Source organism: Chroicocephalus ridibundus, chromosome 22 (assembly GCF_963924245.1).
Source record: "Chroicocephalus ridibundus chromosome 22, bChrRid1.1, whole genome shotgun sequence".
Taxonomy (NCBI): domain Eukaryota; kingdom Metazoa; phylum Chordata; class Aves; order Charadriiformes; family Laridae; genus Chroicocephalus; species Chroicocephalus ridibundus.
This window is the reverse complement of record NC_086305.1, coordinates 4,378,176-4,431,376: the sequence shown is the minus strand read 5'-3', so window position 1 is coordinate 4,431,376 and position 53,201 is coordinate 4,378,176. Positions and strand designations below refer to the sequence as shown.

The 53,201-nt window shown below is 54.8% G+C and overlaps 2 protein-coding genes across 3 annotated transcripts; one reads left to right on the top strand and one right to left on the bottom strand.

The window, feature by feature from the left end:
* Positions 1 to 8,906: 8,906 nt before the first annotated feature.
* Positions 8,907 to 21,122, bottom strand: GNA11 (G protein subunit alpha 11). The gene is made up of 7 exons (XM_063357767.1): positions 20,961 to 21,122; positions 16,311 to 16,495; positions 14,541 to 14,695; positions 13,377 to 13,505; positions 12,030 to 12,159; positions 11,110 to 11,263; positions 8,907 to 9,621 (listed from the first exon to the last, which is right to left on the bottom strand). The coding sequence occupies exons 1-7, from the start codon at positions 21,094 to 21,096 to the stop codon at positions 9,431 to 9,433; spliced, it is 1,080 nt and encodes a 359-aa protein (XP_063213837.1). The 5' UTR covers positions 21,097 to 21,122; the 3' UTR covers positions 8,907 to 9,430.
* A 15,339-nt stretch (positions 21,123 to 36,461) lies between these two features.
* On the top strand, positions 36,462 to 46,428 carry TLE5 (TLE family member 5, transcriptional modulator). Of its 2 annotated transcripts, none has more exons than XM_063357781.1 (7): positions 36,462 to 36,628; positions 37,100 to 37,197; positions 38,628 to 38,691; positions 41,055 to 41,099; positions 42,451 to 42,513; positions 44,396 to 44,470; positions 45,126 to 46,428. In XM_063357781.1, the coding sequence occupies exons 1-7, from the start codon at positions 36,602 to 36,604 to the stop codon at positions 45,342 to 45,344; spliced, it is 591 nt and encodes a 196-aa protein (XP_063213851.1). In that variant the 5' UTR covers positions 36,462 to 36,601; the 3' UTR covers positions 45,345 to 46,428. The 2 variants fall into 2 exon arrangements, with proteins under 2 accessions (XP_063213851.1, XP_063213850.1); XM_063357780.1 differs by having other exon boundaries at positions 36,465 to 36,628; positions 45,123 to 46,428.
* Positions 46,429 to 53,201: the final 6,773 nt, after the last annotated feature.

The window sequence follows — 53,201 nt, the reverse complement described above, 5'->3', positions numbered from 1 at the left end:
CCCCCTGTGCTGCAGCGTGAGCAGGCGGGAGAGAAGAGCTACGCAGGGGAGGGGGCACTGACAGGGGGTCCCCGGGGCTATGGGATCGTTTGCCACACGTGCCCACAGTGTTGCTCAGGGGTAGAATTCATAGAAGGTGTTGGGTCGGAAGGGACCTCTGAAGGCCATCCCGTCCAACCCCCTGCAGCGAGCAGGGACAGCTTGAACTAGATCAGGTCGCTCAGAGCCTCATCCAGCCTGGCCTTGAATGTCTCCAGGGATGGGGCCTCCACCCCCTCTGGGCCACCTGGGCCAGTGTCTCACCACCCTCCGTGTAAAGAACTTCTTCCTAATGTCTAATGTCTATTATGTCTTCCTAATGTCTAATTAGCCCATCTCATCACAGGGCGGCCCAGGACCACAGCCCCGGCTCCAGCCCCTGCAGCGCCTGGGTGCCCCGTGGGACACGCTGTGCCACGGGCTGTGACAAGTTGGCCAGCAGGTCCAGGGAGGGGATTCTGCCCCCCTGCTCCGCTCTGGGGAGACCCCACCTGGAGCACTGCGTCCAGCTCTGGAGCCCTCAGCACAAGGAGGACACGGAGCTGTTGGAGCGGGGCTGGAGGAGGCCCCGGGGATGCTGGGAGGGCTGGAGCCCCTCTGCTGGGAGGACAGGCTGAGAGAGCTGGGGGGGTTCAGCCTGGAGAAGAGAAGGCTCCGGGGAGACCTTCCAGCCCCTTCCAGTCCCTAAAGGGGGCCTACAGGAGGATGGGGAGGGACTCTGGAGCAGGGAGTGTAATGACAGGACGAGGGGGAACGGTTTCAAACTGAAGGAGGGGAGATTTAGATTGAATCTCAGGAAGAAATTGTTTGCTGTGAGGGGGGTGAGCCCCTGGCCCAGGTTGCCCAGAGAAGCTGTGGCTGCCCCATCCCTGGAGGGATTCAAGGCCAGGTTGGCCGGGGCTTGGAGCAGCCTGGGCTGGTGGGAGGTGTCCCTGCCCAGGGCAGGGGGTGCCACTGGGTGGGCTTTAAGGTCCCTTCAACCCGAACCATTCTAGGATTCTATGATTCTATGAAGTTCTGCTGCCTCCAGCTCGCTCTGGTCAGAGCCAGGCTCTCCAGAGAGTCAACCCCAATTTCGGTGCGTCAGGGAAGAAATCCCACCCAAATATCCAAGAGATCTTTGCGCCTGGTTATACTGGAAAACAAGAGTGAAAGATGAGGCATTAGCTCATTGGCGACCCATAAAATCAGAGACGTTTCAGCCAGAGGAGTGGCCAGATGCCCTGGTGACGATGATCCTCCTGTGCAAGGCTTTTTTTGGATTTGGAAGTTTTGATCAAGCCCGATTTCACGCCAACCAGCTCCTGTTCTTAAACCATTTGAAGCCTGTAGGTACACTTCAGTTTGCAGGTTACAACCAAAGTTTCCTGACTCTAGAAACACAAGCTCCAAAGTTGTTTGAAAAGCAGCAGCCGGATTCAAGTTTTTGTGTTAAAAGAAAACCACTAGTGGGTTTTTATTTTTCAGAAGAAGCGCTTCTGGGGGGTGATTGCCTTTCCTTATGTTCACCCTTGCTTGAGGGTGACTTGTTAGAGCCCATATGACACCTGCAGCGGCGCAGACATTACAAAACACTAGACCAAAGATTTTAAGATTCCAAGTACTTTCCAAACCTAGCGATTCAAAATGGCTTAAAGTCCCCTAGGGTCACCCAGGCGACTAAGAAAGATCTGTCACTGAACGAAGTCGTCAGTGATTTCAGCCGCGCAGGTGCCGTGGCACAAGGAGAGCCAGTCTGTGCTGTGGCTTCCCCATGCTCACAGTGCCCTCTTTGGGTTAGCAGCAGCAGGCCTTCTTCCAGGTTCTGGCTCTAAACAACTTCTGAATCGATCCGAAAATAACTTACCTCTAAAAAAAAAAAAAAACCCCTTTTCCAACAAAGCCTAAGATTGCAGTTTCGGAAGTAAACTCGTTGCTAAAATGAGAATGGCGCCTCTTTCCCCTTAGGGTTCTCTACAGCGTTTAGTCTGCGCCGAATTAAGCGTTGCAGGGCTGACGTTGAGCTGAGACTTCTTTTCTAATCAGGCCGCCAAATCCTTTCCAGAAGAATTTCAAGGATGTTCTCATCCCAAATCACCTCTACAATGAGGCAAAGAGCCTCACTGGAGCCATTAGAGGCCGAAGGTCTGAGCCCCTGGGAGGGAGAGCAGGAACCAGCGCAGCGGGAGAGACCTGCCTTGGGGACGTTCCGTACAAACGCCATTTATTTCCATGGCCAGGAGCTACAGGCACATGCCTGGGATGAAGGGAGGAGCAGTGAGCAGGGGCGGCCAGTGACAACAGGGACCCAGGAGAGTCCCTGAGCCGCGTCCTCGCCCGGCTCGGCCGCCGTTCTGGGATAGCCAGAAGCTTTCACAGCCCAAACGCGGAGCCGTGTCATGCAGCCCAGCACGGGAGACACAAAAACTCTTCAGAAGCCAGGAGTTCTCAACCCAAGGTGATACGGGGTTGATGCTGAGGGCACTGGAACACCTCTCTGAGGAGGAAAGGCTGAGGGATTTGGGGCTCTTCAGGCTGGAAAAAAGACGCCTGAGGGGGATCTTATCAACGCTGATAAATACTGAAAGGGGGGGTGTCAGGAGGATGGGGCCAGGCTCTTCTCAGTGGTGCCCGGGGACAGGACAAGGGGTAACGGGCACAAACTTGCCCCTGGGAAGTTCCATCTCAAGACGAGGAGGAACTTCTTTGCTGTGAGGGTGGCAGAGCCCTGGCACAGGCTGCCCAGAGAGGTGGGGGAGTCTCCGTCTCTGGAGACATTCCAGCCCCGCCTGGACGCGTTCCTGTGCCCCCTGCTGTGGGTGACCCTGCTGTGGCCGGGGCTTGGAGGAGATGATCTCCAGAGGTCCCTTCCAACCCCGACGTTCTGTGACTCTGTGATATACATGTTAGAAAAATCGCTTGTAGAGGCTTAAATTCCTGATTGGGGCATCACAGAAGATAAAACAGCTCAAAGAGAAATATACCGGGCTCATGTGCCCAAGGAGGGTACACGGACAAGAGTTCGCTTTAGAAATCGCTAACGGTGCTAGCTTTTGCTGGGGAGCGACTGAGATATCACGGACAGGAGACCACACATACAATCTATTTTCAACTCACAGACAATCTATTTTCAACTAGCTTTAAAACCCAGAGAGAAGGAAGGAAGAAGATTTTGGCCAAGGTGGTTTCTGGAAACCTTTATTTCCATCCTGACTATTTCCCATCGGTCCTTATCGCTTTTGTTTGTGGGGACACGTACACAATAAAAGCTTTTTCTTCTCTACCTGAATTCCAAAGCACTATCTTCGGGAACAGGTAATTGTGGTATTTATTCAAACACCCTCACGCCAGAAGGGATTGCCTTTCTGCAGTGGAGGGATTCGTGATTTCCACGTTCTGTACTTGAGCTCTCTGGCCCTTACCACGACGACTAGGGATGATGAAAGTAGGCAACGAAACGGGAGGCAGGACCCAGAAGCCTTCGGAGGACAGATGTGCTGCGTGGAAGAACAAAACCTTAAACTAGAGGCCGAGAGCGCTGGGTGGACGCCCCTCGCTGAGCCTGGGGTCCCGACAGCGGCGGCTCTTGAGAGGAAAGTTGGGCCAACAGCTGCCGTTCAACAAGTGACGCCGGGCCCTGGCTCCGACCTGCTCGCCATGGCCTGCGGAGCCCTGCGCAGGGCAACGCAGGGTCCGGCTGGGCACGGGAGAGAAAGCTGAAGTAGAACGAGGGAGGCATTATATTTCTGCTTTAAAATTTCATATGGCGTTTTATTCATGCTGGACAGACGCTTCCCAAGCTTCCCCCAGAGAGGAAATGTAGTGCTCAAAGAAAAGAGCTGCCAAGAGGGTGATGTCTAAGGACAAGGAGAATCCCAAATTCTCTCTTCTTTGCCCTCTTCTTTTGAACGGGATATTTTAATACGAAAAAGATTGAAATTGATTTCCTTAATGTCTGGGTACAGCTATGTACACAATCCCAAGGACCTGTTGGCAGCAACACCTAACAGCCAGGTTTGAAGTACCTTCCCATCCCGGAAAAGTCCCTAAAGAAAGCTGGGGAGGGGCTGTTTGCAAGGGCATGGAGCCATAGGACGAGGGGCAATGGTTTAAACTAGAGCAGGGCAGGGTTAGATCAGCCATGAGGAAGAAGTTCTTTACCCCGAGGGTGGTGAGACACTGGCCCAGGTTGCCCAGAGAGGGGGTGGAGGCCCCATCCCTGGAGACATTCAAGGCCAGGCTGGATGAGGCTCTGAGCGACCTGATCTAGTTCAAGCTGTCCCTGCTCGCTGCAGGGGGTTGGACGGGATGGCCTTTAGAGGTCCCTTCCGACCCAACACATTCTGTGATTCTATGGTGTGACTTGCAGCACTAACAAAACCCCAGTCCCTGCACCAGCACCAGAAAACCTCACCTGCCCGCAGCCCAGTCCCAACTGTCCTCCTGTCCCAGGAGTCCCTCCGGAGCGGGCTGCAGGCAAAAGGAACGTCCAGGCAGCAGCAGCAGGCAGCTCCTCGTTGTTGCCGTCGTTCCCAGACTTCTCCTTGCGGCGTGGGGTATGTCCTGCAGAGGAGCCGAGGGCCGAGCCGCGGTGGATGCCGGGAGCTCCCCATCTTGCTGGGAACGGTTTACTCAGCCAGTGCCGGAGGGGCCCTTGGGAAAGGCAGCAACTGTGAGCAAACTGCCGGGATCCTTCTATCGGCCGCTGGCTCCCAGCTGCCGCTTTCCCTGGGCCGCCCCAAGGCAGGAGGGACCCAGCCCCGCACATCGTCTGATCGAGCTGCAGCGCTCGGAGACAGCCCCCTTTCCCGTGAGGGTGGCAGAGCCCTGGCGCAGGCTGCCCAGAGAGGTGGGGGAGTCTCCGTCTCTGGAGACATCCCAGCCCCCCCTGGACGCGTTCCTGTGCCCCCTGCTGTGGGTGACCCTGCTGTGGCCGGGGGTTGGAGGAGATGGTCTCCAGAGGTCCCTTCCAACCCCGACATTCTGTGATACCTTGTATTTACCAAAACACACTGTTTCCATGCCTTAGAGTCCTGATTTCCTGAGCAGGGACAACACTGCGAGCTCGCAGGGCAGAGCGGGCTTCCATGGGATGCAGGTCCCACAGGGTACAGGAGTTGTTCAGCCGAGCAGGAGGAGGGGGAGAGGAGAGACAGGAGCGAAGAAACGCATGCGTGACCACCACGGCTTTTAGGAACAAAATTTATTCCAATTTCAAACAGAGAATTTATTTCAGGAGAAAGATATGAAAATCAATTTCCATCCGATATTTCTGTAATAAGGGTTTTTGCCCAGCAGTCAGAGTGGGATCATTCCAAGAAACAATCACACTCCCGGACTGGAATGAGACAGTTTGGAGCCTGAATAGATCCTGACACTGGGCATCTTATTCAGAAACTCCTTTACCCTACCCTCTTCCCTCCCCCCACCCCAACACACACAACAATACATGCATTGCAAATGACAAGGTTTAAAAACAGCATTTTTATATAGTATCTTTTTAAATAGGATAATGTTTAAATTGTCTTAAATCAGGATCCTATAATATACAAGTATAACCAAATAATTTCCACCACATTGGCACTTGTAAAGAGTCTCTGGCACTACTAAAGAAGGGGCATTGGCACAAACCATACTCTTATAAAACTGGGTGCTGCATAACACACTTTATCTCTGCTGGACTCTAACAACCCGGGCTCTGTACAGTACAATACAATGGTCAGCACACTCCGGAAGTACTTTTTTTTTTTTTTTACTTTTTTTTTTTTCCTTTTTTAAAAAAAAAAAAAAAAAACAAAACCCCGACGACGAAACAAACCAATAAAAACACATGAAGAAAAACCATAGTTGAACGCAAGGCCAACATTGCTAGGAAGCAACAACAAGAGACCAAAGAATCCAAGTCCGGGAGAAGGGGAGACAGGCAGAAAGGGCAGGAGCTATCTGACACGCCGAAGCAGGAAGGGGCTGCTGCTCACCAGGGAGCCAATCCACACAGAACGGCGCAAAGGAATGGGATGGTCCTCTCCTCACTGACTTCAAGTTTCAAATTGGTTCAAAGGAGGTTGGTTTCTTCAGCAGAACAAAGATTAAAAAGTGCACAAGGAGCAGAGGTCAGCCAAGAGACCACTTCTCCAGACTCAGGAGTCTAGATTCTCTCCAAGAACCCGATGCCACCGTTTTTTCTGAAGGTCAATCTGTCGTCTCAACCTGCAGAAAATTCTGACTGGCCTCATTTTCTTAAAAGATGATATAGGCAAATTTGGTTTAAGGTTTGGCACTTCTGCTAGGGCAGGCGTTTGCCAAAGGGCCGGCCAACAGAGGCATGAACCAATTCTGCTGGAACACTTCACTGGCCAAGCTGGAGGCACACAAGCTACCGCTTGCTAAGAAAAGCACGTGCGAACACTGGTATCTTCTCACATGTAATACAGTCCACAGACAACTCCAGATTACGCGTACAAGTCTGACCCATTCCTCCCCTAATTCAGCAGGAGGTTTCAGGAGCTCACGAGACAGCCATCCCACAACCTTCTCCCCTTCCCTCCGCAAGAATCATCGCACCAAGGCGGTTATCAGGCCAACGGCTGCACCAAGCCGCTGCTCAGTAAGGTACAGCACGTGCCCAAATCCTCGCGCCCGTGGCCTCCCACAGTTCCCCGCGCCAACGCAGATTCACTCTGCGAGAGACAGAAGCCAAGATCCCTCCTCCTGTGCCAGGGCAGCAGCTCTTAAAGAAGGGGAGGATACAAAACCCAAAAAAAAAAAAAAAAAAAAGTTTCTGATTCAAGTGGAAGTACCACCATCATTCACCTTGGAAAAAAACCAAACTTCTGGGAATTTATTTCCAAGAACCTGTATAGCTCAGCGCCAGGTGCGCTGCTGGCAATAGTTGTAGTGTGAACCATTTACAAGAGGATCACAGAAGCGGAAGAGGCTGGTGCTGCCATCTGCTTCAGACGAGCGGCACTCAGAATACACGAAGATGATTATAAATTCCTCTTTATAGGACAGTTTCTACAAAATGGATCATTTTGGCATAAAAAGACCAAAAAAAAAAAAAAAAGCAGTAAAATTGATGCAAAGCTGTCTGACACATGGGAATCCCTCTCATTCCTCCCAAGTGTTAAATGCAGTCCAGAGCGTGGCTAGTCTAAAGAGACGCTGTGTTTCCCTCCGCACCGCCGCTCAGCCAGACTGGCTCTTCAGCTGTTGGTCCCATGGCTACTGTTCCAACTTGAGCTCTCTAACCACTCTTAGCAGAGCTTGCTTTCTTCCGTGGTGCTCTGAGACATCCAGAGCCTTCCCTCAGCTATTCTGGAAAACAGGAGGGACCTATAAACAGAATTACTCCAAATTACGTCCCTCCGTGTTTTAGTGTTCTAGATCAAAGCATCTTAAGCATCTCAGACAGTTAAGATTTACTCTTACATGTTGTGCAAAACACTGATGTAGTGCTCTGTCTACAAAAGAGACAAAATATCAACAGCCCCCTTCAACAGTGCAGCTCATTTAGTCTTTATCTACTGGCAGCCTGCTGGCCTTCCAGGGGGCAGTCTGGTTGATCCAGAGAATTTGGACCCGATGCTACTTGCCGGAATTCAAACAGAAGCATTAGTGATGGCTAAATGACACACGTCCAGAGGCGGGTCAGATTCCCCTGTTTCCTACTCGCTCCCTGCCTTGCCACTGCCATTATCTTCCAGGCCGGCACCAGGTCTTCGGCACATTTGTTCACTTGCCTCCGCTCCTGGAAAAAGCTCTCTAACGGGCAAAGACTTCACATCCTTCTGCTCAGTGGAGTTTCATTTGGAATCTGCAATCCAGAACTACCTCCACTCTACCTTCCACCTGCACCAGCAAACCCTGCTGCCTCTGCCTCTACTTTCCTGCTAAACAAAAGTGCAACCACAGCAGGGCTTTCGGGATTCCATAGCAGCCGCGCGCTCCAGCCATGACTACGGTAACCGGATTATCACATGCACCCTGGAGCGAGTATGTGTGCAAGACTTCCGAAGAGGATCCATGCTCCTCTAGAGAGAAACACAGCAGCGTGTGCCTCAGGGGAATGCATAAACAGGAGAGAGAGGGAGAATCGCCGCTCCCTCCACGAGCTATCCTCAATCTTTTCAAGTAAGAATCCTACCTATGTCCCAAAGTTTGTCACCCACCGATTCTGGTCCTTTCTAAAAATCCGCGAGCTGGACAGGACCGAAGAATTCTTACAAAGTCACTCGACACACTGGCACTAAATGCAATAAACAAGGCTTGTTTGCTACTAGCAGCAAGAAAAGAACTAGAGGGTGGCACGAGACTAAGATTTTTCAATCCAGCCAAAGTCTGATGTTTAAACGCCACAATTACTCAGTGTGCTTTTGATATTTGCTGCATAGAGAAGTTGCTCACTTGATGTCACGTACTCTACTCAACAAAACACAGTTCCTCTCTGCAAATTGAGCCTTGTGCGCGCGCGCATGCGCTTGTGGTGTGGGGGGGATGTGTGTATGTGTGAGAAAAAAAAATAATAACAAAATAAAATAAAAAAAAAGAATAATTACAGTCAGGCACTTCCCCAGGCTCAGCAGCTATTGCTCCAAGAGCTTCCATCATTTGTAGTCCATGAACAAAATACAGCAACACGTAGCAAACTATGTATAGAACATCAATAATTTAAAAAAAAAAAAATAATCACAGTCTCCATACCTTTCATAATTGATAAGAAAAAAACAACTCAGAACTAGAACATATAAAGAATGGAAAAGTGATGGCTTTTTTTGTGTGTTTCGTTTTGCCTTTTCCTTTTTTTGCACAATAGTTGGAGAGCAATCGCTCCTCCCCAACATTTCATCACAGTGAACCATGGAGCGTGTCCTGGGGAAGGGAAAGAAGGACGGGGCGGGGCGGGGGGGAAAAAGCAGCAAGCAGGATTAGCAAATTACACCAGAGGCACCCTTATAGCACAAGGCAAAGGGACCAGTAGCATTCTGCACTCCCACAGTCCAGTGAATTCACAATCTCGGCTGGAAAGTTATTTTTGTCTATATATATACCATGGGAATGAAAAGGGGGGGAAAAAAAAAAAAAGTGGCTAAGCAACAAAGGAAAGCTCAAGATGAGACTGCCTTAGCTGTTTGGCAAAAAATTAAGAAGTAAGCAAGGTGCTGAAGAAATGAGGCATATCCCCGTTAACTGTGAAATAAAAGCAATTTGTTAAAAATATGAAATCAACTACTCTGTGGACAGAGACATGAGACTCCAGGATAACACTGAGCACTTGCCACTCCACAGATCAGACAATTTGCAATCATTACATCATCAAAAATTAAAACTTTTTTTTCCTGTCATATTTAAAATTTCTTTTTTTGTCTTTTCTTCACAATGAAGCCTCTCAAGGGGCCAAGAGCAGAGCGGGTCAAACCAGGTTGTACTCCTTCAGGTTGAGCTGTAGGATGGTGTCCTTGACAGCGGCAAAGACGAAACGGATGTTTTCTGTGTCTGTGGCACATGTGAAGTGAGAATAGATGATTTTATCGCTGTCTGGATTTAAATCCACAAACATCTTGAGAATGAACTCACGGGCTGCCTGTGCATCCCTCTGTGGGCCTGCAGCAAACAAAGAAACCAGTTAATTGATTTACGCTAAGTGCACCCCCCCAGTTTGATCCATCAGAATAATTGCTAGCGCACTTTTTCTTACGGGTTAGAGACCTATAAAGAAGGAATTAAGACCATTTATTGCATTAAAGCCCCAGGAGCTGAAGCGTCTTAATGCTTTTCAGTTACCTAACCATAACCTACAAAAAGCATTTTTCCAAGGCTGAGAGTTTTTACGGAAACGAAGGCATCACTTCAGACCGTGCGTTGAAAGACAGCATTTGGTATAACCCCTGCGTTCACTAGACAACAGCGCCAGATGCTGGCTGTGCGTAACACCTCGCTCCGCTCTCAAGATCGGGTGTATATTTCTTCCTAATATACAGATGGATCTTATGCACCGAAGGACAAAAGCGTACGTTTTACAAACAAGCGTCATCTTCAGCCAGCGCTGCAGTCTGTCCTAACTGGCTGGTCAATCCACAGGAGCTAAAAACCTGGAATTTTTACCAGTATTTACTTCATATTGCTGACAACTCCTCAAAAAAGAGTCACTGCCTGATATTTCTGTTGCAGTAGCGGCGGTGTCGCGTTCTCCACAGCAAGGACCATCTCCTGAGAGGCAGTCCGATGGGCTACCTCCCACTCACCAGCCATGCAGCATCCCTGGAGGAGCTGCAGTAAATACTTCCAGGAAAAAAACCGAAAGCATATGACACTTCCCGATGCTGTGATCTTGTCTCCAGCTGTTAAGTTATATTAGAATTACACACTACCTGACCGATAAACCCACCAGCCGTTGCCAGCCTGCTGGAAAAACGTCATGTTTTCTGCCACTGACCATTTCAGAGCGCTTGTGCTTTCAGACAGCAGGGGGCATGAAACTCCAGAAGCGGCAGGACAACTAATACGGCCAACTTTAAATGCACTCAACTGAAGAGCCCGAAATGCTATTTTGGCAAAGAAATTTTGTTTCAGATGGGAATTTCTCTGTTTCACATAGATATTACTTTGCCACGACTGCAGATGGCACACTAGTACGAATTTGATGCTACCTGAGATTTTTCAGCGCCGCCATTTGAACAACTTGGGTATTTGACCAGGCAGTTTCCCAAAACAAGGACTCAAGTCACCTCTTGACTAGAGGGTTAAAGCAAATTGTCACCTATTTGTGAAACGGGTTATATGCACGAGCATACGGGCAGGAAAGTTAAACTTCCATTATTTAATACTCTGAAGAGCATATTGGGGAGTAATTCCTCATCTAGGAGAGATTCATTATTTGATCATTCAATCAGATTCCAGTTACCTACATACGATTAAGACATTTATTTTTGTGACATTTTCTCATTGTTGTAAGTATTCCTTCTCAAAGTAAGATGTTTTCCCCATCTCTAGAGCTGAGTTTTCTTTAAAAACCCCCAAAAATTCTAACCAAACCAATTCTAACCAAGCCTTCTTCTAGATATACGGCGTTCCTTCTTAAAAACTACTCACCATCAAACTCTGGGAAATAGTCAACAAGGTGGGAATATAGGATCTTGTCTTCCAACAGATCTTTCTTGTTGAGAAACAGGATAACAGAAGAGTTTTGGAACCATGGATAAGTGATAATGGTTCGAAAGAGAGCTTTACTCTCTTCCATCCGGTTCTGAAATAAGAAAAGGAAAGCGTTGTTTTCACAAATGAGTACTAAGATGCCTTTCTGCTACCTGCACACGTACTCATCTCTGTCTCGATCCCGCATCTCAGACACCGTACACAAAATACTTTGGCCTCGGGTAGGTTCTATCTCAAGCTGCACCAGTAAATGGAAAGGAAATGCAAAATCTGATGGACTCAAGCTTCGTTTAATTAGCAAGCCATTCACATCAAAAGGCTTAAAAGTCATTTTAGGCTTTGACAGTCATGTGAGAGGACTGGCCACAATACTTTGCGAACGTGTTTTGTGTAGTAGAAGAGGAATAACTGCTGTTACCTAATGGCATTTTTTTTATCTATTAGCAAGTGCAAAATTTCAGTATTGCACCTTCAAAGGGACCAGTCACTATCTAACAAGACAGCAGTCACAGCACGAAGTAATTCGGTGCAGAAAAGAGGAATGGGTGATTTTTAAGAACATGCTGTCACATTGCACAGTACCTTCCAAGGCACACAGAACCCAGCAATTTCAGGGTATTTCAGTATTACTCGAGAAGCACAGATGATCTGAATGCACTGCGCATTTTCCGTTCTCAGGAACATCATGACCCATGGAGGCTCACGTTCCCTTTGCAATAGGAAGAACTGAAGGCCAAAACCAACAATACTTGCTAATGCAACCTGGCACCGAGCACTTTGGTACCAACCTACAAGTCCCTAGACAGACATTCCCCCTTTCCTTCCACCCTTCTGCAGAGTTCCATACTTTGGCTTACCTCGTTATCAGATTCCACCAGAACTTGGTCATATTCACTAAGTGCTACTAAAAACATGATGGAAGTCACATTTTCAAAGCAATGGATCCACTTCCTTCGTTCTGATCTTTGACCTCCAACATCCACCATTCTAAGGAAGAGAAATACATACAGTATCACCGAAGTAGCTGCAGTTCTCTATCTGAACGTAAAGGACTAGCGTACGATGAGAACGAATGTGGTTCTTTACCATTCAAGTTAACCTGGCATGTAACAGTAAGTGCTTGCTAACAAAACCATCAAGTTCACAAAATATCCTATTCCAGCAATATATCAAACTGAAGAGATGGCCATAGGCAAGTCATACCAAATTCAAATCTCCCAGATATCAGCATTACCATTTTTAGTTGCATTCCGCTCTGGTTTGCTAAGTAGCAGTCCTGAGTGGGAAAAGACAAGTCCTTCAAAACTCTGCTCTGTCAAACGAGCAAACTATTTTTATTAAAGCATCTGCTTGCCTCAAGACTTGTCTCGCACAGAGAGCTTTCTTAGTTATTAAACTCTTCTTCGAATGTGCTGTTTAACAGTTATGCACTTCACCTCCTCAGTTTTAAGTCCCACCTGTATAGCACACTAAAATTATTTTGTCACTCACCTAAAGTGCAACACACCCAGTCCGCCTTTGCTAGACCCCTATACCTATTTCATAGGTCAGCAAACCAGAACAGGGAGAGTAACTTTCTGTATATCCGTAACTGAGTGGTTTAAGAGAGGATGCAGGCTCCTTTATTCCCCTCTTGTAATGTCAACACTGTGGTAGAGAAGGGCAGGGAGCATTTAAGTACCAGAGAACTAGGGAGAAAATTGCTTTGCAATAGACAGGTGTGTCATTGTGCCCTTTATGCCGTGCTCGGTTGCTGGCTTAAGCCTCCAAATACCACCTATTGCTGCAGCAGCACAGGCAGGAAGTTTTGGTGTCATCCTGAGAGCACCAGGTAGTTACAGAAAACCATCTCTGAAGGCAGACACTAGGTATCACCGCACAAAAAGTGGCAATCCTTCCCAGGCAGGATGCCGGCTCCTGCAAGATGGTTAGCTGGGCATTAAGCGTCACTGATTCAAAAGCATGCTCTGTTTTGTGACTGTCAATGCTGAAGCTTGGAGTTTTCCCTTAATCAGAATAAATGTTACACCATCCCCATTACAGGAGCACCTGTCAACAGATACATCATAATACCACAGCACGTACAGCCACTCTACCCTCTCAACTAAGCACCTGGACACTCTAAAGCAATCCAGAACTCATCGTTCCTGAAACCATATAATTCCTTTCTCAGTTTAGCTGTAACATGAATACACCTTCAGTACCTGAAGATAATATTCTCTAGGTCAAAGGGGTACTCTATGATACCGGTTGTAGGAACTCTAACCCGTAGCACATCTTGCTGAGTTGGTAGATATCCTGGGGTAGCGATACGATCCACGTCGCTAAGATAGCTACAAGAAGCACAATGGAAAAAAAAACAAAACAAAACAAAAACTACCTTAGGTTGCAGCATATAAATATACAGACTTAAACACTGTTACATTTAGTCTTTCCCTAGTATAACAAGAAAGCCAGAAGTCACCTGAACCATTTAAAATACGATGGGGAAAAAAATAACAGAATGCTTTTTTGGGGAACGGTAATTCACCAGCCATCCCCTTCGGAAGATAACCAGATACATTAAGGACAACTTTACTAACTCTGTATAGTAGCACAGAAGACAATCTTTACTACGGAGAAAGTTTAAGTAGAGCGGATGCTTATGTTTCAGAATCAAGTCTCATCTGAGGTTTTCTATTTATAAACAAACCTATGTCAGACTCAGATTTTGTGACTAATAAATTGATTAAGTTACACATCCATACATATCCACCTGTAGGCCAAAGGACAAACCTGAAGAGAAAGAGCAACACTGCTGCTGCCTAAGAGCCAGGACCACCACAGATGGCGTAAGGCAGAGATTCTAGCCTCAGGTATATACAGAAGCAGACGCGTGAACAACTGTCTTTTATCACCCACCAGAACACCTCATACCCTCATGAAAAGTAGCAAATGGTAAAGAACTTCCAGATCTAAATCTATCCCCAAATAAACATGGCTTCCCCCATCTCCAGCAAAGCGCTTTGCCTTGCTGGAGCCAGATTCAAACAAGTTACCAGTTACCTGCTCCCACTGTTCTTTCATCTTAACTTTTCCTAAGGATACTTCTGGCTGATAGAGGCAAAGCGCCCCTCTCATATGCCTCTGATTTTTATCCCACCACGCATAGCCAGCAGAGACCATGCAGCTTGTCTAAAACACTAGCAAGACTCATCTGCCCCAATGAAAAAGATAAAAGGTACTTTAAACAAACTGTGTAGTGAAATCTACAGCTGTGTTCCTGCCCTTTGAAACAAACTCTAGACTTCAACAAAAAAAAATAAAAATTCAACAGGCATTTTTTGTTAGACCATCACTACCACGCATGCCAGCGATTAAATACTTACTATTTAGCTGAGTCAGAAAGCTGATATTCTCTTCTCCTGTCATAACACTCTTGTATTCCAGGGTCGTTCCACAATGTTTTAATTGCACTTACATATGGCTGCTCAAACGTCATGACCTTTTCTACATCCACTTCCCGGATCAGCACTGCATTGGCCTGGAGATGGAAAAGCAAAACCAAAAAAGGGGGAGGGGGAGAAAGGAGGGTCAGGAGCAGGGGGTACCGGTCACAGGCAGGTAAAAAATTCTCCAATGAACTAAATCTTTACATTATGACTTCAAGGATCCACGGGCTGGTTGTGAATCAGGTTGCTAAGACCAGAGGGACAATGGGTAAACTATTCACCAAAGACATAGCACACATCAGCAAAATTCCCCCAAAGCATCATATGCTCCTTCACAGAATAAGCTGTAAAACAGCAGCAGGTTTCACCTATCGTTAGATCACTAGGTGTTTTGAAACACCGTGGTTTCCAAGGCAGAGCGTTCACTTTGAAGAACCACGGGCTGCCCCGCATCTGAGGCGGTTCAACTGCAGCCGGGTAACAAACTGCTCTCTCAGTTCGTTACAAAAAAATATTTTTAAATACATTTTGAATTGCAACAGAGACATTGTTTCGATGTACTTCAATCAAAATGCCCACCCTACAACCTATAAGCAAAGGAAGGACCACCGTCGGAACACCACCCTGTGGCATCTGTAAAGTTATTATCCCCACGGACCTGCTTTCCGAAATCTTTAGTACGCTTGCCACAGGAAGGGGCTTTTGCCTATAGCACCTATCCCAGGAAGAAGAAAAAATAAAAAACAAAGCCAAGCTCTGCACATGCTATCATAACTAAAGGTTGGCAGATTATACCTATCAAAACACCTCCACCATGCCCCGGGTAAAGCCCAGGCAGGGCAAGCTTCCTCACACCCTGCCCGTTCTCATCCCTGAGACTGCAGAGCCTCTCTAAAGGCAAAAAAGGCGTTTGGACTCAAGAACTCCTGGGGCACCATCCACTGCCTATCAGCAGTTATTAAAAATCGGCTCCAAGTTACTGTGTGACAGAACAGATAAAATACAATTTCACTAAAAAAATATTAAGGTATTAAGCATTAAAGAAGCAAAACACACTAAAAAAAAAATAATAAATCCAATTTCCTCATTCTTCCCATCCTCCCCCCCAAAAAAGCTAAAAAAGAATTTAGACCAAATCTGTCTGAAGAATTTAGTCCTGGACCCAAAATCAGGAAGCCAGACTTCTGTGGTTGAGACCAAAACCCTTGAAGAAAAGTTTGTACCTTTGGTCAGTACCTGTCAGAAAAACCGACAGACTGCAGTAATAGCGGTAACCACCAATAGAGGTGTCTTTTGAGTCCAGCGAGTATTTTGTCACCTTCAAGTTCCGATGTGAATAATATCTCATGCAAAGAAAAGCCCAACACATTTAACAATACCGAATCCTTGAAATGAGTAAAGGGAACACCTCTCCTATATCCTACCCTGTACTGTATCCCCGTCCCTTGCTCTCACCGCTCACTACGCAGATCAGCGGCACAAATCATCCTGAGAAAGTTGCTCTGTCCCTCAACACAACCAAGTAAATAGAGCCAGCTATCAGCAAAATGTCATAAAAACCAGTCCTTAAGTACCAAACATTTATGGGAAAGAGTTCGGGGAGGCTGAGATTGCAATGCAGAAGGACACAAACAAACAGGAACTTAGGAGTCGAATCCTAGAATCCCCATTGCCTAAAGATAAATGCAAAAATTGTGAGAAACTTACCTTGTTCTGTTCATATTTGTACAGAATCTTCAGGGTTTCCATGGCCCTGATCATAGACTGCATGGCAGTGAAGATGTTTTGGTACACCAGCTTGGTGAAGCCTTTTTTATCCTCTTCAGAGTAGCCTGAGCCATGAATTATACGCATTTGCTTAATGAACGTGCTTTTTCCACTCTCCCCAGTGCCTACAGAATGCAAGAGAGGGCGTTAGGAGCCATCACAAGCAAGGCTTGCTCCAGAAGAAAGCAAGCTAACAATCAATCCCATCATACCCCAAAGTGCCTAGTACTATACCCAAGTACACGCTACTTCCAGCCACTTTTTTAGTCACTTTCCCCAATATTAGAAGGCAGTCTGGGTGGTCCTGCTCATCCCCACGATGAACCTAAGAGCACAGAGGGAAGACATCTTGTCCTTTACGGCAGCCTTCAAAAGCAGCTCTGGTACTTATTCCAAATCTCACATTACAGCCACTCCCACACGTTCTGCGTCAAAAGGCCCTTGTCCGTCACACCTGACCTATTCCCAGATACTCCAGCAAGATGCTACAATCACCGCACCAGCCAGAGAGGGCCCAGATGCGCTCTCGAGTTGGTAAGTGCTGCAAACCGAGATGACAGTGAGTGGGCTGGGGGAAGCCTATTTCCACAGTAAAGAGCGAATTTTCTTTCGCTGGGATTTGGCACAAAATGCTCTTTACCTTATAGGCTACGTGCCTTTTCAGAGAAAAGAACTGAACACAACAGGAAAAAATCAAATCTAAAGGAGAATGGTGCTCCTAAGGAAGAAACTACTTGCTTATCCATCTGACATAAACAATCCAGTCAGTGCATCTGCCTAGTAGTCCAAAAATACTGCGCAAGCATAACGTTTGCTCTTAAGGACTGAAATTATAATCATTGTGGCAAGATACCTCTAATACCGCCTGCAGCCTTTGGATATTGTAGAGTTAAAAATAGCAACTGGAGGGAGAACAGAGCAGGATGCTGCACGCAGCTGTCTGCGCTCTGTCTGCATCCTCAACAGGCAGCAGGCTGCTCGGCGTGGCTACCGGTTCCTTACCGCAAGGCTCCCGGTTCCTTATTGCCCAGGTTTACTGCCCAGAGGAGATGGGAGGGCAAGGCAGGCTGGCAGCAATGCCAGCGCATTAAACAGTCCAGCCCTTTCAACGCCTGCTTCCTGCACAGTCAGTTGGGCAGGTCCTCCCGCTCCTACATTTATGGCTGCAGAAAAGTGTCATTTAACACACGAAGGCCAACAGATGATATTAAAAAAATGGGGGGAACTTTCTAACACAGCAAGTACAAGAGGAAAAACATCATCAGATAAAGCAGCCGTGCCGTTACACAGCCTCGTTAAATTCACAATTCAACTGGTGTTACGGAGAGCACCCAGCAGCTTCCGTATAGACAGCACCTTTTGTGGAGGGGACATATGGGTCAAGTCTTGCGTGTGATCAGCGTACCTCCACACCTCATCCCACAAGTCTAAGCATATACCATCGACGCTTCTGCTCACTACTTTTGCTCAATGCTCTAAAATTTGCTATTGATGTGCAAAATACATATTATATTTTTTAAAAAAAGACAGCTTTTTTTAATACAGTGGTCCAGCTCGCTCGTCTACTGAGAGCAAAAACTAAAGTGTCTCGCCTAAGTGACAAATCTGTTTGATCTGCAGTCACACATAAAGATGCTGGCAGAGCCCTGGCTTTCACCACAGGAACCACCAGGTACTCGCCTCACAGGAGGGGAGAGATATATTAAGACAGGATCTCATTCATCACAATACACAATTACTGCTCACACGTAGATTCTCAGTTACTCATGTTTATAGCACCAGGCTAAAAGGCAAACAAATAAATATGCTCGAATAAGAGCAGCAAGCGCATAACTAGAAGCAGCATGTTTAAAATAAACAAACTCACCATCTCCAAGAACTGACAGAAGTTATGTCAGCGTAGTTAGAAATTAACTTTATAAACACCACTAACATGCAGCAAACTATCTCCATCTCAAACAGAAAGCTGCACCGTAAATAGAGGGTGGGAAAACTGGAAACTGAAATATTTTGTGGTTTCTCTCAGTGTGGTGAGAAATACTTCCTTGTCTTTTACCACAGTGACCAAAACTGAGAAAAAAAAAAAAAAAAAAAAAGTGGTGCTTCAAAGCACTGCAATAAGGAAAACATATGAGAAACTTCAACACCAGCCATTCACTTACTTCAGAACTTAAGAGTTCAAACGCAGATTCATCCTGTCACTGCACCATCACCTGGGTTTTGGTATTTGGGGGTTTTTTTGGTGGGGTTTTTGGGGGTTTTTTTGTGGGGGTTTTTTTTGTTTGTTTTTTTTTTTTTTTTAAAAGGTGCCACTTGCTTTTACCTAGGCCATCAACAATCCAGAACAGCACTACACCAGAACATTATAAGCTCTGCTGGGTATGGTCTCCTACATTTATAAGAGCACAATAACTTTTTTTAATATGACAATGTTGAGACAAGGAGATAACCTGGATTCGCCATTTCTTCTGTCAACACGTGAAAGCAGCAGAGTTTACAGTAAGTTACTAATGACCCTCAAGTACATGACAGGCACTTGTAAATATGTTACTCAGCCAACACTATCCCATACCTAATCACAAGTAATTTTTATGTAAAATATTCTCCCCCTTCCCCACCCAATGAAAAGACAAATGACTACGTAATGTCCAATACCTAGAAATCAAATTTCTTACTACCAGGTTCATCATTGATGAGCACTGTTATTTTTCACCCCAATTTTCTGGTTTAGGCTTAAACTAACTGTCACTAGATACAGTGACAAGAAAAATTACCAGAGTTTCTACAAGGCAGAAACACCCTCCAGGCATGCACTCTTTTCAAAATTTTGAAGATTTGGGAAAGCCCTCCCATTAATACGATCACTAATATTTGTGAATGTAAGAACCGCACATAAGAGGAGCAAGACAGAAGTCATCCCTGCAAAGAGCAATTACATCAAGGAGAGAGAACACACATTACCTGCCATAACTTAAGGTGGGCAATGTGCAATGCAGTGAAACGCATCAGCAAACACATCCTAAAATTGGGAGCGTTGTTTATCAAACACTAGTTAACCACCTGATATAGATATATTTTTTTTTAAATCTGATGCCGAATGTTACTTGTGTCTTAAAAGCAAAAAGGATTCTTGAGCAATGTGAATTATTTCTAAAGTGAAATATGTAGATCCAGTGGGATCTTCTTAACCCAGATCTATCCTATAGTACCAACCTATTTTGAAACAGCTGCTTCTGCGGGACTGCTTTAGGGAAGCGTGAGAGCAAGCGACACGTTCCCTTGTCTACAAGCAGCCTTACAGAACCTGACACGGCATCTTCAAAGAGCACAAATGTCGAGCCCTCGATTTTACCTTTCACCTGAAGAACAGCAACATGTTAATCACTGAGAATTCAGGGTGAGAAGGAAAGCCCCGGCCTTCACTGAATTATCACTATGTAACTATGTCAGTATTGGAGCCCTCCAAAGGGCTGGGCAGACACAGCCTCACTTCACCTGTATAAAGTTTTACATTTGTTTTTATGACAATCATCCTGACTCTTCACCTGTACCTCAATGGCTTGCCAACTCACGACAGACCCCAAGTGTGAATAAGCTCAATCCATCAGACCGGCTTCATATTTCAGCCTGAGAGGATACAGTATTTACGACACAAAGCAGGATACGTACATGAGAAATGATAAATCACAGTACCCATGAAAACTGTCACTTAAGTTTAATTTGGGGGCTACCGGCATGCGAATATCAAACTCATTGCTGAAGGAGGATGTGAATGCCTGAAATCTTAGCTGGCTGCTCTCGTAACTGATTACCCATCCCCTATAAACCTTATCTAAACAGGCAATAGTTATCCATCTGCACAACCACAGAACACTACTACGTTTCCATCTGAGCACCGACATCCTTATCGCCGCACAGGTGATCTCTGCCTCTGAGGGTAATGCTGAACACCATAGCCATTTCCTCGTCAGACACAGAACTTGCGTGTTCTTACTGCCTCCTCTCCCTTCAGATTCGCCACAACACCTTCTGACCCGGGCCCCCCGGGACCGCGCAAGGGGAACTCAGTGGTTTAAGAGCCGGAGGCCAATTTTTCCAGACACGTTCACACTCAAGGCCCCAGAAGTTCCCTGACAATACTGAAAAGCATCGACTGCATCAGCGAATCTTCATACGCCAATGAAGGGCCAGCACGCTCCGGCAAGCGCTTCCTTGAGATGATTTTCACGCGCCTGTGTGTGTGCCCGCATTTAGCACCACTAATTTCGGCCTCATAGTTCCTGCTTGTGTCAAAATCCATTTTGACAGAGAACCGCATCATAAAAAAAAAAAAAAAAAAAACAAAAAAAAAAAAACAAAGGGCGGCCAACGAGAGGCCCGGCCCCGCGCCGAGGGGAAGGCCGCCCCGAGCGCCCGGCTCCGAGGCGGGGATCGCTCGTGGGTCCCGCCGCTTCCCCGCCACACCCGCCCCCGGCGCGGCCCGGGCGCGGCCCCGCCGCGCCGCCTCCCGGACCTGTCAAGCGCCGCGGCCCAGGGTCGGGCCGGGCCGGGCCCCGCGGGCCGTGCCGTGCCGGGCCCGGCGCTCCTCACCCAGCAGCAGCAGCTTCAGCTCGCGGCGGGCGTCGCGCTTGTCCCTCCGCAGCTGCTTCTCGATCTCGGCGTTGATGCGCTTCGACTCCTTCACCTCGTCGCTCAGGCAACAGGCCATCATGGACTCCAGAGTCATGGTCGCGCCGCGGCCGGGACGCCCCCGCCCACCCCCCACCCCCCCCCGGCACCGACCACCGTCCTCCGCACGGCCGGCGGCCCGGCCCGGCCCGGCGCCCCCTTCCCTCCCTCCCTCCCCACCCTCCCTCCCTCCCTCCCTCCCTCCTTCCGCGGCGCCGGCCCGGCCCGGCCCGGCCCTGGCCTCGGCCCCGGCCTCGGCCCCGACTCCTGCGGCCGGGCCTAGCGCCGCCGCCGCCCCCCTCCGCGCGCTGCCCTCGCCCGGCTGCGCCGCCCGCCGCTCCCTCCTCACGGCCCCGCCGAGCCAGCGACGAGCCAGCGCAACCCAACCCGCTGCCGCCGAAAACAAGCGCTGACTGACAGCAGCTGCCGCCAGTGGGAGAGCGCGGCGCGCCGGGGGGCGGGGCCAAGACGGCGGGGCGGGGCGCGGCGGCCAACCGGAGCGCGAGTTTGGTTGGCCGGTGGCGGGGGCGGGCCCTCGGACGCGCGTTCCCAGAGCGGGGCGGGGCCGCGGGGCATTGTGGGACGGTGGCGGAACGGGGCGCCCATGGCGGGGCGGGGGCGGCCAGGCCCTCGCCGCGGGGCCGTCAGGGCGGCGGTGGCCGGGCCCGCGGGCGTTGCGGCGCTTCCCGCGGGGCCCAGCCGCCCTCCGGGGGTGCCCTGAGTCGCTGGGCCTGGCCCTGCGCGGGGGAGGGCCCACCCCCGCCCTAGGCCCCGCAGACCCATCCAGCCCGGCCTCCCTCCGCCGCCCACGGCTGCGGCAGTCCTCGATGCGGAGGAGGGAAAGCGAGGGGCAGGAGCGCCGGGCCGGCACCGCCGGTCTCTGGCCATGGACCCCGGCTGTGTCCTCCCGGGGCAGGGCCAAGCAGGGACGCAGTCCCTCGGCTTAGTGCCCTGAGCACCGCCCGGGCCCTCCTTCGCTCCGCATCCCTCCGGACTGGGGGCTCACAGCTGTCTCTAACCCCGGTTCCCCGTTGCTTCCCACTAGGTCCCTGCTGCCGGCAGCTGGATGCATCATGCCCAAGCCAGAGCCGTGTCTCCATCCTTTTGCTGCCTCTATCTCTCTGAGCAGCCCCACCATGCCCAGCAGGAACCTGCCCCGAGCAGAAGACCTGACACCCAGGCTCCTCCTGCACACACACTGCCTGGGGCACCCATGGCTGCACACCCATCGCCCTGCCCTGCCTTGCGCAGCTGCCTTGGACCCCCCAGCTCCACTCCTCCACCTGCAGAGTCAGTTTTCCCATCTCAGTTCACCACTTGCCCCTCCAAGAGAGGGGGGACAGCAGCTGGGGGGCAGGGGTGCGTGTCAAATCAGACTGATCGAGTCCCATCCCTGTGTCCCTGACACCCCAGGACCAGTTTCCTTGGCTCAGGTGTTACCCACAGAGCAGCAAGTGCTGACAGGGACTGGGGACCCAGTGCCAGCGTGTCCCAGCCAGCCAGGTGCCCTCCCCACAGCCCTCCATACAGATAGACACAGAATCCTGGGAATTGAGAAGATTCTCTTTTTCCATGGCCAAACCTTGCAGCAGCTGATGCTGCCAAATTCCAGATGCTGCAGCTCTCACCTTCCTTTCAGATGGATGCCAGGGCTCCAGCTGTTACAACCTGTTCCGGGATGGTCACGTATCCTGATTCAGCAGGGCCCCCTCCATCCCAGCCCCATGAATCTGTAAGCGCTTTAGTACATGCCCCTCATTTCCAATCTCTCCCCCTAGAAGGAGGGGAGTAGGCAAAGCAAGACCTCTGTATATTCCACGTGGCAAGGTAAACAGATGCACGCTTAACTTTCCAAAGGAGAAGTCTCCTCACCTTCCTCTCCCCCTGCTTGTCTCGGTTTCTCTTGCTCCATCTGCTGTTGTTTCTTTGTCTCACTTTCAACTTCCCCAACCCCTCAGTTTACCCAGTCGGTTTTTTGTTTGCCCTTTTTGCAGGTGCTTCTGCTGGTGTTTTGGAGTCCTTAGGGACACCCAGCTCCAGCACTGCCCATTCTGTCTTCCCACACCTCCAGGGCTGGGCTCCCTCACCTTTCCTAGTCTACTCCGCCTGGAGGTCTGTATGTAACCCGTCTTTTTGAAGGTCTAAAAAAAGCATGATAGAGCTGTTCCATACCCGTCTTCCTTATTACCTGCCTGGCTTGTGCCGTGGCTTGCCAATCCCTACCTCATGGCAGTCTGGCTGAGACAGAAACATGAAATACTCACAAAAAACAGGTTCTGTTTTCCACTTACGTTCCACCTGCTCCTCTTATACCTGTGCTATTCCCATGAGCTCTTGGCCTCAATTAAAAGAAGGTTGTAGCTTCCTCCCCACCCCCAGTGCTCTCTCCATAGTTTGGCCTTTCACAGCATTGATACTCACCTCCCATTCTTATGGTCTCTTACTTCCAGATGCCCCACAGCTGCGAGAGGACTGTTACTCCCTCATGGATCTCTGGTGAAGGAATCATTTTGTTTTGGCAACCAAAAGTTATTCTGCAGGCAGAGGTGCTCAGGACATCCAGAACTGAAGTCACAGTGGGCTGCTCAGCATGATCTTCTCTCCTTTGGAGCTCTTTTAAGTTCCTGCAACACTGCTCTGACTTTAGACAAGTCACATAACCTCTTTGCATGTCCTCAGGCTGTGAGTTTGAGATAGATACTGTGCCTCAGGAGCTGCTAAAGAATTATCTAGTTGAGGTTGCCAGGCTGCTTCGAACCACAAGGTGCTATAGGCTAGAGGCTGTTGTTTTGGTTACTTTCCCCTGGGCAGGATCAAAACCTAAAGGCCAGAAGATCCTGAAGGTACTTTCACAGCTTGCCAAAAGAAAAGGAGTAAGAAAATTTGCATCCATCCTCTGGACCACTTGCTTGGTTCCCGTGGGCAGACATCCGTTCTGATGAATCCTCATCAAACCGTCAATTTAAGAATGACAGAACTGCTAGAACTGCTTTTTTTTTTTTTTTTTCGCCCCAGAAAGCTGATCCTGAACATGTCAGGCCACTTCATCGCAACTACCTCCATGTCCCGCATTTGCAGCAGTTAATATTAATCACAAAGATGTTCCCCATTCATTTATAGAGAGGACGGTCCCAGCCCTCGGAAAGGCTGTGCAGTCACCGCGCCCGTCAGGATGCAACACGTTTCAAAGTCCCATTGCCTTTCTCCATTCTGGCCCCATTTCTCAGGTGCTTTTGAGTTCCAGATGCTCAAGAGCAGAGGGGAGCAGGGACATCCCAGCTGCAATTTGCTGCAGCTGCTTGATCAACAGTTTAATTGAGGAAAACGTTCACTGCTTAAAAAAAAAAAAAAAAAAGCAGCTTGCAACCAGAGGATGAGAACTGCTGCCATCTTAATGCAGGAGCCAGGTGCTCTGGGCACAGGATGCTCAGTTCAGCTGCACACACACACACTCGGGCATATTCTGGAAGCCAAGCGCATGCCCCTTCCAGCACGTACTTTGCTGAATCAGGACCTTGATTACATCTTCTGTTTTGCGGTTATTTTGTAAGTTGAACAACCATTCCCTCCTGCTGTTGGAAAGAACTAGTTACTACAATTCACCTTTCGGACAAGCTTTCAGCGGCGGAGGTGGTGCAGGGTTATAGATTCCACCCCCCCCCCCCATGACTTTGGGGTGACATTTTCTGTCAGCTGGAAGTGCCCTGCTGCCGGCCAACATTTTATACCTTCTACCTGTTGGAAAAACTGCAGCGGGGGGGGGGTGTGTGTGTGTTTCATTCCTCAGTGCCTCTCCAGGAACTGGCAATGGCAACCCCGCGGAGCTGAGCTATAGAATCTCATTTCCCACGTTAGGGGGTGTCCGGCGCGATGAATCCCCCCTCCCCGAGGAGCAGGATGGCAGGGCTGGGGGATCAGCAGCGGGCACTGGTGGCTGTCTCCGGGTGGTTTGGGGGAAAGGAGATCGCCTGGGAGCACTCAGCCAGATCAAAACGGAAGGGGGGACATGACCGGGGGGAGCAGGAGGAGGAGGAGGAGGAAGCGGAGAGACGATCTGCAGGAGATGAGGAAAGAGAAAGCAAAGGCAGCCGCTGCTCCGCGCCCTGGTTCAGCGCCAGACCGAAGCGAAGCCCCTTCCCCTCCTCAGCCACCCCCCCGCAGGTCCCGGCGACCGCTGCCCTCCGCTGCCGCCCCTCGGATCCCCCGGGGCCGTGGCGCTGGGAGGGTTCCCGGTGCCGGGGGGGGGGGCGGGCAGGGCCGGGCCCCGGTGCCGGTCTTGGTCGGGGCCGCGCTCGGCAGAGGGCAGCAGCGGAGCGGAGCGGGGCGGGCGGCGCTCCCCGCCGGCCCCCGGAACGCCATCGCGCCGGGATCCCCAGCTCCGCTCCCCCACACCTCCGTGAGACGGGGGGCAGCGGCCGGAGGTGGGGGGAAATCAAATCAGCCCGACCGAGCCCCATCCCTGTGTCCCGGCCAACCCAGGGCCCTTTTCCCTTGGGGCCGGCGTCACCTGCAGAGCGGCAAGCGCTGATGGGGACACGGTGGCCTCCCCGCAGACCTCCAGAGCCCATACCCAGCTCGCCCCTTTCACAGACCCACCTTCCAGCCCCCCAGAGGAGCCTGATGAGCAGCCCCAGATCCATGCTGCGGGTCCGAGAGGTGAAACACCTTCTGAATTGCACAGCAGAGCTTTGGTACCTGCTGGGCCCTGTGCGAGGACGTAAGGCTGTGGTTAAAGGCGGGTGGAACAGGACAGGACACAACACTCTCCTCTCTGATCTGGGCTTCATGCTGCTCACCATTTTCCATGTTAAAAAAAAAAAAAAACAACTTCACTTTAAAGTCCCTTCCAAGCATTTTGGTGGCCTCACGCCTGCTCCCCTCCTTTTTCATCCCTTTCAAGGTTTCCTGCCCGCACCTGCAGCAGCAGCATTTCCCACACACCATCTTGGGAAGGGGTGGCATCAAGTAGACACTGCCTGAGCTCCTGTCAGCGCTAATGAGTGGCCAGGACCACTGGGGTTACTGAAGTAGTCTCTGGAACAGAGGAAGGAGAAGAAATTGCAGCAGCCCCGGGAGCATCCCTCTGCAAGGGAGCCAGCGACACAGGGACGGGCAGCCCAGCCACCAAACTGCCCGGCTAGGGCCATGCAGGCACCCCCTTGCCTGTGGCAACCTGCAGCTGCCTTAGAATCATAGAACGTGTTGGGTCGGAAGGGACCTCTAAAGGCCATCCCGTCCAACCCCCTGCAGCGAGCAGGGACAGCTTGAACTAGATCAGGTCGCTCAGAGCCTCATCCAGCCTGGCCTTGAATGTCTCCAGGGATGGGGCCTCCACCCCCTCCCTGGGCAACCTGGGCCAGTGTCTCACCACCCTCCATGTAAAGAACTTCCTCATGTCTGATCTAACCCTGCCCTGCTCTAGTTTAAACCATTGCCCCTCGTCCTATCGGTCCCAGCACCATCTCCAGTGCCGGGCACGGACCACCTCCGCCCAGACCCACTGGCCCCATCGCGGAGCCCTGGCGCCAGCCCGGCCTCCCACAGGAGGGCACCAGCAAGCCACAGCCCCGCAGAAGCGCTGCCGGCCTGTCTCCAGCCAGGCACAGCCCTCCAACACCTCCCAACCCAGGTGCTTCAGGTCAGGATCGGGCCCCTGCCATTCTTTAACCCCCCTCCTGGCCAGTGCACGGTCAGCAGTTCCCAGCACAGGCCAGCCCAGCTCTTAGAGCAAGGGAAAGGAAAGCAAGGTACCGTTCGATAACTGAAAGCACCTTTACACGAGTGAAATCGTGACAGTAGTGCTAACCTTGCATAAACTGGGATTCCACCCTCATCAGCTCCTTCAAGGCCAGGCTTTGAGCAACCTGGTCTGGTGGGAGGTGGCCCTGCCCAGGGCAGGGGGCTTGGAACTAGATGATCTTGAAGGTCCCTTCCAACCCGAACCATTCCGTGATCCTATGATTCCCCGTGCTGCGGGTCCCAGCCTGCAAATGCTGCCCAGGAGGCCACTTCTAAGGTGCGTAAGGTCTCTTCCTAAAGCCTGAGCACGCCAGGTGTTACCACTGCACAGCGGGTGTCAAACGTTTCAGCCTCCCCCCAAATTATTTTTTACAAGCTTTTCAATTGCCTGTCACAGGAAAACGCCACAAGGAGACTTGAGTTCTCTGAAAAGAGGGGGAAAGGCACCCAGATCAAACACGCTGACAAACGCAGCCTGTGACAGCAATTGCTGGATTACGGTTTTTTAAACCGTATGTTTCGCATCTGGTTTGTCATGGCTGTTGTAGGTGGGCTCAACGCACAGTAAATCAGGATAACAAACCTACATTTACCGTGATCCTTTCATCCCCTAGGATCCCAAAGCACATCATTTAATTGCACTCAACCTGCACATAGATTTCATAAATAAAGGAATGATGAATTAGCACAGCTGCTGCAGCACTCACATGAGTTACTAAGACACAATCTCCTTGTGCAATCAATCCAGCCTCATGCTTCAGTGTTTTGTCATAAATTGAGGTCAGGAAGCAATGTTCTCCATACCTGGAATGCAGCGCCGCTAAACTAGCTGAGTACAGGAAGACACTTAAGGATGTAGTAATCTGTCTTCCCTGTGCAAATCTCAGAAATTGTTGCAAATATTCATTTGCCCGAGCTCCCTTGCAGTAGATAAGCGCTGATCCTGCACAGGGGCAGGAGGAATGTGATACGGAGGAGAGATTATCTGCCTCAGGTTAGGCAGGAGGAAAGCCTGGATGATCCCTTTGACCTTAAAATTGGTATCTCATTACTCCCTTTGTCCAGCAAGGGAAACAGAGAAGGAGAGAGGTGAGAGTCCTTGCCATGCCCATGACACACAGTGGGCTTGCTCTAGAAGACCTTCCTTTGCCCATTCCAGCCCCTCCTGAGCGCTGCCTCCGTCAGGTTCAGACTCTGTTTCGTATGCAGAGGGATTCAAATCTAGAATCTAATGGGCCCAGGAGCCTCCTCATGGTCAGGGGGTCAGCGGATTCCCCTGCACCTCCCGACCGTGTTACAGCTTCAAACTTCCTGTTTATCTCCCACCAAACGCCTGAGACACCACCCGGAGCTGAGCCCTTCTCCAGAGCTTGATGCTGTCCCAGCCCTGGTCCAGGAGCCGGCAGTTTCGGGCATCCTTGCCATGTGCTTCCTCATCACGCCTCAGCTGCAAAATCCCTTCCCTGCTTCCTGCAAGGAGTGTGAACCGTTCCTTGCACTTCAGCTGGTAAAAACGATGATAATTACCCCTAATCAGTCTGCAGCAAAAACACAGGCCACAGCAGAAGCGGGGGGCAGCCACCATGAGGAATGGAACCCAATTATTCCAAGTCACTGATAAAACGGGATCAAAGAGGGTGGAAATGTTTTGCCAGCTGTAAAAAGCCTGTCTGGACCAAGGCTCTTCCTTGGAGAAAGGCCCTTTCTGCCTGGCTGGGACCCACGCACATCCACGGGGCAATTTCTCGTTTTTCTTCTTGGTATAGGCGGGGAATTTGGGCTGAAGTTCATTTTTGCCTCTGAGGGCAAGCAGCAAGACAGTTTCCCCAGGAAAAGAGCATAGTGATGTGGGGATACGGCGCAGAACAAGCGCTTTGCCTGCTGCCCCGGGCGGGAGCTGAGCTGCTGGGGCTCTGCTGTGTCCCGTCATGAGCGCCTGGGTGTCATGGGGTGCTCGGTTCTGGGGGACGGAAGCAGTCGGGGCTGGGTGGTGACAGGGGCGAGGGGCAGCGCCGTGGAATGGCATCTGACGCCAGCGCCAAGGCCAGGCTCGCGGGGCGGGCAGTGCGGCGCTGACGGTGTTGGGTGAAAAGGGGGCAAAGTGGTTTTGGCAGAAGATAAACCCCCTTGCGTTCTAACACTCCTCACCCAGGTGGGAGGCCAGATGCGGCTGGGTTTAAATTCTGAGCGATGCCCAATTCAGCACGATCAGTCCCGTCGCGTTTAATATGTATTAAACTGTTACGATTTGGATACACTAATAGTGGACTGCACCTTCAGTCTAGTCGTGCTCAGGAACTAGCACGGCCACTCTCGAGTCTTTGGTCGCGTTCAGTGAGAAACCGAAACGACCAGCTACTTAAACAGTGCAGTTTATTTAAACAACAGATATACAGGTTCTTAGGATTGCCGGTGATAAATACACTGTCTGCAAAACACGTGCAAATGAAGATATTGTTAAGTATAAAAAACGCGCGACAAAGTTATAAACAACACAGCCTGGCTATAAATGTAGGATAGAGGTTCTCTGGAGAAATTTCTAAGTTCCTCGAGGAAACACTTGGTATAATCTTAGTCTTACCCAAAGGCGTCCCTATGGGGGGGAAGAAAGGCTCAGCCCGTCGGCTGGTCCCGGAATTCAGTGATGGAGTTCTCGACTTGTTCACGGTGGTGTCTTCCCTGATATGCCCCCTCTCTCGGGCTATTTTTATACTATTTTTTTATCTTCAAAGTGGAGTTTGAGTGACTTTAGTCATAAATACTTTTATTATGATTGGTGTACCCAAGGAGGAGTGGTCGCACCTTGGGGGCGGGTAGTCGCCGGGATGGAGGTGTGTTTTGGTACATTGTGATGAGCAAAGTTCGCACAAAGGACAGCATGTCATCAAAATTTGACGAAATGTTGGCTCGGGTAGCGTGTAGGCCGCTTATCCGTTCCGTAGTACCATCTCGTTCCCGTATCTGCTATTCGTCACAAGGGAAGGCCACGGAACAGTCGCGTTCCGTTCCATCCCCCGTGTAGTTTCGCAAACAACCTTGTACAGGGAATGGCAGATGCTGCGTTCTCCGTGTGCCAGCTGCGGCTGTATTCTACCTCAGAAGCCTCTTGATTTTATGACTTTCCTTAATGTGTGAACAATGCTGTACTTTTGTATTCTTGGCTGATTTAGTAATTATTCCACGGATGGCTGTCGTGGGTCCTCCTCAGCTCCCCGCGAGCCCGCGCTTGCCCAGGACCCCAGCCCTGGGTCACTGCCCTTGAAATTGGGGGAAGAGAGCGCCGGGCAGCACTGGGCTGCGACGTGTGGCTCAATATCTGTCCCTGACGGAGGCCGGCAGCAGACGGTTCAAAGAAAGATGTGAGAAATATGATAACGGAGAAGGAAGCGCGTGCCAGGGCACACGGATACAGCCCCGAGGGATGCAGCCACCCGACCCCACGGCCACAGCGCTGGCGTCACCACCAGTGTCACCACCGGTGTCGGCAGGATGTTTCCTACCCGGGCAGTCGGCCGCCTGCTGGGACGCGGGCAGAGCCTGAAGGCCCCGTGCCCAGCAGCCCGAGAGGCGGGCAAGATGGCTGCTGGCTGCGGCGGGGGCGGCGCTGCCATGCCGGCCGGTGGCGTGGGGGGACCCATCCTCCGGTGGGGCAGCCCCACGTCTCACTCCAGCCCTTGGAGGCAGCCGGGAGATTTGCGTGGCTGCTAACGGCGGCGGCCACGGGGAGAGAGTTGGGAGGTGGCGAGGGAGTGGAGGAAACAGCCTGTGTGTGAGGGAGAGACCGCAGAGACAGATTGCTTATAAATCACTCCCGGGCCTGCCAAGCCCTTGCCAGGCGTCTGCTAGATTGCGTTATGCTATCTGGAGAAAGTTTAATATAAAAAGCCAATAATCCCTGTGATAAGAGGGGCGATAAGGGACAGCGTGGCCTCAGGTCCCACAAGAGCTGGCCTGGACGTGACGGGGAGCCGGGGCCACGCTGGAGGTGCCGCAGGGACATCCCGGTCCCCAGGCCCCCATCTGCAAGAGCTGCCTCCAGCCGAGCAAACGGGGCGGCCGGCAGTGCTCCTGCCGCCGGCAGCCATGGCGTGGTGAGGCCCCGAGCGGCTGAAATGGGGCAGCTGGCAGTGCTCCTGCCACCTTCAGCCATGGCGTGGGGAGGCCCCGAGCGGCTGCACGGCAGCGGCTGCCGGGAGAGGGAAGGGGCAGGGGCGGGCGAGGGGCTTCAGGCAGCTCAGCGCTGTGGGAGCCTGGTGCCCAGTTGCCAGCCCCCACCTCCTCCAGCCTCTGCTCTGGCCCTCGGGGTGCTGCTGGGGTCCCGCAGGCCCCTGGCGTCCCCCCAGGGCCTGGCCTGAGTCACAGGTAGCGAGTCCGTGCATGGCCCATGGCAGCAGCGTGTGGGGAGGGAGAACGCCAGCCGTGCTGTGGGTGGCAGGGCCGCCTCATGGGATGTGGGGGAATGGCCCGCCGGCAACCCACCCGGGGACCCTGGCCACGACCCGCTCTGTGAAAATGCCTTCCAGTCCCAAGCACCTCCCCTTGTGCCCCGAGAGATGCTGCCCCTTCCCACACGCAGGCAGCTGCTGACGGCAGGGTGCAAGGGACCGCAGGAAAGAAAAACCTAAATGTAGTCCTGAGAGGCTGAAGGAAAACGCAGAATTAACCCCTGCAGCTTTAAAGCACTGGCAGCCGCGTGGTTCCACGTTAACGTCAGCGGGGAAACTTTGCCCCCGTGCCCGAGCCGCCGAGGGCAGGCGTGTGCCTGGCAGCAGCTCCTCTGCCCAGCCCCGGCCAGAGCCGGCCCCGCCGCCAGCGAGGACGCGCTGGGAAACAGGAGAGAAGCCTGTGAGCACCAGCAGCGTGGCACAGGGCTGGCTGTGGCTAATAGCCCACGAGCTACCAACCACTGTGCCTTATAAAATGCCTCACAGATGTCCGAATATGGGATGGCAGTGGGGGACGGCACTCTGCAAAGCTGCGCTTTACATCCTGGGGAGGGGGGGACGCTGGGATTTGTTAGCAGCTGGTGTATGGATGGCAGCTGAAGTTTACCACGTTTGGTGGGTGTCAGCCCTGTTTCTACTGGAAACAGTCCACAGCACTCCAGCCACAACTGGGAAGCGAAGGAGGAGCCGCTGGCTGAACCTCCAGCGAGGTCCTGTCCGCGCCACGCTGAGGCGTGCGGTGCTCAGGGAAGCCCGAATTCCTCAGACTCGATCCTGCAAAGCACTTGTGTACGTGGTCAGCTTTAGGTGTTGGGATTCAAGAGCGGTCCCAAGGCAGGGGGGAAAGGAAAAATCCTTCCTTGTCTCAGGGCCTGAATTGCTGCTGTGCCTTTTTTATTTCTTCTTCTTTAATTCCAGGTGAAAGGGACAGTATTCTCCGGGTAAAAGCGGGATCTTAGAGCCTGCATTTCCATTGCAATGACAGCATGACTTTCACCTTGTGTCCAGAGCTTCAGAGAAGAAAGTGTCTGTACAGCCGCTCTCCTTGAACCAGTGCTGGAGTGGGATATAATATCTGAATAATTTACAAAGGCTCTTCATTAAATAGATTTATTTTTGGCAGCTTTGTTAGACTGCTCCTTTTAGGAACGAATAGGAAGTTGCTCTGGTCTCATTAGGACATCCCTGTACGAACCCTTCCTGCTGGGGCCGGGGACTGGGACAGCCTCTTGCTCCATTATCAATGCTAAATATAAACTCCTGGTCCCTGGGTAACCAGGCTCCAGCGCCAGTGGCCAGGCGACCTGGCGAGCAAGGATGTGGCTAGACGGGCATGTTGTGGGAAGTGGGAGCGATGGCAGGATCTTCCCTCCAGCCCCCGGGGGCAGGAGGCCATCATGGAGGCGTGGGAGAGGCCCGGCTCTGAGCAGGACACTGCTCCCGCTCTCCAGCCAGACGAGCCCACGGGGCTTGGGCAAGCTCAGGACTCGGCCAAAGGCAAAGCTCGGCGTGGACACGGCGTGGTACAGCCTGAGGGCACACAGCCGGGGGCAGAAGCGAGCCCAACAGCATGCCACGAAATCTCCACGCGTACTTGCAGTGCCTTAAAGCGATGCTAAAGGTAGGCACGGCACCTCACTCCCTGGAAGGATGATGCCAACAACAGTGCCGGTGGAAGTGGCTCCTCCAGCCCCCATGTCCTGGTCACCCTGGCTGGAGATGCCTTTGCCATCCTCCGGCACCAGGTCCCTGCACAGTGTCAGGCCGTGGACTAAGCTCTCAACGTCAGCAGCCAAGTCCTCAGCTGCCCTCTGTGGCCCTTCCAAAGGGTGGTCTGGCTTCCCCAGGAGCAGACACACTCTCTGGAAACCCACCAGCAAGCTCAGCCTGACCCCGACCCAGCCCCAGGTGCGGCGAGAGCCCGCCACCCCTCGCTCCCGGCCGAGGTGTGGGGGGATCCGTCTGCTTCAGCCGCAGCTTTCCAACATCGCCGTAAAACTGCCTGGGAGCAGATAAAAGTTGGTTCTTGGGTCTTGAAGAGCTCCTACACCCGTGCTCCGAGCTGTCTTCCCGTGCTGGAAAAACCCTCATTTCCTGCTCCGGGCCTGGGGTGGGCGGTGGGAATTCCCTCCCCTCACCAGGGTGTGTTTAAGGCTGGCTCCTCCACGCGCTATTTGGCTGCCATGCCCAGGCCATATTCACCTCTGCTGGCACACGCACACCCGCTGCTTGGGCAAGGTTATAATTCCCCCTTCTTCAGACGTGGATCCATCGCCGGCTGCAGACAGGCCCATTAAAGAGTCATTTACTAGGCACAAGCGAGTTTGTGTTCCCTTGGATTGGGATTTGCCAAGATTATACCATAAATTAGCGTGTTTCCTGGAAGAAAGTAAGCAGAAGAAAAAAAAAAAAGAAAAAAAAAAGATAAAATGGAACATTTTGTAGCCAACATAAAAGCCAATAAAAGGAACATTTCATTTCCCGCTTGGAAAGGAGCGACGGCGAGTTACTGCAAAGAGAGGGGAAGGCAGCGCAGGGCAGTGGGAGCCGGGCTCCTGTGCTTTCACCCCAAACACGGCAAGACTGGGAGTGCAGGAGAGAGCCCACCACCCCCCATTTTGAAGATGTGATTCAGAGTATGGCATTTGCATGCTGCATATTTCTTCTGCACTTAATCACCTCTGTAGCAGATACCTAATTCGTGTAATGGAGCGGGAACAGTTACAGAATTACACAGAATCACAGAATGTCGGGGTTGGCAGGGACCTCTGGAGATCATCTCCTCCAACCCCCGGCCACAGCAGGGTCACCCACAGCAGGTGGCACAGGAACGCGTCCAGGCGGGGTTGGAATGTCTCCAGAGACGGAGACTCCCCCACCTCTCTGGGCAGCCTGTGCCAGGGCTCTGCCACCCTCACAGCAAAGAAGTTCCTCCTCGTCTTGAGATGGAACTTCCCATGGGCAAGTTTGTGCCCGTTACCCCTTGTCCTGTCCCCGGGCACCACTGAGAAGAGCCTGGCCCCATCCTCCTGACACCCCCCCTTTCAGTATTTATCAGCGTTGATAAGATCTAAAGATCTAAGACTAAAAAGCCGCAAATCCCTCAGCCTTTCCTCATCAGAGAGGTGTTCCAGTGCCCTCAGCATCTTGGCAGCCCTTTGCTGTCCACTCTCCAGCAGTTCCCTGTCCTTCTGGAACCGGGGAGCCCAGAACTGGACCCAGCGCTCCAGAGGGGGCCTCCCCAGGGCAGAGCAGAGGGGGAGGATGACCTCCCTCCACCTGCTGGCCGCGCTCTTCTTGATGTCCCCCAGGATGCCACTGGCCTTTTTGGCCACAAGGACCCATTGCTGGCACTGCCTGCAAGGCCGGTCTGTTCTGTGCTGGGGGCCAGGGATGGTAAAGCTCTCGACGCAGGCACTGCGCATCCGAATCATCACATAGCTGAGGGCCAAACCCAAATCCCACTGTCCCTTTCTTTTCCCCCATGTGGCAGCAAGGTGACAAGCCTGGCAGGGAACACGACATGCTCCAGACTTGCTCCAATGCCTCCCACCGAAGGCAGAGCTCAGCAGAGAGGCAGGACCCAGCTTTGCGAGGGGACAGCAGTGACCCAGCCGGGTTACAAACCGCACCTTGCTGCCCTCGTGCAAAGCCCAAGCTACGGTGGCTTAGTTTCTCGATGTGTAAAAAGGGGACCGGGATGCCGACCAGTTTAGGGGGGAGACTGTCTACCCTGTTTGCCAACCCTTATTCTGCAGGGACGCAAAGCCTGCCTGCACTATTAATAATCCTTGGCATGAAGCTGTCACAGTTTTCACTAATATGGAGATGTCGAAGTGAAAAAGCAACTGCACAATATGCAGGAGGTGTCACAATAACTCAGCTGCTATATTGTTCTCTTTAAAAATAAATACCACAACAGCCCAGCCCGCATTGCTGGAGTCATGACGTGTAGGGTTTTATTTTTAAGCAGAAAACGTACTGATTTTTTAAAGATAGACGCAGAGCAGCATCTGAAATTGATGAAAGCTCCCTCGGCGCTCACACACGCCAGCCGTATTCCTGCCTCTTATTCTCCGACTGGCTTCCAAGGACCCGATCCCGCCTCAGCTCGGGCACGGCTGCGTGTGCGGCTTGCAAGAGGCCCCATGGCAACAAAGTACTTCCAGCAGTAAAGTCTGCGGCTGAATTCCCCACCTCTCTGCTCTCCCCGGGGACGCAATCCATCCCCCCCAGGACACCAACTGCGGGGTCTGCTCCTCAGGCAGCAGGTTTGGGACCCAAGTTGGCACCCAGAGCAGAATCTTCCATTGTCTGGAGATGGGAGGTTTCTCTGGGGCCAGTTGCAGGTGAATTCCCTGCCCTTCGCCTTCGCCTCCTGCTCAGCAAAGGCAGGGCTGAAATAAAGGAAAACAAAACCCCTGCGTAAACAAACCCGGTTCTCCCGCTTGGGGAAGGATGTGAAAATGAGCCGCATCTGATGGCGTTCCCTGCACGGCCAGCACGGTTCAGACCCCGCGGTGTCACACCAAGGTGTAAGAACCGGTAAGAAACTGGAGCGGTGGCTTCATTAACTGCAGAGCTTCCCCTTCCCCTCCGACACCTCTAATAAACACACACCCCGGGAGCCGCAGGAATTCTCTTTACCGGGCAGGCCGAGGCAGGGGAGCTGCGGGAGCCAGAAGCGGGCCCGGTGCTCTCCCGCCCCGCCGACCCCGGCCGGTCCCGGTGCGGGGCGCGGGGGGCCCCGCAGAGAGCGCCTGCCCGGGCCCCCCCCCCCTCCAGGGGCCGGCGTCCAGCCGGGGGTCCCGCCGCGGCCCCGGCGGCCAGGAACGCTCGGGGGAAAGGGGCCCGACAGCCGGGCAGCCACGGGAGGGCCCCGGCCGGGGCTCAGGGAGGGGACGCCGGAGGGGGAAAGGCCCGTCCCGCCCCAGCCCCGTGGCCGGCGGGGGAGCCGGGCGGCCGCGTCGGACCCAGCCCGGGCCCTGCCGGGCTCCCGCGGCCCAGCCCCGCGCCGCCCGCAGCCCGCGGTCGGGCCCGGTCCGGTGCCCGCGGCCGGCGGCGCCGCGCGGCGGGGGCGGGGACCGGCGGGGGCGGGGGCGGCCGTGGGCCCGCCCGGCCCGGGGAGGCGGCGGCGGCAGGTGGTGCCGAGCAGCCGCAGGACGGAGCCGGAGCCGCAGCCGCCATTAGACAATAGGCGACGGCGGCGGGGCGGCGGGAGCGGCGCGGGGCGAGCGGCGCGGCCGGGGCGGGGCGGCCGCGGGGCCGGGGCGGCCGGGCCCGGCGCGGACAAAGGCGGCGGCGCGGGGAGCCGCGGCGGGCGCGGGAGCGGGCGGCGGCACCGGGCCGCTCCGTGCGGGGGCCGAGCCGCAGCCTGACATGATGTTTCCACAAAGCCGGCACTCGGTACGGCGCGGCCGGGGCCTGGGCCGGGGCGGCGGGGCCGCGGGGCGGGGCCGGGCACCGGGGGGCGGCGGGGGCCGGGGCCGGCCCGGCGCGGGGGCGCGGCGCGGGGACCGCCCGGCCTCCCTGCGGCGGCCCCGGCGGGTCCGCGGTGACCGGGCGCCTCCCGCCGCCGGCAGCGAGGGGGCGGCGGTCTCCCCGCCCCGCCCCGCAGCCCCTGCCGGGCCCCGCCACGGCGGTGCCGGGGGGGCGGCGGTGCCCGGGGAAGGTCCCGGGGGGCGGCGGCCCCGCGGATGACCTTGGGCGCGTCCCGGGCCCTCGGGGGGCCCCGGCGGTCCCCATCGCCGCCCGTCCCCGCGGGGGGCTCAGCCCCGGGGCCGGGCGAGGCGTCCCGGCCCTGCCCGGTGCGGCGGGAGCAGGGTGGGCCGGGCCGGCCGCCGGCCCCGCACCCAGCGCTGTCTCCTCTCGTCCCAGGGCTCCTCTCACCTGCCGCAGCAGCTGAAGTTCACGACCTCCGACTCCTGCGACCGCATCAAGGACGAGTTCCAGCTCCTGCAGGCCCAGTACCACAGGTAGGTGCTCCTGCAGCCCCCCCCGGGCTGGCGGGTGGCACCGCACGCAGGAATCGCTCCCATTCTTCCGCTTCGCTGCGCAGCCCGAACGGGAATGCCGAGGAGGGACCCGGTCAGGTGGCCTGGGTCACCTTTGGCTAGAGGAGGACCCAAGGCAGGGCGTTAGTCGTGTCCGCTTGGGAGCCCAGCGAGGAGAATGTGCATCTTCCCTCCCCAGCCAAGGTCTTTCCCGAGTGCTGCTGGGCCGGCACCGTGCAGAGCTCGCCAGGCCTCCCCTCTCTTGCTGGGAGTTTTCCTCGTTTTTTTTTTTCTCCCTGGCTGCCATTCTTGGACGGCGAATGCTGCAGGGAACGCTTAAATCCAAAAGCTTCCGCTTTTCTGTGGGTGTGTGTGGAAATACTTCTGCTGACCCGAAAGCTGGCTTGTGACGCTCTGTTGCTTTGTGTGCGTGTCTGAAATAAACGTGAAGCTCTTGGGTGAAATGGGCTGGGTGATGCCCTCTGCCCCGGCCCCGCAGGCTGCGAGGCGCCGCTTGTGGTTCGTGCCTTGGTGCCGTGCGGCTGCGACCTCCCCAGCTGCCTTCCCCACTGGGCGGCTGGGTCACAGGTTTGAGGTGGTGTCATTCTGGCCGAAAAACTGCTGGGAAATAGCTATTTCCTGGTGTCCGTGTGGGCAGTGCCAGCGAGACAGCAGGGGAGCCCAAGGAGCAGGCCTTCTCTGTCGTCCCCCCCACCCCACCCCCTTGGATTTAATCTGCTTGAGAAGAAGCAGGTTTTGTGTAGGTGAAGCTGTTTCTTGTTTGAAACATAAAACCGCAGCACATGCCGGCTGCAGTTGCTCGGCTGATGAGTTGGAGTCTCATAAAACGCTGGGAGCAGCAGCACTTCTCTGAAGGGTGTGAAGAACCTACGGGAGAGGAAAAAAAAAATAAAAATCTTTTCTTCTGGAGGGATGTGCTGCACTTGGGCCTCCCCCTGCCATCCAGAAATGGATCTGGCTTTGGCGTCGAAGTTGTATCGCAGCATCTCTTGAGCGCTGCCGACAGACCCGTGCTTGAAGCCGTCCCCAGCTGCCAGTGACCAGTTGAGGGAAGACAAACCCCTCCTTGGGCGGCCACCTCTGCTTCTGCCCAGCTTTCTGCTTCTGGCTGAAGGGATTTGCCGGGGGGAGGTCAGTGTCCAGCTGGTGGATAGCCTTGTGCCACTCCTCCCGAACGCATGTTGGGGGGACTCCAGCTGGGAAGGTGGGAGCAGGCTGTGCTGCAGTGGCCGCTGTGCCAGCACAGCGTGACCCGGCTCCGGCCACCCTTTGGGGTCTGGACGGTGGTGTCCCCAGCCTGGCTGGGACAGGGCCCTGCAGGAAGCAGCTGCTCCGTGGCGCTCAACTCTCTCACCTCTTTGTGCTTTTCTTACTGTTTTCTGGCTTTTCAGCTTGAAGTTGGAATGTGACAAACTAGCCAGTGAGAAATCGGAGATGCAGCGTCACTACGTCATGGTAAGGACCGTCCCCGGCAGCCGAGCGCGCGGGTGGGACGCCAGCGGCGAGCAGGTGCCTGCGCCGGGGTTTTGCTGGCAGGGAGCCTTAGCCCCGTGGAGAGGCAGGTCTCTCTGGGTGAGGCTGGCGCTGGCTTTTCTGAAAGCGGGGCTTTTTTTTTTTTTTTTTTAATATTTTGTGTTGTCCGCATGTTGTGGGTTGTTGAAATGCGGGGAAGTAGCAGGGACTTGTCGGACACAGAAAACTGATGGCCCCAGTGTCTGACTGCTTGGTGGGTGGTGATGGGGTCCTTGGCCTGGGCACGGACTGGCTGCTTGACCGTTCTCCCCGTGCCCTGGGGGAGGTCACAGCTCTCGTGTGCCCGAGAAGGAGCCGCAAGGTGCTGGTGTGCAGGCACCTGGGGAGCCTGGGGGAGTCATGGTCAGTGAAAGACAAAGCAGTCCCCTGAGAAGTCATGGAGCTGGGAAACCCCACAAGCCTGGTAGGAGCTGGAGACAGAAACCAGTCGCTGTGCGAGAGGTGAACCCTCTGCACCTTCTCTGAGCCCGGCAGCCTTGCGGAGCCGTGGTGCTAAGTACTAGCACATCTCACCGGTGCGTGTGTCCCAGCACAAAGTGTGCAAATCCCTGGGCAGTGCCTGGGAAAGGCATGGGATGAGGTGCCACGTGTGGGCAGCAGGCTTAGCTGTAACTCTCCAAAGAGAAATCTGCCAAGGAAACAGCCATGTTCTGGTAGGCTGGGTGATGGTTTGCCTACCAGGTAATGCCTCTATCTTCCCACGTGTGGAAGAGCCGTTGGAGCAGAGGAGGGGGGATGCCTGGCAAGGCTGCGATCTGTTCCTTTCCTATCAAGGAGTTAACAGGAGGTTGTGATGCTGTCCGTAAAGATGAGCTGGTGCCTGCTTGCCAGCTGCTGCACTTGCCCTGGAAGGAAGAGATAAGGTGTAGAAATTAATACGGCGGCTCTTCAGAGCGGAGTTAGGGCTTTTAAAACCAGAAATAAGGGAGCTGGCCCCTCCATCCTCCTCTGCTGCCCGTGTGTCCAGGCTCCGAGGAGCTTGGCGTGCTTGGGGCTGGGGCCAAGGAGAAGAGCTCCCAGCTTTCCTTGTGTATTAATGGGGAAGCCTGCCCCGTTCCCACCAATAAATGATTGCTTCCTGGGCCTCGCAACCTGCATGGAGACTCTCATCTCCAGGTGTGGCTGAGATATATATATATATATTTCTTTTTTTCCCCCTTAATGCTGACAGTCACCAGAATTGATTCAGGTTTCCTGCGGCGGCAGAGGGGAAGGGCTGCTGCTCGTTGTGCAGCACTCGAGGCTTTGCAGGCGCAGCAGCTCCTGCCTCGTCTGCGTGGCTGAGCCGGAGTCGGCACAGAGTCGCTGTCGCTCCCCACCACAGCGAGTCGCGGGGAGCCAAGAGGAGGGTTTCTGTGAATGTGCAAAGCTGCTACAGCTGCTCCAATTTTTTGAATAAGTCACAATTAACAGCTTGGGGGTCGGGCTCCTGCTTCCTGCTTGGTCTTCAGAATGCAAAGGAGCCTCGGGAGCCAGCAGCGGTGTTAGAGCAGACTGAGATCATGGCGATACCAAGCTGGGCGCTTCTCCGACTTGCAGCGTCGGTACCAAAACGCCAGGGATCTTCTCCTTGAATTAAATGAGCGCAGATGTGGATTTCTCTTTTCCTTCAGAAGAATCAGGCTCACAGCCTGCAAGCCGAGGGAGGAGATTTCTAAAGTCTCAAACATCAGCCTTAAAACGGCTTCTTCCAGGGGTCAGGAATTAGCTTCTCCTGCCAATAGATTGCTCTGTTGCTGCCGTGTGGGGGTTTTCTGGGTGGGTTTGTGTGTGTGTGTGTGTTTTTTTTTCCACGTAGCTGCTTCCCAAACAGCTGTATCTATGTGCAGCTGGATGTGTTAGTTGCTAGATGAAGCCCAGTTGTGATCTTTTCCATTTGCTGCTGAAGCAGCCACGATATCGGCCAGGCAAAGCCTGTAAAGTCAGGCGGCTGCTCTTTTGGCTGTGAATTTGGAAGTCTGTGGAGCCCTTCCAGGTTGGAAGCAGCATCGCTCACCTTGATGCAGGCTGCCGAAAGGTGTCTGGGAGGGGTGTTGCGTGGGGCCCGGTTGGCAAGTTCCCGGGTCGCTGTCTGCAGCGGTGTGAGGCTGGAGCAGGGCAGGCAGGGCTCGGTGCTTCAGCCTTACACCTGGAGAGGGGCTTCTCTCCTTCCATCCTTGCCCAGCCTTTGTAGAAGACCTTGCTCGGAAAGCAGTAGTAGTTCCTGGCCCTGCTGTATGGAGCCATTTTACCTGGTGGAGATTTGACTTATGATTTTTTTTGTTCTCTTCTCCCCCACTCTGCAGTATTACGAGATGTCCTACGGGCTGAATATTGAAATGCACAAACAGGTAGGGGGAAGGTATTTCTAAGGGCTCTCATTCCTGGGGAGGGTGGGTTGTCCGCTGTGCTTTGCCCTCTGTCACTTCAGTGGTATTTCAGGAACTAGAAATGCCATGAGCCTGTAAAATGTCAGAGTTGCCATTGAAATGCAGGGACCACCCCCCCCCCCGACTACTCGGGATCGCAGTGCTGGACTGAGGGTTCCCATCCTGGGCTGTGGGCACGCTCTGGTTCTCCCCAGAGCCCAGACGGGTATTTAAGCACCGGACAAGGCAGGGCAGGCAGGGTCTGGAGCTGTGGCTCAGCGTCGGTCAGCAGACGCAGACCTGAGGTGGGGAGCAGGAGATGACCCTGGGTCCCTGCCACCCTCCCCCAGGCCCTGGGTGGGCTTCTGGCCCTGCCGCCTTCCCCGGTGCCCGGGGAGGCTTCTAGTGGTCACCCCGACACGGGAAACGCCTTTGGCTCCCCCGGACTCTCGCTGCAGTCAGGCCAGAGCACTTCTCTTGGGCTGTGGTTAGGTAACACGACCTTCTAAGAAAGCCACCTTGTGATGGAGACTGTGCTGCAGCCTGGATAAGTTTGTTCATTACCCTCACTGGTGGTTAAGTTGTTAATTATCCCCAGTGGCTAATTACCTGTGCTGTTAACAACATGAGCCTCCTCTGAGCCTGACTTTATCTGGCTCCACCTTCCAGTCACAAAGTCGTCTGTGTGTCGTGGCTCGGTTATAAGCCTCTTAGCGCAATTCTGCTCCCCACAAAGGTGCCTCCGATCCCATCACTCTCGTTGGGAAGCCCGTGAGACTGGCTTCCCTGGGGGAAAACCTGTGTCTTGGTAAAGGATCTGAGCCACGAATCCCTCACTGCTTTCCCATGAACTGTTTCCCAGCTTAGTCTGCTCCCCTTGGCCGCTTTTCATGTGCACCTAAACCCTTTGGCTCTGTATTTCTTTTGACTCCATTGGAAAGTGATTTGGAAAGGGCCGGTAGCTTTACTCTTTCCCAGGAGGAAAGCATTTATCACCCCCAAAATGTGCCACCTGCTTGTATGAGCCTCGTGAAGAAGCTACAGTCCCTGAGGTCTCCCTGAATAGCCCCAATCCTGCGGCTCAGCCCTGTTTGGTGGGGGGGTGCTGGCGCTTGCCTTTGGGGAGGGGGACTCCGAGGAGGATGAGGATGGGGTCTCAGCGGAGACAAAAGACTTGCTCTTTGGGGTCAGCAGCATTAACTCATTTGGGGGCGAGGTGACCCCCCCGTGGCACCAGGGCGCTGGGACTTGGGCCCTGCCTGGGGACGGGGGGCACGCGGGGCAGCCGCGAGCTGCCTGATGCCTTTTCCTCTCTGTTCTTCCCACCTTCTAGGCTGAAATCGTCAAGAGGCTAAACGGGATTTGTGCGCAGGTTCTGCCCTACCTTTCGCAGGAGGTGAGTCCCCAGCTTGGCCCCGGGGGCGCAGGGGCAGCCGTCCCGCGGGGGGCAGCTCCTCGCCCCCGCTCTGGGGGAGACCTCGTCGCTCGCTCTCTGCCCCTGCACCGGGACGAGCCCTTCAAGACAGGTTTTGGCCGGAGGCTTTCGAGCAGCCCCCCCCCCGCCCCGGGCGCTGTGCGATGGTGAATGTGCCCGGCCGTCCCCTTTGTTGGTGGCTGCGGACAAAGATGGGCTCTGTTCTGTCCTGCCCGTGATTCCTGAGTCATCGGCCACTTCTGCACCAGCGGTGGGAGCTCTGGGTGGCTAATTGGGGGAGGGCGGGTGTGTTTAAAAAAAAAAATACTTCCATATGGCTCCTCCTTGAGATCTGGTTCCTCTGCCTCATTAATTAATGCAGCTGATGGGCTCCTCCCACTCCCTTGAGAAATTAATTGGGAGGGCTTGGGAGTTGCTGCCTGAGGCGAGAGGAAGATGAAGCACCTCTAGGGCGGTAGCCGTCCGTCTCCCCCCACCACCCCGCCGAGGCCAAGCTCCGCGGCCGTTGCCGTGGCTGGGTTTTGGTCAGGACCGGCTGCGGGTGGAGGCTGTTTCTGGGTCGGGGGTGGGGGGGTTAGCCGTGGGGCTGGGGCATGGGCTGTGCTTTTCCCACCCACCTGTTTTCGGGGAAAGACAAAGTGGCTCGCTGATCAGATCAGAGCTGCCTAATAACTGAGCCACCACTAAACCTTTTGCACCTTAATGCAACCCCTTCCCCCTCCCCAACCCTGTCCTGCTGCCAAGATAGAAAGAAAAATCCACTTGCGACAGGCCCGGTGTTCCGAGACCTTGTGCTCTCAGAGGAGCAAGTACAGTTGTCCTTTATTTTTTTTTTTTAAAAGTACGTGATACAGCTGTTATTCCTGCCTGTGTTTGGCGCAGCTGTGCTGGGCTCTTCCACAGCAGCATCTTCCAGCTGCTGGGATGTGTCCCAAGGAGTGGGGAACTCCCCACACAAGGGCTACGAAGGTGATGAGGGCACTGGAACACCTCTCTGATGAGGAAAGGCTGAGGGATTTGGGGCTCTTCAGGCTGGAAAAAAGAAGACTGAGGGGGATCTTATCAAGGCTTAGAAATACTGAAAGGGGGGGTGTCAGGAGGATGGGGCCAGGCTCTTCTCAGTGGTGCCCGGGGACAGGACAAGGGGTAACGGGCACAAACTTGACCGTGGGAAGTTCCATCTCAAGACGAGGAGGAACTTCTTTGCTGTGAGGGTGGCAGAGCCCTGGCACAGGCTGCCCAGAGAGGTGGGGGAGTCTCCGTCTCTGGAGACATCCCAACCCCGCCTGGACGCGTTCCTGTGCCACCTGCTGTGGGTGACCCTGCTGTGGCCGGGGGTTGGAGGAGATGATCTCCAGAGGTCCCTTCCAACCCCGACGTTCTGTGAGTCAGTGAAGAGCTTCTGATTTTAGGGCTTGTTTTGTTTGTTGGGGGTGGGGGGGTGTCTCATTTCCTGTCAGGTCTGGGTTGGAGAGGCCGGGAGAGAGGCATTGCCCACCTTAGAGCCCTTCTGGGCAAGGATCGCTGGGCCTGGGCAGAGCGGGACAAGGATGGGGGCAAGAGGGGACCTGCTGAACCCTGTGGCGAGGAACTGGAGTGAGACAAGATGCCTCCTTCCCTGCTACCGCGGGCCTCGCTGCTGTAAGGTGGCTGCCACGGATGAAGTGGGTGCAGATGTGTCCAGCTGTGGGGTTAACCAGCCTGTGCCCTGACATCTGGGCGCTAGCAGCTGAGATAACGCGCGCGCGTGTGTGTGTGTCAGGCCCAACAGGGCTGGGTCCCGGCTCTCCTTCCCTGCGGTACTTGGGAATGACCCTGAATTCCTCTGTTCTCCCCACACCAGCATCAGCAGCAAGTCCTGGGAGCCATCGAACGAGCCAAGCAGGTCACGGCGCCAGAACTGAACTCCATCATCCGTGTACGTGATGCATGTTTAGTTTGGGTTCGGAGGGATGGGAATCTGCGCCTTTTGGCCTTCGGGACGGAGTCGGGCAGGGCAGTGGGGACCTGGGGACGTGCCCCGTGTGCGGGGAGCAGCTGCTCCACCCGCGGTGCTGCAGCCCCCCAGGAGGCTGGTTTTGGCCGCGGTTGTTGTGAGGTGGGCAGGGGTTTGCGGGGGAGCAGGGATTCCCGCTCTGGCCTGGCAGCGTGCGAGGAAGAGGAGCTTTGGTTTGGAGCAGGAATCGCAGCAGCTCCTTGACGTGAAAACACCATCTGTTCTTGGTCAAGGTCGGGGGGGCTTTAACTGCATCCTTGGAGCACGCCGGGGCCTGAGGCCAGATGTCCTGGGGGCTGCGTGTCGTGCTGGGGACACGCTGTTGGGTTTCTCTTGAGGCTGTCACAGTCCAAGGACTCTAGAATACCTTTCTTTTTCTTTTTTTTTTTTTTCTTTTTTTTCCTTTTTTTCCCCTCCTCTGAGCCTGCTGTGCTCTCCAGGACCCTGAGGTCCCTGGTTTAAGCTTGGCGGCTGGCACAGCCTGGGTAGCCCAGGCCCTCGAGTTGGGGTCCAAGCGCACTCCAAATGACAATATCCCTCTCCTGTCTCTCCGTCCGTCCCTCGTTCCCTACAGCAGCAGCTTCAAGCTCACCAGCTGTCGCAGCTCCAAGCCCTCGCTCTGCCTCTGACTCCGCTCCCCGTGGGCCTCCAGCCTCCGTCCCTCCCCGCTGTCAGCGCCGGCACCGGGCTCCTCTCGCTCTCGGCCTTGGGCTCCCAGGCTCACCTCTCCAAGGAGGACAAGAACGGCCATGACGGGGACGCCCACCAAGACGACGACGGGGAAAAATCGGATTAGAGTGAATGGGGGGCCGGGGGGAGGGAGCTGTCTGGGGGGGAAGGGTTGGGGGTGGGGGGTGGGAGGGGGGGGCGGGTTAATGCAAGATGCAGTATCTCTCTCTCTAGTTGCTGCGCAGCAGAATCGCGGGGGCTTGTGTTTGGTGGCGGCTTGCCAGGCCTGTTCCCACGGGCAGCAGTGCCTGGGGGATGCCCCCGCCGCCATCCCAGCGGACGGGCTGCTCCGCAGCAATGCAAGCGCCATAGCAGTAACCGTGTGGCCGATCGCGCTCTCCCCGTGCCCAGCCTGGCTTCCCCGTCCCCGCTCCCGCTCCGTCACAGAGCCGAGCCAGAGCCTGGCTTGGGCCGCTCTGGGGCCGCTTGCCCCCCGGCTGTCCCAGCTCCTCGGTGCCACGTGGCTCTCCGCCGCTCCCCCCTTGGTATTTAAAGATGCCCCTTGATCCTAACGGTTTCTGCACAACTCCCTGCTGGGATCCCTGCCCCGAAACCATCTCCTCCCTCCCCAAGCGCTCTTGATCTCGTCGCATCGCCCCGTCCCTGTCCCCATCGTACCCGCGCCCCTCCTGCACTAATACCAGGCCGGCACCTTGCTGTTCTGCATGTATCTGTTCTTAACCGGTCCCGCGGCACCGCGGCAGTACGTCGCGCTCCGGCCGCCGGGGTTTCTCCTCGGCTGCTCCTTGGTCTCGGGCTGGAGGGGGAGCATCCGCCATCCGCTCCCCTTCGGCACAGCACCCGGCTTCGGGGGGCTCGGGCGGCCGGGCAGAGGGGCAGGCAGACCGAGAGCCTTTCCTGGTCCTCCCCTCCCCGCGCCCCCGCCCCTGTGTAGAGGATACAGCAGCTTTCTCTGTTCTTATCTCCGTGCGCTAGCGTGTCTTCTAAAAAAACGAAAATGGAACAAAAAAAAAAAAAAAAGAATAAAATTAAATAATAATCTGGTGTTTGTATATAGTCCTTTAGAAAGATCTTGTTTTGCTTTTTGTGTTTAATCACTTGACCTATAATAAGAGGAACTGAAAATGCTGTATCAAGGACGTACAAGCTGTGCCTTTCAAATAAAGAAATAAGGTTGGTTAAAACCATGACTTGCTGCCTGCTTTCTTGCTGCTTTTGGGTTGACTTTAAAACGCGTCCTTCCCGCTTCTCCTGCCCCAGATGGGGGAGTGGGTGGGGGAGAAGAGGTAGCTTCGCTGGCCACCCTTGGACTCTGCCTCAGTTTCCCCACGTACTGTCACAGCTCCCAGCAGAGCTGCCATCTCTCCTCCGGGTGAGCATGTCCCAGGCCAGTTTCTGCCTCACTGGTGCCATGTGCTGCCCTCCCTGGGGCAGCCCCCTCTCCCTGGGGGCTTCTCTGAGCCAGGAGAAGGGGGGCGTTAACATCGACACCTTCGGTTCTGGCTTCTCTCCTGCTCTTGCCTCCACAGCTGCTGGCAGAATGAGGACTGTCGTCGTTGCCTCCATCCCTCTCGGGGACGCCATCCCTCCCACGGGGATCGTTGCGGAGCCGCGTGCCCACGCCGGAGCTTTGGCTGGCGTCTGCTGGAGCCGGGGCAAGGCGGATGCTTGGGTAAAGACGGAACAAAGCGGAGCGAAAGCGGGCGGCGGCGAAAGGGACCTGGGAGTTCTCTGGATGAAAGGCAAGGAGGGCTGGAGCGAAGTGCCACCGAGGGCTCTCGGCTCCGCTGGAGCAACGTGGTTCGGTAGCGCATGGGAATGGTCCCTGGGGGCTGCCGCAGGCCTGCTCCGCGCATGCATAATTCATTTTTCCTGTGGGTGCAGAGGATAAGCTGCTTCTGTGGCACTCGGCCCCTCTGGAAAATCTGGCCTGTGTTGCCCCGGGGCTGAGATTGCTGTAATGGAATTGGCTCTCGATAATTAGAGCTGTCCTCTGCCTTCAGAGCCTGCTCTGCCCTGATAACATCTTCCCCTCTGTATCTCCCAGGCCAGCTGGAGTGGGAAAATTTCCTTCCCCTGGGAAGGAAGCTGTGTCGGGGGTGGGGGGGGATGTCTTGCACCCCCCTGCCTGCCCACCGAGGTCAGAGGACTGTGGTGGCACAGATGGGGGACCCTGGCGAAAGCCACAAGGGGAGCAGCGGCCACTGTGCCTCTGTGCTGATGGCGCTGGGCAGAGACCAGGCCAAATGCCCGCGGGTGGGATTTGCTGGGATTTGCTGAACTGGCTCTGGACCGGGACAGGGTCTGGCTGCCGAGTGGTGGCACGTGGGGCTGGGGCCGTGTCTGCTGCGGGGGGGCTGCGTGAGTGCCCGCCGGGGCTGCAGCTCTGCTCGGCCCCTTCCCCGCCGCCGCCTCCGACGGGCTCCTTCTGGCGCGGAACGTCCCGTTGCAAAGAGGGGATGGAGGTTCCGCTGCGCAGCTCGGTCCCATGGTAGCACCGGCCAGGCTTGGCACAGCCATGCCGCGGCCCCGGAGCCGGTGGCAGCGCGAGGGCTTGGCAATGCCCCCGTTATCTGCCCGAGCCACCCGGCCAGTGTGAACCGGGGGCGGCTGATCCCCGGCACGGGGTTGCAAGGGAGCGGGAGGGTCTGCGGAGGACCGCGGCTCCCGTGGTGGTCTTTGAGCCGCAGCTGGTGGCCGGGACTCTGCAGGGCCGCCCAGGGGGTCTCAGCCCTGTCCCCTTCCAAACTGGCCACCCCATGCAGGGCCCGACGCAGCCGTCACCGCCGGTTGCTCGGCCGCTGCGGGTGAATGCCGAGCGCGGAGCCCGTGGCGAGAGCGGAGCTGCTGCGTGGCAGGGGCTGGCCTGACCTCGGAGCCTTTGGGGGTCCGGAGCACCGGGCAGGCAGGACCAGCGCCGTTCCCCCCGCCATCCCCCCGCCACACTGCACAGGGATCCCGGTCAGGAGCCGGCTGAGACGCCGCCGGGAGCTGCAGCCTGACCCCGCGGCTGCTCCGAGGCCTCGCTGGCGCTGAGTGAGCAGGTTTCCGATGCGAAAGGCCAAGGCAGCTCCGGGCGAGGGGCTGCTGCGGTGCGGCGGTTGCTCAAACCATCTCTGCTCTGGAAGTGCTGCTGAAAACCCCCCCGGGAGCGTGCCGGCTGCGGGAGGGGCTGGGGGGGGCTGCAGCTTTTCAAGCGCTTTCACCTCGGGGTCACTGGTTCAAACTCAGCCCGGGGGTAGGGAGCGCCGTAAGTGGATGTTATTCCTGATGGATGTGGCAAGGGAGGAGGACTGAGGAGAAATTGGTCTGGGGTGTTTTCAGGCTGGCGGTTTCAGAGGAACAGACGTCCCTGTTGTTAGAGCTAATTAGCAGCTTCGGTTCGGTGGGCGAGGGGTCGAACAAACCACAAGGCTGCTGGCGGAGCATCCTCGGCTGCCGGCAGGCCCGGGGAGCCATTCCCGACTGGGCTGTGGGCATCTCCTGGCTCCCTGCGGGAGACTGACCCGCTGTAAAGGATAAAGATGGGGCTTTTGGGCTCTCCAAACCCCCTGCACCTCCCCGAGATGCTGAGATGAACCTCGCGCTCCGCTCCTGCTTCCCCTGATGCCCCCCCGCCCCCCGTTCCCGAAGCGGGACGGCGTCGCGCCCGAGGGGTTTCTCTGGGCGGTGGGAGGCAGCCTGGCGTCCCGTCCCGCCGCCGAGCAGCGCCGCGGTTCCCCACGCGTCCGCCCTGCCTGGGTTTGCAACCGCCGGAATTTGCTTCCGCATCTCCGCAGAGAGTCCTTTCATAGGACACCTTCCGGATTCGGGCTCGAATCTAACTGTGCACCAAAAGCTGCAAATCTAACCCCTGCCAGATGCCAAAAGAAAGAAAAAGGGTTAAAAACACCTCCCTCGTGACTCTCCTGGTAGCTGCAGGCTTGAGGAAACACCTTCTCTCCTTCCAAACAGGCAGCTCTGCCTTGTGACCTCTCTCACGACTGGAGCCGTGGGATACCTGGAAAAACTTGGCAGAGCCCCATTAAAAAAAAAGAAAAAAGCTCATTAAGCGGCTGGGGGGGGGACAGAGAACAACCTGGTGGCAGCCACTGTCCCACCGTCCAGCGAGCTTTTGGCTGCGGCGGATGGAGCCCGGGGAGCAGGGGGAGGACCCTGTCCATGAGCGCCCCGTGCCCCGGCCGCAGGGCAGCATTTAGCCCAGGTTTGACCGATTCCTGCTGGCGGTGCCAGGGGCTCGGCAAAACCCCACGGTCTCACATCCCTTCCCCCCCGCCGCCCCCGCTTCCACCTGCCTGTCACTGCAGGGGCCGTAAAATGGCCTCTTTCCTCCTCGAAGAGGTGAGCGGGTGGCAGTTTTTCAGGGGCGAAGGCGATTTCCACACCTGTTTGACCCTTGGTCCGCCCTCCCTCAGCTTTATCCCCCAGGAGGGATCCCTGCGGCCTCCGCCGCAGCAGCGGGAGTCACCTCCGCCACGTCCCCCTCCCGCTCCCAACCCTCCTCATTTCTTTCAGCCCAGCTTTGCTTGAAACAATGGCCCCGTCCTGCCAGCCAGGAACGCTCCTCCGTGGCGGCGGAGCGGGGGCCTCCTTCCCAATTCATCACTAATGCAGGAACGCCGAGCCCTTCCTGGCTGCAGCCGGCGGGAGATAAAAGCTAAAAGAGGCATCAATAATTAAAAACCACTCAAAGCCGGTAAGTGCAAACAGGAGCCAACGTACAGATCGAAGGCAGCGCCAGAGACGAGCCCGTCAGCTGCTGGGCTGCTCGAAGGGCTCCCGCCTCTCTCTTGCGGGCGTCCCCCCGCCCCATCCCACAGCCCCCCCGGTGACGCGGTGTCCCCGGCACAGCGGAGCGGGGGCTGCTGGGGGCTCTGGATGGGCAAGGCGGGAGAGACCCCCCGCCCCTCAGCTCCCCCCGTTCCTGTCCAGACACTCAGGGACACGTGGCTTTAAAGAGCAGGTGATGGCACCCGGGGCCTGGCCGTGGGGACCTGCGGTTCGGTCCCAGGAGCGCGGCTCGGCGTGCTGGAGAACCTCGATGTCCGCTACAGCTTTGGCTCAGCTCTCGCTGACTTGCCCGTCCCTTCCCTCGGTTTCCCCGTCACGTTCACAGAATCACAGAATGGTTCGGGTGGGAAGGGACCTTAAAGATCATCCAGTGCCACCCCCTGCCCTGGGCAGGGACACCTCCCACCAGCCCAGGCTGCTCCAAGCCCCGGCCAACCTGGCCTTGAACCCCTCCAGGGATGGGGCAGCCACAGCTTCTCTGGGCGACCTGGGCCAGCACCTCACCACCCTCATAGCAAAGAATTTCTTCCTGATATCCAGTCCAGGATGTTCACTCCAGGACGGACTCCAGCCAGGATCGAGACCCCTGTTTGTGCCGGCCGCTGATGTAAATGCCCAGGGAAATTCCCATTGTCTGTCTGGGGGTGCCGGGAACCCGGTTCCAAGAGCTCCGCTGAGTTCAAGGCTCCTCATTCAAGCGTGCAAGTGAAAAGCTGAAACCGGGATGGTTTGGAAACATCATGGTCACCTTTGGTCCCTGTTTCCACAGGCCAGGCAAACTGCTTAATTTGGAGAAAATCTGACTCTTCAAAATCTGGTGACCCTGCTTCTGCTCCCCCCACCCCATAACGGTCCCTGCGTGACCCAAAAACCCTGTGTGCAACCCCCTGCTCCGCCTGGCTGCCAAAAAACCCCACCACGCGCTTAAACCCAACAGACCCCAAATCTGCGTGGGCCCGAAGAGGCTGGTGCAGGGACCGGAGAGTCTCCATCCCAAAGACTGGGGCACCTCCATCCCAAAGACCGGGGCATCTCCATCCCAAAGACCGGGGCATCTCCATCCCAAACACCAGGGCATCTCCATCCCAAAGACCAGGGCATCTCCATCCCAAAGACCGGGGCATCTCCATCCCAAGGAACAGGGCACCTCCATCCCAAAGAATGGGGTATCTTCATCCCAAAGAACTGGGCATCTCCATCCCAAAGAATGGGGCATCTTCTCCATCCCAAAGAACTGGGCATCTTCATCCCAAAGAATGGGGTATCTTCATCCCAAAGAACTGGGCATCTCCATCCCAAAGAATGGGGCATCTTCTCCATCCCAAAGAACTGGGCATCTTCATCCCAAAGAACTGGGCTTCTCCATCCCAAAGAACTGGGCATCTTCATCCCAAAGAACTGGGCTTCTCCATCCCAAAGTATGGGGCATCTTCTCCATCCCAAAGAACTGGGCATCTTCATCCCAAGGAACAGAGCATCTCCATCCCAAAGAACGGGGCGTCTCCGCTGCCGCGAGGAGCCTGAGGCCGCGCGGGGTCCCAGCTGTGCCACCATCCCTGGTGGTCACCTGCTGGGCCAGCAAAGCTGGACACGCAGCGGCTCTGCGCAGTGAGAGCAGCCCCCTGGGACACGAGGCGGTGGCACGTGGCTCGTCACCACTGTCCTGCCCGGTGCATGTTTGGAAGGGCTGGAGCTGAGCAGAGCAGATGGGAGAAGGGGAATCCCGGGGGGGTTCAGAGTGGGGCTGGAGGAGGCGCCGCGTGTGCAGGATCCAGCTGCCCCCCCCGCCATAAGCACCTCTGAGGAACGCGACGGTCTCTGTCTTTCACTGTCAGCTCTGGAGATGCGCTGGATGCTGGAGGCGCAGGGGGAGAGAAATAACTCGCCGTGGGGCACGGAGCCAGGGCAGAGCCGACGCTGCCCTCGCTGGCAAGGGCGGGAGCCACACGTTCGCGTTTTGGGGCGGGAGCTGAAAGGGGAAATCCTCGGGGTAATTCCAGCAGCAGCCACCTGTTTTGCTTGGATGTGGGTTCAAATGGAGCTCCCGAGCGTCCCGAAGCCTGGGTTTGTTCCGTTTCTCCGCCGGTTCCAAACAGAACTGCTGTTTACAGCCCTCGCCCCTCGGTCTGACGCGGGGATTTCAAACGCCCTCGTCCTTTGGGGCTCTTCCAAGCGCTGCCGCTACCGGGCACAAGTGTGTGGCTGCTGCGGGGAGCGGCCGGGCCCCGGCTGTGCATCCAGCACCGGCGGCAGCACCGGGGCTCGGGGTGGCTTTGCTGGGGAGGTCTCAGCCCTCTGCCCGGTACCCCCGCATCCCCGCAGAGGGAGGAGTGGGATCTCTTCCCACTCCTCCTGGATGCGCTGCTGCATCCAGAAGCCCTGGGGGGTGCAAAGGGTTAACCACGGCGGTTTTCTCCCCAGTCCGAGCACTCGCTGAAGCAAATTAATCTCTGGGTTACAGGCTGTCCTGCTCCAGGGCCCGCGTCAATCATTAATGGAGGGTGATGAAGACGCGTGTGACATCCATCATTCCGGAGCTGACTGTTCCGGGTTCACCTGTGTCACTCTCCGAGACAGGAGAGCAGAGAAACTGCCTAAGGAAAAGCGGCGATTTTTGGTAAGGAGTTTGGAAAAACGCCGCAAAACATCTTCTGGGCCTCCCCTTCCCTTGAAACACCATCTGGAATGTTTCCAGCTTTTGAAAAAAAACAACTTTCCTTAAATAAAAAAAAAAAAAAAAACCAAACCAAAACCAAACCCAAACGAACCAACAACTGCCCCAATAAGGCAAAGAAACCAAAAATAAATTCTCCCAAGACTTTACATTTGGATTGAAATACGTGTATTCGCATGCGCAGCTACGTGATGTACAAACATCTACACAGGCACGGGCAAAAGGAAGGATTTTGGTGGTTTTGGGGCTGAGGTGGGGGCTGGCGGGGCTGGGGCTGGACGGAGCCGGCGGCTCCCCCCGGGGAGCGTGTGGGGCCGGGGCGGCCCCGAGCCCGGCCAGCGCCAAGGGGAGGGTCCCGGTCCCTGTCCCGGTCCCCACCGGTGGCCCCGGGACTGGTAGAGCCCCCGCTATCCCCCCCCTCCCTCCTCGCCCCCGGGACTGGCAGAGCCCCCCCCCTCTCTCCCGCAAGCAGCAAGTAAATAACGCGATTAATAAAAG

Bases quoted from the DNA above. Each gene is read 5' to 3' on its own strand.
- GNA11 (XM_063357767.1), bottom strand. From the start codon at position 21,096: ATGACTCTGGAGTCCATGATGGCCTGTTGCCTGAGCGACGAGGTGAAG. The intron at 11,264-12,029 runs GTAAGCCAAAGT...TTCTTATTTCAG, and splicing joins TGGTGGAATCTGATAACGAG to AACCGGATGGAAGAGAGTAA. The intron at 9,622-11,109 runs GTGAGTAGTTTT...TGTTTGCTGCAG, and splicing joins CTATTTCCCAGAGTTTGATG to GCCCACAGAGGGATGCACAG.
- TLE5 (XM_063357780.1), top strand. From the start codon at position 36,602: ATGATGTTTCCACAAAGCCGGCACTCG. The intron at 41,100-42,450 runs GTAGGGGGAAGG...CCCACCTTCTAG, and splicing joins ATATTGAAATGCACAAACAG to GCTGAAATCGTCAAGAGGCT. The intron at 44,471-45,122 runs GTACGTGATGCA...CGTTCCCTACAG, and splicing joins AACTGAACTCCATCATCCGT to CAGCAGCTTCAAGCTCACCA.